The sequence below is a fragment of the Salvelinus sp. IW2-2015 genome, linkage group LG11 (assembly GCF_002910315.2).
Source record: "Salvelinus sp. IW2-2015 linkage group LG11, ASM291031v2, whole genome shotgun sequence".
Classification (NCBI taxonomy): Eukaryota; Metazoa; Chordata; class Actinopteri; order Salmoniformes; family Salmonidae; genus Salvelinus; species Salvelinus sp. IW2-2015.
This window is the reverse complement of record NC_036851.1, coordinates 29088505-29160593: the sequence shown is the minus strand read 5'-3', so window position 1 is coordinate 29160593 and position 72089 is coordinate 29088505. Positions and strand designations below refer to the sequence as shown.

Below are 72089 nucleotides of genomic sequence, written 5' to 3'. Positions count from 1 at the left end.
TAGCCAGGCCTATTCACATTCGGATTCTGGTATGCATGGGAGGGGGATTGGACAATCTGCGCTGAACTAAATACAGTAGATGGCCTACTGTTTGGGGTTGCCATGTTGTTTATGTTCTATCCTTTGAAGAGGTATAATATATAATTTAAGCTGTATTGCTGTAAACAGCTAAGGAGCATGGTAAATCAAAGTGAGACCATCCATCCATTGGAAATACATCAGAGGTACAGCACAGCACTATTTATTCAAATCAAATTCAAACAAATCAAATTTATTTATATAGCCCTTCTTACATCAGCTGGTATCTCAAAGTGCTGTACAGAAACCCAGCCTAAAACCCCAAACAGCAAGCAATGCAGGTGTAGAAGCATGGTGGCTGGGAAAAACTCCCTAGAAAGGTCAGAACCTAGGAAGAAACCTAGAGAGGAACCAGGCTATGAGGGGTGGCCAGTCCTCTTCTGGCTGTGCCTGGTGGAGATTATAACAGAACATGGCCAAGATGTTCAAATGTTCATAGATGACCAGCAGGGTCAAATAATAATATTCAACACAACTGTTCTCTTCTGTTCTGTTCCCTTCTGATTCCCACAGCAGCAGCATCACAAATGATTTCCCAACATTTCAAGACAAACACCAGGAAATAAAACGAGGTGGTAAACAGTTATTAGAACCCCTAAACAATCTTGCATTACAAGTGWATGGAAAACTATAGAAATAACAATTCTCAGCCAAAGTTATCTTAAAAAAAAAAAGTAGAGTAGATGTCCGCGCCCCCATGGAAATATATTTAGCATAATCAAAAAAAAACATCCAAATCCATCTGTTTAAGCTAGAGATAACAGTTTCTGCATGGGCTGCGTCTCAATCCACCGCATCCGCCAATGGCAGCCTTCAACATATGCATTGGAAGGTGGCCAAGCTACAGCTGTGTTTGTCAGACCATGAGACATCCCGAAAATCGGTCTTGTCACGGAAACGTCTGTAGCGTCAGAACGGTTTGGCCTACAGACGAATATGACCACTCTATGGAAAGATGAGACCTGTTTTGCACCAGCCTCAAAAGAGTCATCTGAAGGAAGTACAGTGGAAGTGGTTTAGTGCTCCCAAATATTTTGTATGGGCAAAATAAATAAATAATAATTTCCTGATCTTTATTATATCTTTCTGATATAGAACAGACACCTTAAAACCAACTTCCTTTAGATTTATTTTTGGACTATGTCACGTGTGCTTATGTTTATTGATTAAATGATTCACTCCCTGGACTTGCTTCCCGACTCCCAGCGCACATGTTACAGAATAACGCCTCACCAAAGGGAAGCATCAGGGAGTGTTTTTTTTGTTTTTGTGTTGGAGGTGATGTTGGGTCCGGGTGTCAGTACCGGAGCTACCAGGGAGGCCTCAGGCGGTTCGTCGGACTCTCATGCCTCAGCTGGCTTGACAGGTTCCCATGCCTCGGTGGGATCGATAGGCTCCCATGCCTCAGCTGGGTGAAAAGGTTCCCGTGCCTCAGCCAATGCAACCAGGGAGTTTTCAGCCGGGTCATCAGGATCTCACGCCTCAGCCGGTTTGTCAGGTTTCTGCGCCTCAGCGGAGGCAACCGGTCCGCCCCTGTTCCCCGGGATCGTCCCTTTGGTTGGCGTCCTGCGGCTGGAGCCCCGTGCCAGTTAGGAGGTACTGTCACGTGTGCTCTCTCTCCAGCCCTCTAGGTCGCGATGCTCCCGCTCCTCAGCTGGATTGACAGGTTCCCGCGCCTCAGCAGAGGTGACCGGTTCGCTCCTGATCCCCTGGATTGTCATTTTGGTCGGCATCCTACAGCTGAAGCCGCGCATCGGGGAGGGTGTACTGTCACATGTGCTCCCTCTCTGGCCTCTAGGTCACCAGGCTGCAGATTATTGCGCACACCTGCCACCATCGTCACGCGCATCAGTGCCTAATGACATTCACCTGGACTCCATCACCTCCTAGATTACCTGCCCTCTTCATGTCACTCCCTTTGGTTCCTTCCCCAGGTGTTGTTGTTTCAGTTTCATGTCTGTGCGTTGTTCGTGTTTCTTGTTTTGTATTATGTTCCGTTTATTGATTAAATGATTCACTCCCTGACCTTGCTTCACGACTCCCAGAGCACACGTTAGACTATCTGTTGTTCCATGTAGTGAATCTTTTATTTGTTGAGTTTCTATGGGCTAACAGCAGTAAGGCCGATGCAGTTATATTGGCATATTGAGCATTAACTCTCACGGATACACATGGGATGCAACATGGTGCAAATAGTTTATTTTCACTATACGTTTCCATAAAATACAATTGGAAAATCCATAATATATTGGCTTTAAAATGGAAAAAAAAGTAGCTTATAAACTATTTGAAAGCAGCCATTATGGAAGAGAACCTGGCTGCATGTGGCTATGGAGAGATAAGGTATCCATTAGCTAGCAACACCACAGCCAGCAGAGTGAGCCCAGACTAATGGCTATTACTGAGGAGGCCATTAGTAACACATGCAGTACTTTGCTAATGTTTGATAAGGACCACATCACACTGCCTATTACCTCCATCATGGCAGATAATGATGTCAGCATTACACCTATTCACATTCAGATAACAACCTATCAAGACACACTTGTAATACTATTCTGATGAAACTATAATGTAGGATTTAAGTCATGACACTTTATTACAGAGCAGATTATTTGACATACCCCTTGATAGAGCTAAAATAACCTGTAGCTTCCTTTTCTTGCCACAGAGAAGCTAAACTGTAAATTGAAAACATCAGTACAGAATGGTTGTCAGTTGTGTTTTTCCTCCTCGAAAATCGTTATACATTGGCTCCCCAGAGATGGGCTCAAATAAGAGAATTTTCCACCACTCTCGCAATAAAATCAAACTGCAAACACAAAAATTCAAGTTCTCTGTTTCCTGCTTTCCCTGAAAAGGGGTGAACTCAGCAGAAACATGATTCCCAAACAGCAACCCACAGCAATATCATTGATTGAAGCTTCATGTGGACCTGTGCTTCCTCCCTCTTGCTACACAACAGTACCATAGCTTAAATGTAAGGGATTTAGGACTTGAATACCTTCTCATACTCATATAAACAAACACACTCTAGAGTGCACACATGTAAATACATAATCACACACACACACACACACACATACAGTCTACAAAACATAGACTCACCAGGTGAATCAAGTCAAATGAAATCAAATGTTATTTGTCACATGCGCCGAATACAACAGATGTAGACCTTACCGTGAAATGCAGGTGAAAGCTATGTATGTGACCTCCTGGGGGTATAACTCAATATTAGGAAGGTGTTCTTAATGTTTTGTACACTCACTGTATAATATATACATATAGTAATACTACAGTACTATAGTCTTTTTTTACAATATTTTACAATATAGTGCTAAACCCACAGGAACAAGCTCATTGTTCCTGTGGGTTTAGCACTATATTGTAATTTGTTTTGAATGGCAACATAATGAAGAAAACTGGCTAAACCGTATTTTTTTTGACCAAGACAAAGTTTACTGCCTATGTTGTCTCAATATTGATTATCAGATGCTGATCTGCAGCATCCCATCTATGAGTTGTGTCCATGCCCATCCATACCTGAGTGTACAGCCTTCATACTCCCCAAGTTGCCTCACCCTCTGCTCTGCTGTGTGATGCTGACTGGCAGTGACTCCATCGATCAGCATTCTGTGGTAGAAATTCTATAGTAAGAGAGACTGCAGATTCTTTCAAACAACAACTTTATTATAAGATTTGCAGAAATGAAGGAATCAACCATTACTAAGAATAGTTCAGAGTTGAAAGCTCAACGAACAGAGTTGTCTCTCTCCTTTTATAGAAAGTACATCCTTTTATCTTTGTGACAGTTAGCAGTTGTACAGAAACAGGCCCTGGGAACAGAGTTGTTAAAAGTAATTTAGCTCGTCTGTGTAGATCAAGATAGCTGATATTGCCACCATTCTCTGTTCCTCCCAGCAATTCCCACATAGCTAAATTCCTGCCGGTCGCAAAAACAGGAGGTCACATACTGCGGTCGCACCCAAAAAGTTTGTATCAGTAAAAAATACTAGCATGTAGCAATGGACAATTATTTAAATAAAAAACAGTATGTCTAATTAAACAGTTTAGTATGTAATGAATATTAATTTCCTCCACAAGTCTGCCTTGTCCCCATGGACTCCTTTTGTCCATGGCCACGGTGTGCTCCTCCCTGCATTTAAAGAAGCTTTACTAAAGAGACACCAAGCCTCATTATTGGTATAGTCATTCGAAAAGTAAAGTTTTATTTCCCCCCCCCCTTTTCCCCACCCTTTTCTCCCCCAATTTCATGGTATCCAATTGCATCTCCTGTACAGACTCTGGAGAGGCGAAGGTCGAGAGCCGTGCATCCTCTGAAACACAACCCAACCAAGCCGCACTGCTTCTTAACACAATGCCCACTTAACCTGGAAGCCAGCTGCACCACTATGTCAGAGGAAACACCATATATGATGGGACAAAGACATCTCTGCCGGCCAAACCCTCTCCTAACCCGGACAACGCTGGGCCAATTGTGGACCGCCCCATGGGTCTTCCGGTCACAGACAGCTGCGACAGAGCCTGGACTCAAACTCAGAATCTCTAGTGGCACAGCTAGCACTGTGGAGGCCTTAGTAAAGTGTTATTAAATATAATGTTAGATGTGCCTTTTTATTAAAACACGGAAGTCCTTTTCAGTTGTGTCGACTCAAACAATCATGTGATCAGAGACTAAATAGAGAGTTATTGTACCAGCTTCCATTTAAGGAATTAATAGTGTAGTGCATCTGATAGCCAGGTCAGTGGTTGGCTGAGAGCCAAAACAGAGTCTTGTTTTGGAATTCTACTGCTTAGCTTCTCTGGCAGTGAATCATCTGAAGTGCAGTCTTGATATTAAACTCAGATGATTGTAAATAATTGTCTTTCTTAGAAGAGGAAATAAAATAGTTTGATGTTGTGTCAGCCTTTATGAATGTGCTAAAGAGCCTAAACCGTGGCTACCAGTCAGTACAGGACCTGACAGCAGATTTACGAATCAAGGGAAAGATTCTAATTTGCCAGTTTAGTGTGATTGATCGTCTCCTGGTAAACGGCACCATGAGCTAATCTACCAAAGGTTATTTATCATCATAATTCCTTCCTTCAAATGACATCTTGGCCCCATTCTCAGCCATGCTCCACCTTTTACAAAGCCATAAAACATTTTTATAGACATGATCTGGCAAGACATGTATTTAACTAGGCAAGTCAGTTAAGAACAAATGCTCATTTACAATGACTGCCTACACCGGCCAAACCTGGATGATGCTGGGCCAATTGTGCACCGCCCTATGGGACTGTCAATCACAGCCAGTTGTGATACAGCCTGGATTTGAACCAGGGTGTCTGTAGTGACACCTCTAGCACTGAGATGCAGTGTCTTAGACCGCTGCACCCCCCAGGAGCCCATATACTGTATGCTATTTAACATAGCATACAGTATATATTGAATGTACTGTGGCATACACAGAACATTCATTTACATTTGGACCATTATTATTACTGGTAAATACTTCCAAACACGGAAGCTCTGGCTTTGCCTAACAGAGTTAGAACAAAGAAGCTGTGTGTAAGTGTTAGTCTGTGTTTGTCTGTTTGACTGCTGCTTAGTGCCCCTTGTGGTGTCTCTGGGTCTCAACCACCTGTCATGCCTCAGTGAAAAGATAATCGATCCAATGCCAAGATGCATTCATTCATATCCTTCCCTACCTCACATCTATCCAAGAGCAAGATTATGAATATGAGAGAAGAAACGTATTGAGTTATTCATTCATCTATCATACTGCCTTGTGTTCCTTTGAGATTTAAGTTGTGTCATTTTGTGGCTCAAAGTAAGCTACAAAGCAATAGAATTACAGAGTACCTACTTTACTAACTGCAGGACATCCTAATGCTGCAGGACATCCTAATGCTGCAGGATATCCTAATGCTGCAGGATATCCTAATGCTGCAGGATATCATAATGCTGCAGGACATAATGACTTGTCATATGACTGAGTTTACTTTGTTTCGTATTACCTCTTTATTGTAGTTATCTAGTAGATCAATTCCACTTTACTCTTGCATCACTGAAAGTTGTTTCCCCCACATGTCGGCCCTATCCCCGGTAAATGTGTGTCCTCCCTGCTCTGACACTGTAATCACCAGACAAAAGAATGAGTTACAGTGTTCACACATTTAAAAATTAATCTCTCCAGAAATAAGTCTCTCACTGTTGCCGCCTGCTACCGACCCCCCTCAGCTCCCAGCTGTGCCCTGGACACCATCTGTGAATTGATCGCTCCCCATCTAGCTTCAGAGTTTGTTCTGTTAGGTGACCTAAACTGGGATATGCTTAACACCCCGGCAGTCCTACAATCCAAGCTTGATGCCCTCAATCTCACACAAATCATCAAGGAACCCACCAGGTACAACCCTAAATCCGTAAAACATGGGCACCCTAATAGACATTATCCTGACCAACCTGCCCTCCAAATACACCTCTGCTGTCTTCAATCAAGATCTCAGCGATCACTGCCTCATTGCCTGTATCCGCCACGGGTCCGCGGTCAAATGACCACCCCTCATCACTGTCAAACGCTCCCTAAAACACTTCTCGAGCAGCCTTTCTAATCGACCTGGCCCGGGTACCCTGGAAGGATATTGACCTCATCCCGTCAGTTGAGGATGCCTGGTCATTCTTTAAATGTTACTTCCTCACCATATTAGACAAGCATGCTCCGTTCAAAAAATGCAGAACCAAGAACAGATATAGCCCTTGGTTCACTCCAGACCTGACTGCCCTCGACCAGCACAAAAACATCCTGTGGCGAACTGCAATAGCATCGAAGAGCCCCCGCGATATGCAACTGTTCAGGGAAGTCAGGAACCAATACACGCAGTCAGTCAGGAAAGCAAAGGCCAGCTTTTTCAAGCAGAAATTTGCATCTGTAGCTCTAACTCCCAAAGTTCTGGGATACTGTAAAGTCCATGGAGAACAAGAGCACCTCCTCCCAGCTGCCCACTGCACTGAGGCTAGGTAACACGGTCACCCACGATAAATCCGTGATAATCGAAGACTTCAACAAGCATTTCTCAATGGCTGCCATGCCTTCCTCCTGGCGACTCCAACCTTGGCCAACAGCCCCGCCCCCTCCGCTGCTACTCGCCCAAGCCTCCCAGCTTCTCCTTTACCCAAATCCAGATAGCAGATGTTCTGAAAGAGCTGGAAAACCTGGACCCATACAAATCAGCTGGGCTTGACAATCTGGACCCCCTATTTCTGAAACTGTCCGCCGCCATTGTCGCACCCCCTATTACCAGCCTGTTCAACCTCTCCTTCGTATCATCTGAGATCCCAAGGATTGGAAAGCTGCCGCGGTCATCCCCCCTTCAAAGGGGGAGACACCCTGGACCCAAACTGTTACAGACCTATATCCATCCTGCCCTGCCTATCTAAGGTCTTCGAAAGCCAAGTCAACAAACAGATCACTGACCATCTCGAATCCCACCGTACCTTCTCCGCTGGCAATCCGGTTTCCGAGCCGGTCATGGGTGCACCTCAGCCACGCTCAAGTACTAAACGATATCATAACCGCCATCGATAAAAAACATTACTGTGCAGCCGTCTTCATCGACCTGGCCAAGGCTTTCGACTCTGTCAATCACCATATTCTTATCGGCAGACTCAGTAGCCTCGGTTTTTCTAATGACTGCCTTGCCTGGTTCACCAACTACTTGCAGACAGAGTTCAGTGTGTCAAATCGGAGGGCATGTTGTCCGGTCCTCTGGCAGGCTCCTATGGGGTACCACAGGGTTCAATTCTCAGGCCGACTCTTTTCTCTGTAACATCAATGATGTTGCTCTTGCTGCGGGCGATTCCCTGATCCACCTCTACGCAGACGACACCATTCTATATACTTCCGGCCCTTCCTTGGACACTGTGCTATCTAACCTCCAAACGAGCTTCAATGCCATACAACACTCCTTCCGTGGCCTCCAACTGCTCTTAAACGCTAGTAAAAACAAATGCATGCTTTTCAACCGTTCGCTGCCTGCACCCGCACCGCCGACTAGCATCACCACCCTGGACGGTTCCGACCTAGAATATGTGGACATCTATAAGTACCTAGGGGTCTGGCTAGACTGCAAACTCTCCTTCCAGACTCATATCAAACATCTCCAATCCAAAATCAAAGCAAGAATCGGCTTTCTATTCCGCAACAAAGCCTCCTTCACTCACGCCGCCAAACTTACCCTAGTAAAACTGACTATCCTACCGATCCTCGACTTCGGCGATGTCATCTACAAAATAGCTTCCAATACTCTACTCAGCAAACTGGATGCAGTTTATCACAGTGCCATTCGTTTTGTTACTAAAGCACCTTATACGACCCACCACTGCGACCTGTATGCCCTAGTCGGCTGGCCCTCGCTACATGTTCGTCGTCAGACCCACTGGCTCCAGGTCATCTACAAGGCTATGCTAGGTAAAGTGCCGCGCTTATCTCAGTTCACTGTCACGATGGCTACACCCACCCGCAACACACGCTCCAGCAGGTGTATCTCACTGATCATCCCTAAAGCCAAAACCTCATTTGGACGCCTTTCCTTCCAGTTCTCTGCTGCCTGCGACTGGAACGAATTGCAAAAATCTCTGAAGCGGAGACTTTTATCTCCCTCAACAACTTTAAAAATCTGCTATCCGAGCAGCTAACGCATCGCTGCAGCTGTACATAGTCCATCTGTAAACTACCCACCCAATTTACCTACCTCACCCCCCATACTGCTTTTATTATTTACTTTTCTGCTCTTTTGCACCACCAGTATCTCTCTTGCACATGATCATCTGATGATTATCACTCCAGCTGTTAATCTGCTAAATTGTAATTATTCGATTTATTGCCTACCTCATGCCTTTTGCACACATTGTATATAGATTCTCTTTTTTTTCTACCATGTTATTGACTTGTTTATTGTTTACTCCATGTGTAACTCTGTGTTGTCTGTTCACACTGCTATGCTTTATCTTGGCCAGGTCGCAGTTGCAAATGAGAACTTGTTCTCAACTAGCCTACCTGGTTAAATAAAGGTGAAATAAAAWWWWTTWAAAAAACATCGGGACACTTGTGCTCATATAACTCACAGCCTTAATGACTGACGGATCAATTAGTCCCTATTTACTCAGGTTGTGCTCCTGTGCCCTCCCGCAGATTGCTCCCAGTGATTTAGATTTGAGCAACCTTCGTATTAGAGCTAGAGCGCCAGTCATTAAAGATGATGTGAGAGGAATATTGGAGGAAAGGGACGTATGGAGAGAGATTAGCCATCACCAAGAAGATGTTAAATACAGGACATGAGACAATTCCATTAAATAATTCCAATTCCAATTCCATTGCCCCTAAAAAGCTAATTCTCCTTTTGAAAATATGTGTCATAAAATGTTTTCTAGTGTCAAAATTGACTACTAAGTATAAATAGGATAAAATTGGTCATAAAGTCAGTCTCATCCCAAACAGAGATTTGCGGGATGGTAGGAAAAAATGGTATGTCACAGAATGAAGGATACAGTAACAGTTTTCATTGGGTTGGATTTATTTCAATCTTGCCCAAATGCCCACAGCTGGCAGCACCCAAGTAATCATCAATTCGGAACCCAGCTGCATTGCATGCGACCCAATCGTAATGCCCATGGTCAATTTGGTTAGGCATTCGATATCCTTACGGGGCTAGTTAGGTACCTTCACTATATTACACAATGTACATGGGACAATATTTTTAAATGTCAACATCACCAAAATCCAATGACTTAAAAAAATGTAATCTACCATACATTTACACAGTGGCGGTGCTAGCTTGTATGGCTCCCTGGGCGAACCCCCCCTTCAGCCCCCCCGCCAACAACAAAGCACCATTCTGCAGTAACTGTAATTTTTATTCAGATATTTGGAACAACACAAATAAATAATCATAACATTTAAAACTATATAAATATAAAAATAAATACAAACATAAGCCTCTGAAATATCAAAAAGAAGTAACAAAGACAAATAGAAACACATTTGTGTTGATTTGGCACTCAGGCACCAACACATTACCCATCTACCAACACTGTCAACCAAGAGTCAAGACTAAACCAATTCACCTTGGTGGTGTGCAGACTGGTTTTATATTATTTTATTATAACGATTTAGCACAAACCATAAAAAAATGCATCAATGTGTCTGTGAAACTATATATTCACAGTGTTATGAATGCATTGTGATTTATTTGGTAGCATTTCGTAGTGATGATTTTACTAATTGCATTAGTACTGTACAAAGTTATAGGTGCACTATTTGATAGATTCCCCCACTCTCCCTACCTCGGGCTTCCAGTGGGGAGACCTGAGGTCAACCTACCCCCGCCCCCTCCCCATCTCGTACTTCTGAATGGGAGACCTTCCCAGGCAGTAGCCTGCCTAGCTCACAAACTAGAATCAGGGCGCCCACTCCGACAAAGTTAATTAACCCACAGTCCCATGTGTTGACATGATATCATTGACGTGACGTGTAAATGAGCGATAGAAAACCAATCACGCAAATGTCACCATTAAGAATTTATTTTGTGCAGCTGCCCCCGGCAAGATGCCGCCCTGGGCATCTGCCCATGTCGCCTATACCTAAATCCGCCACTGCATATACACATATTGAAAGCATTTAATGACACATTGACGGACCCAAACTAGCCCCATAGATAGGCTATCCAATCAGTAGCGTTGTGTGGGTAAAATCACTGGGGAAGAGAAAGAGAGAGAAAGAGTGAAAGGGAGAAATGAGAAAGGGAGAGATAATTAAGATGTAAATGATTTCCTCATGTTTGTCCTTAGAAGAACCAGAGGATAATTTCATAATGAGAACGGCTGTCATGTGTATAAGATGTTAAGCTCTGTCTGAAATGTAGATCTCTACAACGTGTGAATGAGATCAATGGAAATCGATCGATCCAATCAGATATCATCTTTAAAAATGTATTGGCAATTTGCAATCAATTAAAATCTAAGTGTGTGTGTGTGTCTTGTTTCCCCAGCCATGCCCTTCATCATCTCCATGCTGCTGGCCAGTCTGAACAGTTGCTGTAACCCGTGGATCTACATGTGCTTTGCGGGCCACCTGTTCTCAGACCTGAGGCAGAACTTTGTGTGCTGCTCTGCCCGCTACCTCAAGTCCTCCCAGTGCCACTGCGAGCGTGACAACGACTCCAGCCGCAAAAGCAACTCCTCCACTTACGTCATCAAGAGCACCAGTAGCCAGAGGAGCGTCACACAGACCTCCACCACATGAGACGCCTTCAATCCCCACAATGGTACCCCCCCAGTCAGAACTGTAAACCCCTCACACACACCCTCCACCACCTCCCCAAACCCACATTTCTCCTTCCCCTACTGTTGTCCCGCTCACCTAAAACTATTGCACTGATTTTTACATTTTAGTCTCAGACATGGTTTGTCAAGAGTAAATTGAACAATTGATTGTTGTACAGATGGAGATTTATTTGGGGACATGTTGAACGTCTCCACTTACAGGCAAAGTTCAGAGTGAGTCATCCATTGATTGTGTTTTCAGATTGATGGATTTACATATTTGGTCCGTGGAGGAGGACAGGAGATGGTAAATGAAAAATGAAGCACTGACTCTCTGTCACTCCCAACCAAGGAGAGGAGGGAGCTGTGTTCTCCTCACCATGGACTTAAAGTCCATTAACATAGGCCTCCCATGCCACAGATTTCGTGTCAATCAGATCTGTAATGGTGGTTTGGATTTTGAAGACTGACCAAGACAGTGACATTTCTTCTAAATTTTGTCAGCCTGAAGGTAAAGCTACTCTCCTCTTGCATTGCTTTGCACATATTGACATATAGGATGTCTCCTGTGCTATGTTGCTCATGTCTGTTGCATCACACCATCCGTTAGGTCACACACACAGTACGTTTCCACTATTACACAGTTTGTGAAATGACAACTGCCATATCTGTCATGCTGTACATGTTTACTTACTTAATTTTACAGAAGGCTACTCAATAAACTAGCTACCATTTTCTTCTAGGATGAACACAAACATCCAAATGTATTTCTTTGAAGATTGTGGTGTACTTTGGCAAAAATGTTCCTACACAATTAATCTGTCTGTACTTTTTGAGTGGTAGGCTGATGTCTTCTTCATTGCAAAATAGGATTGAGAAAATGGACTCAGAACACACTCAGAACACTCAGAATTGGGAGAGCAATTTCATGAATCCTGCTTTGATCTATCTGGATTATTCAATGTATTTTAAAACCTATTGCATAAAGAGGGTGACCTGCCTTAATTATAAATCTACTTGAAACTCTGTTCCTTGTGCACATCACAAATGGCAGTATTATTTTATTTTACTTTTTACAAAGTTGGCTTCTGCTTTTACTGTAAACGTCTTGGTTTTCAATTTATCCTTAAACCTACTGAACATTTAATAGAAAACATAATTTCCTTATTTGCATTTAGAGTGTTGTATTTTGGAAAGTACATACTGTATGTATCTCTTATTTATTTTAAATAAATTGTTTGTGTTCTATCAAGTGAGTCTGAAATGATTTTTTTTGTGCATCAAATGGAGTTGAGCCTTTTGGACCTCATAACTTTATAAAAAAGTATRTATTTTTTTATTTAAATGTTATATTCTATGATAAAAAGGACTTTCAGTAAAACATATTAGTCAAGCTCATGTACTTTTTTTGGGGGGGGGGCATTTTTCTACATGTTAGGTCCATAATCCTAACAGGGTGTACATTTGGAGCCCAAATTAGCCATAGCTCTGTGAGTGAGCAAGACTGAGCTAGCATAACACTTGAAAATTATTTTTACTTCTCTACCAAACATATTTTAACATTTTGAAATGTTAATTGCCCCTGAACAAGGCAGTTAACCCCACTGTTCCCCGGTAGGCCGTCATTGTAAATAAGAATTTGTTCTTAACTGACTTGCTTAGTTAAATAAAGGTTAAATTAAAACATTTAAAATAAACATTGTTTTACCACCAAAGAAATGATGACACTTTCTGAATGTGGTTTAATTTTACAAAGGGCTATTTTCTTTATTGGAGAACTATAACAAACTAACATGGTTCAAAGTGATATCAGGGGCATACAGCAAATCTTAAATAAAATAATAATAAATACAATAATCATGAAAAAAACATTATTGATGATAGAGAATTTAACTATAAAATAAACGTATTACTATTTTAATGCTTATATTTCTCGTGGAAGTTGATGAATAGAATGGTCCAACACACCAAGACAGTTGTGAAGAGGGCACGACAAAGCCTATCCCCCCTCAGGAAACTAAAAACATTTGGCATGGGTCCTGAGATCCTCAAAAGGTTCTACAGCTGCAACATCGAGAGCATCCTGACTGGTTGCATCACTGCCTGGTACGGCAATTTCTCGGCCTCTGACCGCAAGGCACTACAGAGGGTAGTGCGTACGGCCCTGTACATCACTGGGGCTAAGCTGCCTGCCATCCAGGACCTCTACACCAGGCGGTGTCAGAGGAAGGCCCTAAAAATTGTCAAATACCCCAGACACCCCAGTCATAGACTGTTCTCTCTACTACCGCATGGCAAGCGGTACCGGAGTGCCAAGTCTAGGACAAAAAGGCTTCTCAACAGTTTTTATCCCCAAGCCATAAGAATCCTGAACAGGTAATCAAATGGCTACCCGGACTATTTGCATTGTGTCCCCCCAACCCCTCTTTTTACGCTGCTGCTACTCTCTGTTTATCATATATGCATAGTCACTTTAACTATACATTCATGTACATACTACCTCAATTGGGCCGACCCACCACTGCTCCCGCACATTGGATAACCGGGCTATCTGCATTGCGTCCCGCCACCCGCCACCCACCACCCGCCAACCCCTCTTTTACGCCACTGCTACTCTCTGTTCATCATATATGCATAGTCACCTTAACCATATCTACATGTACATACTACCTCAATCAGCCTGACTAACCGGTGTCTGTATGTAGCCTCGCTACTGTATATAGCCTGTCTTTTTACTGTTGTTCTATTTCTTTACTTACCTATTGTTCACCTAGCACATTTCTTGCACTATTGGTTAGAGCCTGTAAGTAAGCATTTCACTGTAAGTTCTACACCTGTTGCATTCAGCGCGCGTGACAAATAAACTTTGWTTTGATTTGATAACACCCAGGGACATGTCAAAAACGCCTATATCCACTGAAAAAAAGTTTCAAAATGCATAGAATTCCCTTTCAAAATCCACATTTTTGTGTTTTTAAGGTAAAGGACACCGACCTTCTACTTAAAGGCTTTTGGAATCGACATTTTACACTAAATAAGAAGTGATATTTCCTGGGGACAGAAAAGGCACCACATTGTAGGAATGACCCAGCTCATAAAGTATGTTGAACTTCTGTATCTTACATTTAAATTAATGTGCACATACATACATGTCATAGAAAGATAGGAAAAAGATTTGGGATGGGATAATGCTACTTTTATAGGCATGGCCTTATGTGTCTGGATCCAGACCACTGGTTCTCAATTGGCTTTTCTATCCCTAACTTCCAATGAGAATGACTGGTCCACCTGGTTACAAAAATAAGTTTGTAATTTCCACTTTCAAATTTCAGACTTGATTTTCCCTCACGAAAAATGTATCAACCCCTAAAAAAAGAATTATAATCCACATAATAATTCAAATTTCCTGTTTCTGCAGGATTATTTTACTGCTGTAGCAAACTGGTTCAAATGAAGATCCTACATCTATAGAGGCCAAGAGGATAATAATAATCTGTGATATCAATTCAAAGAAACCCAAATACTGCTCTGGAATATTTATAGCCAGTCTTATCCATAATTATGTGCAACTGCTGATAGAGCAAATTCCCCACAGATTAGGTTCGGCCCCACTCATCAAAAATCGACAACAGATATTTGTACTTCTCTTTCTCAATCAATATATAAACAAATGCAATAATACCAATGTCGTATATCTTTAGTGAGATAGTTGGCGTCCTCTGATGCCACATACTTGGCTGAATTGTAGGACCTGCAAATAGAAAAATCTATTTATAATTTTAAAACCTGAGGCTCCTTTCTTTCTAACATTCTTACAGTTTCAACAGCCACACAGTCAAGTTATTGGTAGCTTATGTGAAAGAAATGTGAAGCAAAATTTACAATTTAGAATGTGTTTAATCAAAATTATTCAGTTGAGGAAATGCATCTTATTGATTCTGTGATATAATCTTGTTGAAGCACTACAATTCCCATTTCTATTGTACAACATCAACTAGTACAGCACACAAAATTGCACTCCATCACACACCACACACACACACACACAACACACACACACACACACACACACACACACCACACACACACACACACACACACACCAACACACACCACACACACACACACACACACACACACACACACACACACACACACACACCACACACACACACCACACACCACACACACACACACACACACACACCTGACTGTCTAATATACTGTATATCAATTCAGAGAATTGGCTCTCCAAACCCTGTTCCTGTGAATTACCCTCCTGTAGGTTTTCGCTCCAACCCTAGTTGTAACTAACCTGATTCAGCTTATCAACCAGCTAATTATTAGAATCAGATGTGCTAGATGAGGGTTGGAGCGAAAACCTACAGGATGGGAGCTCTTCAGGAACAGGGTTGGAGAGCCCTGTGTAGGCAGTATTGTCCTACAGGTGCTGCAATGCCGTTAGAGTAACTGGGGTGTGTATGTCATGTGACCGAGAAGCCACTGTCCTCAGCATCTCAAGATACATTCCATGGTTGCCATGGCTGCCAACGCTCTATTCCCTCAATGAACAGGCAGCTCTCTGCCTTCCAACGGAGCCAGAGCTGTCACCCAACCATGCTGCAGCTATCACAGAGCCTCTAATGGCGCTGGTCGTTCTGAACATGTCAGGACTCAAAGGGCAAGACGGGCAGGGCGGGGCCCAGGGCTCCAGGCGGGGTGAGGGTAACGGGGGGTGTCTTGGGAAATATGAGGACACCAGGACTGGTTATCTGGTCTGGCATATAAAAAGGGTGCAACATTTCATCCAAACACATGTAAACACTGTGGTGGGTGTGAGTCAGTGGTGGCTGGTGACACTTTAAATGGGGAGGACAGGCTTACAGTAATGGCTGGAACAGAATAATGGAATGGTCTCAAACACATTAAACACATGGTTTCCATGTGTTTGATCCATTCCATTGACTCCATTCCATTCCATTCACCAGCCACCTCTGTCTAGACCTCTTTGCGCAGGGCCACTTTCACACTGCTGAAGATCTTGCCCAGGGCTTCAAAGAAGGGGTCACAGAAGGTCTGGATGCAGAGGGAGTAGATRCGACTGATGCACTGKGACTCRATCAGGCAGCTCTTGATRCAGGGYACCACRGCCCARATRTGACAGAAYGAGATGCAGGCGAAGAGGAATCCCCAGAGCAGAGCCACGGGGATGCCGAAGATGGCTGAGAGGATGCGGTAGCACCAGTACTTGGACACGGTGAAGGTGGTGTAGCTGAGCTTCCACACCCCATCCAGACTGTGTGTGCCGTCGGGCTCTGCGATTACATCCTCAAACTCTACCTGCAGGGAAGGAATACCATGGACGATGTTAGTGAATTCTCACTGATGAAAGGAAGTCTAGTTTTTTCTGAGTACCTAACACCAGGGCCAGGATTTAATCAACGACTTGTTGTCAACAAACCCAATGCACTGTCGACAATATGCCTTTTGAAGGTAATTTTCTTAATATTCACGGAAAAGTCATGGTAAATGCTGTGAATGTCGGCACAAGTGTAAATTCCCTTTTAAAGTCAAGAGCAATGCGCTTGGCAACAGTGCACCCTTGATTGAATCCCTGCCCAGTTTCCTCACAAATCAATGGATATGATTATGCAAAAATACACGTGTTATTGTGACTTAACAACATTACTGTTATCATTAGTAGTGCCTGGGATACATAGTGGATGAAATAAACACAACTATACTGAGGGCCTATACCACACTTCAATCTGTTCTGTGTACTGTACTAACGTGTGTTTGCAAACATTGCCACACGAGGGACACAGGGAGTTCTCATAGACCGCGAGCAAAAAAGCCTCCATTTACATGTTGCTTATGAATGCATTTCACACTACCTTGGATTATGATTGGATTGTAAAGCTTGTATGAATGATCTGCTTATTATAATGTGTGTGTCATCGTTGCCCATCAACTGCATTATACGTAAAAAAAACAAAAAAAMCAGTAAACATACCCTTTGCTAACTTTACTACAGACTATATCAATGAGCGTTAACTACTGAATCCAAAATAGGTATTTGGCAAAGATCACAACTAAATATACTCTTAGCAACTGCTCAAGCAATAATCAAAACAAAATTGTAAGCGTATCAGAACCCCAAAAACGTGTTTTGTTTAGAAGTAATAACTACAGTATGTAAATGTGGTCTATGTTGAATGGGCGCAGATGGTGATGGCTTTCATTCTGCCTCCAAAAGTCAGTGCGTGACGTCATTGTGTTGTGTACTGAAAAGGGGCCTATATCTTTGTTTATTTATGAGTGATGAGAACCCTGTCAACTTTCACCCTCATATGGTAATTGTTTGTTACTTTGCATTTATCTCAGTGCTAGCGTAGCTCAAATTGTCCCACAGTTTCGCACTATTGATGAATATGCATAGTCAAAACTTTTCTCAGAGGACGATTTGGAAAAAGTTTCTGGAAACCCAGAGTTTCTTCACGTAAAATGCATGTCTATGATGGCCCAGTTTGTAATTGCTTGTTGTATTCAGTATCCAACACCTGGTCCTTACAAAATCCTGGCTCACTGTTGCATAGACATCTGCAACTCAACCCTGAATGGTAATTAACTTGTTACACTCAACAGATGCCTAACAGATGTAAACCAATTTCTAGAATTTGAAATATTACTACTGAATCACTGTCTATTCATTTTAATTAACACAACTTTAAAATTGATTGTAGGCATGCTTTCCAAATTGAAAAGTGGTGTGTGCGYATGTATTCACCCCCTTTGCTATGAAGCCCCTAAATAAGATCTGGTGCAACCAATTACCTTCAAAAGTCACATAATTAGTTAAATAAAGTCCACCTGTGTGCAATCTAAGTGTCACATGATCTGTCACATAATAACTGTTCTGAAAGGCCCCAGAATCTGCAACACCACTAAGCAAGAAACACCACCAAGCAAGTGGTACCATGAAGACCAAGGAGCTCTCCAAACAGGTCAGGGACAAAGTTGTGGAGAAGTACAGATCAGGGTTGGGTTATAAAAAAATATCAGAAACTTTGAACATCCCACAGAGCACCATTAAATCCATTATATATATWTTTTTAAGAATATGGCACCATAACAAACCTGCCAAGAGAGGGCCGCCCACCAAAACTCACGGACCAGGCAAGGAGGGCATTAATCAGAGAGGCAACAAATAGACCAAAGATAACCCTGAAGGAGCTGCAAAGCTCCACAGCGGAGATTGGAGTATCTGTCCACTTTAAGTCGTACACTCCACAGAGCTGGGCTTAATGGAAGAGTGGCCAGAAAAAAAGTCATTGCTTATTAAAGAAAAAAAAAGCAAACACTTTGGTGTTCGCCAAAAGGCATGTGGGAGATTCCCCAAACATATGGAAGAAGGTACTCTGGTCAGATGAGACTAAAATKGAGCTTTTTGGCCATCAAGGAAAAATGCTATGTCTGGTGCAACCCAACACCTCTCATCACCCCGAGAATACCATCCCCACAGTGAAGCATGGTGGTGGCAGCATCATGCTGTGGGGATGTTTTTCATTATCAGGGACTGGGAAACTGGTCAGAATTKAAGGAATGATGGATGGCGCTAAATACAGGGAAAGCCTTGAGAGAAACCTGTTTCAGTCTTCCAGAGATTTGAGACTGGGACGGAGGTTCACCTTCCAGCAGGACAATGACCCTAAGCATACTGCTAAAGCAACACTCGAGTGGTTTAAGGGGAAACATTTAAATGTCTTGGAATGGCCTAGTCAAAGCCCAAACCTCAATCCAATTGAGAATCTGTGGTATGACTTAAATATTGCTGTACACCAGTGGAACGCATCCAACTTGAAGGAGCTGGAGCAGTTTTGCCATGAAGGATGGGCAAAATTCCCAGTTAGATGTGCCAAGCTTATAGAGATATACCCCAAGAGACTTGCAGCTGTAATCACTGCAAAAGGTGGCTCCACAAAGTATTGACTTTGGGGGGAGGGTGAATAGTTATGCAGGCTCAAGTTTTCTGTTTTTTTTGTCTTATTTCTTGTTTGTTTCACAATAAAAAATATTTTGCATCTTCAGTGGTAGGCATGTTGTGTAAATGAAATGATACAAACCCCCCAAAAATATATTTTAATTCCAGGTTGTAAGACAACAAAACAGGTAAAATGCCAAGGGGGGTGAATCCTTTTGCAAGCCACTGTAAGTAATGAAAATACTGAGCTATAGTATACGCTGAATTTGTTTTTTTTAACAAGTCATACTTTTTTTCTCTCTAAAAATATCTAAAATATTTCTCTAAAAAATATTGACACCCCGAAAGATTCTTAGAAATAAAGTAGTCAAAAGTTTAGTATTTGGTCCCATATTCCTAGCATGCGGTGACTACGTCAAGCTTGTGACTACAAACTTTTTGGATGCATTTGAAGTTCATTTGGATTRGGTTTCAGATTATTTTGTGCACTATAGAAATGCTAAATAATGTATTGTGTCATTCTGGAGTCACTTTAATTGTAAAGAATAGGTTTCTAAACACTTCTACATTAATGTGGGTGCTACCATGACTACAGATAATCCTGAATGAATCGTGAATAACACAGAGGGTCAAAGATCACACCCCCAAGACATGCTAACCATTACCAATAACAGGAAAGGTTAGCATGTCTTGGGGGTACATTACAATCTTTGACCCTCTGTAATTTTCTCACTCATCATCATTATTCACGATTCTTTCAGGATTATCTGTAATCGTAGTAGCATCCACATTAATGTAGAAGTGTTTAGAAATATGGTTTACTCTTATTTTGAAAAAATGTCACTCCAAAATGACTCAGTACATTATTTAACATTCATTTATATTGAACACAAAATAATCTGAAACATAACAAGACAAACTGTAAATGCATCCAACAAGTTTAATGCAGTCATTGCATGCTAGGAATATGAGACCAAATACTAAACTTTTGATTACTTTATTTATACGAATCTTTAGGGGTAACAATTTTGACCTACCTTTTTGAAAAAATATACATTACCTTCTCTGAGCAATTATATTAGTATAAAATAATATAATTTCCCCCAAGAAATGTTTTGCATACAATATAGTTCAGTATTTACGTTTTTTATTTCATACAATCATTATTGCTCATCTTCATCAAAAATGTCTGACCCCACTGTACATGCTATACTTAACAGATGACTCACTCAAGTTAATAAAAGTTTTTCCATACGACCTGTTTAGCCAGGCAGTAGACTATCTACTTCCACGCTCTCCTGAGCTCTGGGGAAATATAGCGCATGATAGATATTACTGTATGTAAACATGACGACAAACACAGGAAAAGCAGCGATAAAGCTCTGAAAAGAAACTACCTCATAATATCCCTGTCTGTCACAGCCCTTTAGCCCCATTCCAGAAATAAACCATGGGTGCCGTGCTGGGGCATAAGGAATAGGCCTGGGACTATTTTGGGACCTTCATGGCAGCAACACAGCAACATACTGAAGTATACAGTGTTGGCTTTAAGTTTAGACTTTAGACTTAATTTTAAACTAAGGTTTAAAACGTGTCTTTCCTTACTTGAGGCAAAAAGAGTTCAACCTGTAGATTCAGTGTGTGTGTGAGTGGGTGGCGCCGTCATGGTTTACCTACCTTGATCACATCCTCATTGATCAATTTAGGGTCTCTGTTGATCAGGTCGATCTCCTTGGTGTGGCTGTCTTTCACAAATTTCTCCTCGTTGGTGTTGTACTGGTACTGGTCGGCCATGGTGGGGCCTTGGGCTGGGGCAGAGGCAGGGAGAGTAGTGGGGCGTGGAGGGCAGGGGCAGAGGACAGTGAGTGTGAACCCACTGAAGCAGACTGCAGGCAGCCCCCTCAGTCACACTGATCCTCCCTGTTACTACTGTGACAACACGGCTGAAATTCCGGTGGACAGCTGCTGCCCCCACATGCGCACACACACACACACACACACACACACACACACCCACACAACCCACACACACACAAACAACACAACACACTCACACACACAACACACCTGCACACACACACACACACACACACAGACATACCCAACACACACACTACACACCCATCAGCACTACACCACCCCCACACACACCACACACACCACACACACACTCCACACACACCACACACACACACACCAACCCCACCAGACACACACACCACACACACCTACAACACACCACCTTGCACACCCTCTCCCCCACCACACACACACACACCCCACTCTCCCACACACCACCCGACTCACTGACACGCTCACACACACACACAACCCACACACACACACACACACCACACACAGCACACACACACACACACCCACAACACAGCACTACCTACGCCTACGACAGACACACACACACACAGAAAAAGCATGTCTTAAAGGGGACCCCAGAGCCGTGTCAAATTTCACACTGGGCTGTGGGGTCAGCAGGGCAGGGCTTACATTGTAGCATGAATTTCCACTCTAGTGTGATGCAGTGACGACTCTCCTACTCCTGCTCCCACTAGCACCAACAGTTCACTACAGTACCATCCACACTGACCAACAACTTCCAGACAGGAAGAATGTAGGACTTTGTCATAAACAGTAATCGACTGTATTATGCTTAGTCAACAAAGTATATGTGAATGCATAGAACATTTTCAAAACAAGATACTTAATTGATAAAGGGTTCAAGTAAAGAATGAGAAAGTATACATATTGGATTTACCAGATCATTCATCATTCATCCATGTTTTGTTGTTGTATGATTTGTTTTTGTTTTTTATAGAGGCCAAAAGTCATTGAATGTTGTTTGACTGTGTAACAGTCCTCAGCCCTCGCATTTTTTGGAATGTAATTACTTTTAATAAGCAATGGATGATGTGCATTTCAGCCGTGAACTGACCATCATTATACAATGTCAAATGAGTTTCAGCTAGCCCTGTAGACAAAAGCCCTCTTGAGGTGCTCATTTTCATTAAGCTGTCACCCACTGTGATAAAAAAATATATTTTATTGAGAATCTTGTCCAGCTTTATATTGATAAACTACCGCTGACATTGCAAATGTTACAGTTAACAAGCAGTCAGTGACATATTTTACAACTTCCTTTATGTCTATTAACAAATTCTATGGGCTGTACAGCGAGCAATTAGACTAAAAAATAAAATGACATTTTCAATTATGAGTCAAGCCTCAGCGGTGGTAGAACACTGTGCAGTGTGTCACTGTCTCAATACGTCCACTATAAAGTATTTCATTGACCTATGGCACCTATGGCATATTGCTGGACAGCACATAGTAGTGAGTCAGTGCCAATGTATCTTGGCAAGACTAGTTACTGTAAAACGTAATAATAATGTTCATAAATAATCATCAATCAAATATGAATAGATACTACTAATAAAAGTGCTGCTGATTGAGGTGACCACTGTTTATTTCACAGTGGTTTAAGTTGATCATGCTGAGACAGGGTGATGCTGAAAGGTTTTATTAAAAAGATAGGCAAGGAAGCAATGACACGACAATTCCACCTAGATATTCCAGATATAATGGATATAGGCTATATCCCCTTTAAGATTAAGTACTGAGAATAACGGTATATGTTTGTAAATATACAGTTTGTTTTGAAATGGGATTGTAAGGGAATCAAACCGTCTTTAATTATTATTATTATTTACATGTAAATGTTTTAATGTACCTAAAGGGTTGGTGCTGTATTTTAAAGATAGCTTCCACAACACTACAGTGGCAATTCCATTGCAAAACCAGACAAAATAATACAATTTAAAAAATACAATTCAACTCTGTTGAATCAATGTATGATTATGTATGTCTCTGTAGCAATCGCCCTTTATGATATTGTCTCTAAGTATTCGACTTAAAGTCAACTCAAAACAGTTTGTGTGCAAAAGAAAATCAGACTATTGGCAAAATCCCTTTGCACTCTCTGTTTGGACTCCTCTACACTATGAAGTACGAAGTATCTATCTCGCAAGGAGAGTGTTGGCGGTGTTGACTTTACTGGAACAGCTGATAGACGCTAGGGATCCACTTCTTTGATGGCATGCATTCTGTATGAAGAAAGCAAGAGCATGTCATTGACTTCGTATAAGCCTTTATTATTATTTGTATTATTACTTAATTATCTTTATCATCCTTAAAAGCTCAACTAACTCACCAGTGCATTTTGTATCTATTCTTTATTATAAGTCTGCACAAATGATCTCTACTTCTTATGGACATCATGAGTTTTAGTGGTATTTTAAAGTGGGTATTATGAAGTGGATATTATGGCCTCGAGATGGGAAAACTGGGTCCATAAACTCAACAGAACCACAGTGACTCTCGACCCCTCCTGTCTCAGCCTCCAGTATTTATGCTGCAAAGGTTTATGTCGGGGGGTTAGGATCAGTCTGTTATATCTGGAGTATTTCTCCTGTCTTATCAGGTGTCCTGTGTGAATTTAAGTATGCTCTCTCTCTCTCTCTCTCTCTCTCTCTCTCTCTCTCTCTCTCTCTCTCTCTCTCTCTCTCTCTCTTCTCTTCTCCTCTCTCCTCTCTCCATCTCTCTCGGAGGAGGAGGAGGAGGAGGAGGAGGAGGAGGAGGTACCTAGCCCTAGACCATGCTCACCGGACTACATTGCCTGCTGACACCTTTGCTGTCCCCTAGTCCCCACTGGTTTGTGCTGCTTGCTCCAGTTCCACTGTTCTCTGCCTGCGCTATGGCATCTGACCTGTTCACTGGAGTGCTACCTTGTCCTGGACCCTACTTTTTCGACTCTCTCTTCTCTACCGCACCTGCTGTCTCCTAACTCTGAATGATCGGCCTATGAAAGCCAACTTGAACATTTACTCCTGCACCCTCTACAACCCTACTGTTGATATTATTATTTTACCTGCCAATTTGAACATCTTGGCCATGTTCCGTTATAATCTCACCCGGCACAGCCAGAAGAGGACTGGCCACCCTCAGAGCCTGGTTTTCCTCTCTAGGATCTCTCTCGGTTCCTGCCTTTACAGGGAGTTTTTCCTAGCCACCGGTGCTCTCTCGTCTGGTCTTCATTGTCTTGCTGCTATGGGGTTTTAGGCTGTGTTTCTGTATAGCACTTTGTGACATCGGCTGATGTAAAAAGGGCCTTATAAATACATTTGATTCAAATACAAATGTTTTGATTAACTAGTTAAAGATGAGTAAGCAGATTTGACCTCCTAATGTGAACAATAAGCTTATATATACCACTACCAATATGTCCCATAGTAGAACCGAAACAATTCTGGTCCCTCTCACATGCATATTATGTTGAGATGATGACACCAATGCACAAGAAAGAATTTAAACTGGGATCTTTCATGATTTACAGTGTCAGCTCTTACATACCCCTATAAAACACAATACTCTCTCAAAATAAATGTATCATCTGATTTAGGATTCCTTACAGTTGTCACGATCAGTCATTACATCCTATATTTACTTGTTGCATAAACAAGACCATAGAAACATTATGATGATATGGAAAAGAGGGAGGAAGGAGAGGAGGAAAAAGAAGCGTTAGCTAAGCAAGCAACAGTAATAGCAGTGTATCACTATTGTAAGCCTGTTGCAATATATCTCCATCAACAGACTGCTGTCCAGTAGCATGCAAAAAAAGATTGTATTGAGTCAAGTGAAGTGTGTCTTTAGGGAAGAGCAGTGGCTTGATCATGTTTCCTGTACCAGTTCCCTTTGGGCAGAGAGACAGAGAGTGGGAGAGATGGAAACAGGGGGTGGGAGAGAGGAAAGGGGAGTGGTGGAATGGGATCATAGTGTGGTCTGGGGTYTGGTGGGCTGGGGGTCGGGGCACGGAGAAGGAGGAGGGACAGAAATAGATCCCTGATTGCCACGGAGGGCATGCCTGTGTCTCCTGTGTGTGTTAATGCTGTAAACTGCAGTGGGTCCTGACGGACAGACTGAGACAGAGAGACAGACAGATGGCACCCCCACAGATAGACCTCATGGGAGTAAAATTGATCGTCTAAGACTCCTAGATGTTTTGACATTGATCATCAAAAAGAAAGGAGGACCAAGGCACTCTTCATATAATTAATTAAAATGCCTTTATTAGTATGGCATGTTCAATAGAAACAAAGTATTTTGTTGACACAGCTTCTAAAATGGAGTATTACCTCAAGCATTTTATTAACTGCAAAACCACTCATGTCATCTATAGACTGGAATGTCCACAGTGCAAGGTGTTCTACATTGGACGGACAAAGAGACGCCTTCAAGATCGCTTGGCGGAACACAAGTACGCCATACGGGTAGGCAATGAAGACTACCCCATGGCAAGKCACTACAAGTCMTTACACCATGGTAACCCTGYCTCCCTACAAGCTATGGGTATTGATCATGTTCCGGCCTCTATTAGAAAAGGGGACCGTCTTAAACAGTTAAACCAAAGGGAAAGTTTTTGGATTTACAAACTACAGGCCACTAAGTACCCTGGTTTAAATGAAGATATGGATTTCTCACCCTTCCTGTAGGGTCATGATGGGTCCATTTGCTGTCATCTAGTGGACATTTTGCTCAATTGCCCTCTAGCTATGTTTGGACTGTTGTTCATGTTTTGCTGTGGTCTGGAGTACTGTGGAATATATTGCTTTCTTGTTCTGGACACTTMTCCCAGTCATGGTTRGGGTTGGRRCTGCCTCTCTGGGTGTTCTGATGCTTCTAGCTTGGAGTTGTATGCTCATGATAACATAGCTACAGTATTTCACCTTTTCATGTGTATATTATTGCTTACTAGGTGTGTCCAATTTGGTAACCACTCCCTCTTCTAATTAGGGCTAATTGGAAAAGCCTTTCAAAAGAGGACATTGTATTCTCCTTTTTCTGTACTCCCTGACGAAGGCCATGCAGCCGAAACGCGTCGGTTTTTAAACAACTTTGTTTCTATTGAACATGCCATACTAATAAAGGCATTTTAATTAATTATATGAAGAGTGCCTTGGTCCTCCTTTCTTTTTGATGACCAATTTACACCTTTTACCAAAGAGCACCTTCTATCTACCAAAATATACTATAGTGTACCTTGGTAGCGCTTCCCTTCCTCCTCTTTCTACTAGTTTTGACATTGATGTTGACTTCTTTACTGAACAGTACGGTCCACCAGACAACTTAAAAGGGTTTCTTACAATCCCAGAGAAGTTGAAGAATGTATCCCTGTTGTATAGGCAAGGTTCACTGCAACTTCCATTGAAAATGAACTGTATCACAAAATTAGTTGCTTCATAAGTTTGGCCCTTTCCCCTGCTGTATCTTTGCACAGCTCCTAGCTCCAGAGAATGGTAGTGTATGCATGCTAAGGGTCAGAAATCCCAATGATTAGGTCGGTAGAGTGCATTAGCATCTCACAACAGCTGTGCAGTGCTTTTAAAGTTTACATAATTTGAATTGCTGGGGCAACTATAATTGCCAAAGTCTATTTAGGCTCCAGAGACAAGTCAGTAGCTCATTATGTTTGATCTTAATTGCTAACACATTTCTTCAAGCTATGGTTTAGAGATGAAACTGACTCCAATGAACCAATAATAGTTCTAAATTAGTATTTTGTACTAAAATAAAAACATAAATTATAATTTTTTTAGATACGGTGTAATATGATTGAACAGGTTTACTAAATAAATATGACAAGTTCTGCTTTTTTAAATCTGTCCTTTGCAGAGTAAAGGTTGCAAAGTCGTTTTTTCTTTGAGAATAAGACATGACTGCAAACAACCAGTGCCAATGTAGTGTGCTTCAGCCCAGCCCACTACCTCCACCCTCCCTCCACACTCCCTCCACCCTCCCTCCACCATCCCTCCACACTCCCTCCACCCTCCCTCCACCATCTCCACCCTCCTCCTACCATCCCTCCACATTCCCTCCACCCTCCCTCCACACTTCCTCCACCATCCCTCCACACCTCCTTCCACACTTCTCCTCCACTCCTCCCTCCACCCTCCCTCCCGACCCTCCCACTCCACATCCCTCCACACTCCCTCCACCCTCCCTCTCACCCTCCCTCCACACTCCCTCCACCCCTCCTCCACACTCTCCACCCTCCCTCCACCAGCTCCTCCACACTCCCTCCACCCTCCTCCCTCACCCCTCACCTCCTCCACCAGCCCTCCCACACTCCCTCCCCCTCCCTCCACACTCCTCCACCCTCCCTCCACCCCCCTCCCCTCCACCCTCTCCTCACACTCCCTCCACCCTCCCTCCACCCTCCTCCACACTCCTCCACCCTCCCTCCACTCTATCCCCGCCCTCCACACTCCCTTCCACCCCTCCCCACCATCCCTCCCTCACACTCCCTCCACCGCTCCCTCCACAGCTCCTCCACACTCCTCCACCCTCCTCTCCACCTCCCCGCACCCTCCCTCCACCCTCTCCCTCCACCATCTCCACCACTCCCCTCCCACCTCCTCCCCCACGTCCCTCCACACTCCCTCCACCCTCCTCCACCTCTCCATCCACCTCCACACTCCCGCTCCACCATCCCTTCCACTCTCCCTCCACCCTCCCTCCACCAGCCCTCCACACTCCCTCCACCCTCCCTCCACCATCCCTCCACACTCCCATAGAAGGTAGAAGAGCCCAACATCCGTCCCTGGCTAGTCGGACGTTGATGCTACCACAGTACTTTCCCATACTCTTAAAGAAGTGAGTGATGGCGATGTTTAACACACTGCTCCACACAGTCTGAACCCAGTGCATGTTGATCAGGAAGAGCTGCATACAGGGCATGATCAGCCTGGGGACGGACAGGCAGACAGACAGACTGAGCATTAACAGGCCAGTGCAATATCTCTTAAAGCAAGTTTATACTATACATAATGCATTGAAACAACAGGCACATCATTCGACTCCATCAAGCACCAACTGAAGACATTGGATGGACCACATCAGAGGAGGTCAAAGGTGAGAGGACCCACCAGATGTGTAGGCAGCTGAGGACAGCGAAGAGGATCCCTGCTACCAGAGAGACGGGCACGGCCAGGAGGAGGGAGATGAGCCGGTAGCACCAGAGACGGGACACTTCAAACAGKGCGTAGCTCCACAGCCACACCTTATCGAAGCTCCGCACCGAGGGGGGCTCAGCTATCACGTCCTCAAACGTCACCTCAGGAGACACAGAGTACAGACAGGGCATGGCCTAGTGGGAGCTCTCTTTAGCATGGGACTTTAGTGAAGTTCTATGTATAGGGATKGTCAGAATAAGGAGGTTGGGAGGTTCTCAAATACTTGATATTTTTTATTTATTTAATGTGATGCAGAGAAGCCACAGACATGAACTGAATCACACTCACTGCAATAACCACATTACAATGGGACTGAATCATTACTTATAACATGGTCACGGTGCGAGATGAAAAACAAGGTATAGTTCAAACTGTGTCCACATGAGGTCAGCATCGCTCAGCACACCAGTTTTCAACATCAGATTCCACTTTGTTGGATGCCAGATCTCCCTCTCTATTGCCTTCAGATGTATGTCCAGTCTACCATTAAAGCTATGGGGTTTGAGATACATGAGTGCTCATCTCAATAAAATCCTAGCCAGTTAATCCATACCACTGAACATTGTATGCATTGTATAGACATTACCTAACAAGTTTACCATTAACGGCTCATGGTGTACAGAGAACTCTATGTAGGTGACCCAAATCCTTCCCTATCTCAACCATAACATTTCCAGAGTATCTCAGAACATCAATACTTGATTATATCCATACTGTCTCTCTTATTTCATCCCTGTGTTTAAACCTCCCCTTCCCCTATCTGGAAGTCAACAGACAGGGGATGTGTGGTATGTGGAGTATTTGCAAGCACACGCAGTGCTTTTATCTCCCACGGAGTGCTCTCTGTCTGTATAAACCTTCACTTTAACTGGCTGTTTACCGGGCTGTGCAGCCGTGTGTGTCAGTTCCCTTTAGACACTTGTTGACTCCCCTTGGGTCCCTGTCCTTCACCAGAGGCCTGGTGTAACTGTGGATAGAGATGGAGAGTGAGACAGAGTCATCCTCCTGGGCTGGTTCCTCTGCCTCCACTACTTCCTCCAGTAGTCCCTCTGCTGTGTGTCTGTCTGGAGGGATCCCCAGGGGTGGGACCCACAGAGGAGTCTCCTGCTCCATGTCCTCCAGGTCTAGCCTGGTCTTGGCTGGTGTACGCCCCGTGGCCATGGTGTGTGTGTCTCAGTGGCGTGCACCTTCACTGGGCTGGGACAGAGGATGAAGGGGGGCGGGGTCGCTCTGGAGGTTGACCACCATAGACCAATCCTACTCCTCTCGCCCTAGCAGCCCAGTCGCTGACACCCCAGTGGGACATAGTGGACTGGTGACTGCATCTGTGCATACTCCCTCAATGTGGAATTCCCAAATTGGCTTTCACAGGCCCATAACGTATGACATTCTACAACTGACAGGCCAAATGAAGGAGATAATTTTGACCTGTGTGAGAACTTTCCTAAAGGAGGAGCTGTCCTCCACATTGTAATTGACAGAGTAAAATTAGCGAATTATATACAAAAAATATCTGAGGCACACGTGTTGATTTGAGTCCATTGATAACACTGTGCTAATTATAATGATGTTGGTAATGCTGCTGTACCAGTACAGCATCCGTCCCTCTCCTCGCCCCTACCTGGGCTTGAACCAGGGACCCTCTGCGAACATAGACAACTGACACCCACGAAGCATCGTTACCCATCGCGCCACAAAAGCCACGGCCCCTGCAGAGCAAGGGGAACAACTACTTCAAGGTCTCAGAGCAAGTGACGTCACCGATTGAAACGCTATTAGCTAGCCATTTCACATCGGTTACACTGCTTCGTCCTGTAAAACATATTTTGCCGGATTTCAAGACACAAAATACATAGTGAGACAATGATATACACTATATATATATACAAAAGTATGTATATATAATTAGTGGATTGGACTATTTCAGCCACACCCATTGCTGACAAGTATATAAAATTGAGCACACAGCCATGCAATATCCATAGACAAACATGGGCAGTAAAATGGCCTTACTGAAGAGCTCAGTGACTTTCAACGTGGCACCATCATAGGATGCCACCTTTCCAACAAGTCAATTAGTCAAATTTCTGCACTGCTAGAGCTGCCCCGGTCAACTGTAAGTACTGTTATTGTGAAGTGGAAACGTCTAGGAACAACAACGGCTCAGCCACAAAGTGGTAGGCCACACAAGCTCACAGTACGGGACCGCCAAGTGCTGAAGCGCGTAAAAATCGTCTGTACTCGGTGGCAACACTCATTTCCGAGTTCCATACTACCTCTGGAAGCAACGTCAGCACAGTAACTGTTCGTCGGAAGCTTCATAAAATGGGTTTCCATGGCCGAGCAGCTGCACACAAGCCTAAGATCACCATGCGCAATGCCAAGTGACAGCTGGAGTGGTGTAAAGCTCGCCGCCATTGGACTCTGGAGCAGTGGAAACGCATTCTCTGGAGTGATTAATTATGCTTCACCATCTGGCAGTCTGAAGGAAGAATCTGGGATTGGCGGATGCCAGGAGAACGCTACCTGCCCCAATGCATAGTGCCAACTGTAAAGGTTGGTGGAGGAGAAATAATGGTCTGGGGCTGTTTTTCATGTTTCGGGCTTGGGAAATCTTAACTCTACAGCATACAATGACATTCTAGACGATTATGTGCTTCAAACTTGGTGGCAACAGTTTGGGGAAGGCCCTTTCCTGTTTCAGCATGACAATACCCCCGTGCACAAAGTGAGGTCCATACAAAAATGGTTTGTCGAGTTCGGTGTGGAAGAACTTGACTGGCCTGCACAGAGACCTGACCACAGCCCCATCGAACACCTTTGGGATGAATTGGAACCTAGACTGCGAGCCAAGTCTAATCGCCCAACATCAGTGCCCGGCCTCACTAATGCTCTTGTGGCTGAATTGAAGCAAGTCCCTGCAGCAATGTTCCAACATTTAATGTAAAACCTTCCCAGAAGAGTGGAGGCTGTTATAGCAGCAAACGGGGGACCAACTTTATATTAATGCCTATGATTTTGGAATGAGATGTTCATTGAGCAGGTGTCCACATACTGTTGGTCATCTAGTGTATCGCAGGGCATATACAAGTGTCAGACATTGAATTGGTTCAATAGGTTGAATAGATCCACACCCAGCATGATTCACATGGATGTGATGTGATTTGTTGTCATGCTGGGGGTGTCATCCACATCGCCTGGTTGAACAGAACAGGAGACAGAGCTGACGCAGTATGCCCTTCAGTCTGCAGACATGGAGAGCCAGCAAGCAGCCTGTTCAAAGCCTTGTAATAGAGCCATTGAAAGTGAGATAGAATGTATGGCTGTATAGCGCTCTCTGCTGGCCAAGACTTTGTACTCTGCATTTGTCTATTTAGAAGCCTATGAAACATAATTGCCAAACATGCAAGCTGACAGGGTGAATTAGTTTCTGCACACATCTTTGTCTGCTGTACTGTACCACTACCCATTGCATACTGAATTGTACTGAATGGAGTGTCTCCACCAGGTATTGATGGGGGGATTGGTTTTACAGCAGCTGTTCTGGAGTAGGGTATTGAGACTGGATGTGATGATTGATGTGTGGTGAAATCATGGTGATGGAGTGCACCAGGCATCTTGGTGGGTGAGCCGCACAGACAGAGACAGAGATGTGCCTGCTCTTTATCACACAACAGAAATTATGTAGCCTAACTCAAGCCACTGTGGCTTTGTTAATCTGTCATATTCACGTATTCAAGTATTCATACCCCTTGACTTATTCCACATATATTCTAGTTACAGCCTGAATTTAATTTTTTTTATTAATTTTTTTATCTCACCTATCTACACACAATAACACATAATGACAAAGTGAAACATGTTTTTCAAAAATGTTGCAAATGTATTGAAAATTAAAATATCGAAATTTCTAATTTACACAAGTATTCACACCCCTGAGTCAATACTTTGTAGAAGCACCTTTGGCAGCGATTACAGCTGTGAGTCTTTCTGGGTAAGTCTCTCAGAGCTTTCCACACCTGGATTGTGCAACATTTGCCAATTATTCCTTTCAAAATTCTTCAACCTCTGTCAAATTGGTTGTTGATCATTGCTAGACAACCATTTTCAGGTCTTTTCATAGATTTTCAAGTAAATTTAAGTCAAAACTGTAACTCCGCCATTCAGGAACATCTTCTTCTTGGTAATCAACACCAGTGTAGATTTGGCCGATTTTTGTTTCAGATTATTGTCCTGCTTTAAGGYGAATTAATCTCCCTGTGTCTGGTGGAAAGTAGACTGAAACAGGTTTTCCTCTAGAATTTTGCCTGTGCTTAGCTCCATTCCATTCATTTTTTATCTTTAAAAACTCCCCAGTCCTTAACCATTACAAGCCTACCCATAACATGATGCAGCCACCACTATGACTGAAAATATGGAGAGTTGTACTCAGCAATGTATTTGCTCCAAACATTACACTTTGTATTCAGGAAAAAAAGTTAATTGCTTTGCCACATTTTTTGCAGTATTACTTTAGTGCTTTGTTGCCAACAGGATGCATGCTTTGGATTATTTTTATTCTGTACAGGCTTCCATTTTTTCAGTCTGTCAATTAGGTTAGTATTGTGGAGTAACTACAATGTTGTTGATCCCTCCTCAGTTTTCTCCTATCACAGCCATTAAACTATAACTTTTTTCATGTCACCGTTGGCCTCATGGTGAAATCCCTGAAATCCCGGAGTGCCCTTCCACTCCGGTAACTGAGTTAGGAAGGACGCCTGTATATGTGTCGTGACTGGGTGTATTGACACGCCATCCAAAGTGTAATTAATAACTTCACCATGCTCAAAGGGGTATTCAATGTCTGCTTCTTTTTTACCCATCTACCAATAGGTGGCCTTCTTTGCGAAACATTGGAAAACTTCCCTGGTCTTTGTGGTTGAATTTGTGTTTGAAATTCACTGCTCCACTGAGGGATCTTACAGATAACTGTATGTGTGGGGTACAGCGATGAGGTAGTCATTCAAAAATCATGTTAAACACCATTATTGCATACAGAGTCCATGCAACTTATTATGTGGCTTGTTAAGCACATTTTTATTCCTGAAGTTATTTAGGCTTGCAATAACAAAGGGGTTGAAAACTTATTGACTCAAGACATTTCAGCTTTTATTTTGTATCCATTTTTAAATATAATAAAAAATTTAAAAATCCACTTTGACATTATGAGGTATTGTGTGCAAGCCAGTGACATATATATATATTTTTTAATCAATTTTAAATTCAGACTAACACAACAAAATGTGGAAAAAGTCAATGGGTGTGAATACTTTCTGAAGGCACTGTAATCAAGTAATGTGTGKATAGAAACATTGAATTATACAACTACTAAGCTAGCAGGCAGCCCTTTGTGRCCCTCACCTTTGCCAGACCCTACTCTATATTATCTTTGTAGATCATCAGAGAGAGGGGCTTTGGGCCAGGACCTCCAGCTGACTACAGGTTCAAATAGGCAACTCTGTCTGAATTTGCTCTGAGCACATTGCCCCCTACCAGTTTTGGCACAGTGGATTCCCATGGTGCTTTAAGGGGAACATCTGCTTTATCCAACCTTTAGACCCATTAGTAGATCTCCAGTGTGTGTGTCTGATCCCCGGATGCATCGGACTGGCATTTTAAAAGACATGTCAATAAATAATGTACATAAAGGTAGATAGACTCAGCGAAATGACATTGCCACAAGCAGCACCGCAGATATTGAGATGAGTGAGATGAAAGACTGCACTCTCAAACCGTCATACACAGTATCTTCGCATGTGCACGGGTTCACTTCACGTTGGTACAGTGTGGTAGCCAGGCAACCAAAACAGCGGAGAAGTTGTGCCTCGCGATCAACGCTCTTAGTTGTTCCCGGAAATTGACCTACTATGCTGTTTACTTAATGCATCTATGTCATATCGCTGAGTCTACCTTTAAATAAATAATTTAAACATGTTTTAACGGATGAAATACACTACATGACCAAAAGTCATGCTCGTCGAACATCTCACTCCAAAATCATAGGCATCAATATGGAGTTTGTCGCCCTTTTGCTGCTATAACATTCTCCACTCTTCTGGGAAGGCTTTCCACTAGGTGTTGGAACATTTCTGCGGGGATTTGCTTCAATTCAGCCACAAGAGCATTAGTGAGGTCGGGCACTGATGTTGGGCAATTAGGCCTGGCTCGCAGTCTGCGTTCCAATTCATCCCAAAGGTGTTCGATGGGGCTGAGGTCAGGGCTCTGTGCAGGCCAGTCAAGTTCTTCCACACCGATCTCGACAAACCATTTCTGTATGGACCTCACTTTGTGCACTGGGGCATTGTCATGCTAAAACAGAAAAGGGCCTTCCCCAGGCTGTTGCCACAAAGTTGGAAGCACAGAAACGTCTAGAATGTCATTGTATGCTGTAGAGTTAAGATTTCCCAAGCCCGAAACATGAAAAATAGACCCAGACCATTATTTCTCCTCCACCAAACTTTACAGTTGGCACTATGCATCGGGGCAGGTAGCGTTCTCCTGGCATCCGCCAATCCCAGATTAGTCCGTCGGACTGCCAGATGSTGAAGCGTGATTCATCAGAGAATACATTTAGACTGCTCCAGAGTCCAATGGCTGCAAGCTTTACACCACTCCAGCCGACGCTTGGCATTGCACATGATGATCTTAGGATTGTGTGCGGCTGCTCGGCCATGGAAACCCATTTTATGAAGCTTCCGACGAACAGTTACTGTGCTGACGTTGCTTCCAGAGGCAGTTTGGAACTCTGTAGTAAGTGTTGCAACTGAGTACAGACGATTTTTACACACTACGCGCTTCAGCACTCGGCGGCCCGTTCTGTGAGCTTGTGTGGCCTCCTACCCCAGCTGAGCCGTTGTTGCTCCTAGATGTTTCYACTTCACAATAACAGCACTTACAGTTGACCGGAGCAGCTCCAGCAGGGCAGAAATTTGACGAACTGACTTGTTGGAAAGGTGGCATCTTATGACGGTTCCAAGTTGAAAGTCACTGAGCTCTTCAGTAAGGCCAGTCTACTGCCAATGTTTGTCTATAGAGATTGCATGGCCGTGTGCTCGATTTTATACACCTGTCAGCAACGGGTGTCACTGAAATAGCCGAATCCACTAATTTTAAGTGGTGAAGATCAGACCACATTTTATGAGTAATCAATGCAGAAATCCAGGTAATTCCAAAGGGTTCACAAACTTTTTCTTGCAACTGTATTTGAACCCAGGTCTGGTGTTTGTGTTTGAGAATCTACCTCCCTGTTCTTACTAACGCATGGATCGGTCATACAACCCAGGTTACATAACAATACGCAAATACTCCTGTTCTATGGCGATGCTATGTGTCATTATTTGCTGGGAACAATCCACCCTGAGCCCCAATCCAGATAAAGAGCCGTCATAAAATGACAGTGTCATCACTCCTAGAGCGTTAACGTCACTAAGTAATGATTTCCATTGGACATTCAATTTCTCTTTCTCACTGGAACTGTGCCACTATGTGTAGTTAGGTAGATTCAATCACTGAGAAGTCTCATGCTGGCCTGTCTTTTTCCCTCGCTTAATTCAGATGATAATAAGCTCTGTCATTCTGTATGTCTGTAGCTATAAGCTGTGGGTAATGAGACACACAGCCTATGTAATGTGAAGAGCAGGTTCAGGCCTCTCTCTCTTTCGCTCTATGCTCTCCCAAACTGGATCAAAAGCCTAGCATCCAGCACTGCAGCAGAGGACCTTGTTGCTATGTGTCCCTGCCTACTGCCTCACTGCATTTCCATGGCGACAGGCACAGATGACATTTAAGGCCTCCCTCAGATTCATGGTGGATGGTTCCATTTTTAAATCTCCATGTTGCTGTTTTGATGTTTTATATTAGTTTTGCCTTTTATCCCTTGCATTGATATATACTTGCACATGACACATCGTTTTTCACTGTAAGATGGTTTTAATTATTGTAATTATTAAAAAAGATAAATCCATTGTTGTTACTCTTGTAATTATGCTTTATTTAAATAATGTGTTAATGAGAGAAAGTTAATTAGAAGCTTTACATTCCCGCTGTACATTCCCGCTTAAAATAGGAAAGTATTCCAATACCTTTTTTCCTGTTCATTGGAAACATGAGTAAACACGTCCATAAATGTTATTTCAGAATATAAACTGAGCAAAAAAAAAAACTTCCTTTTTTCAGGACCCTGTCTTTCAAAGATAATTCGAAAAAATCCATACAACTTCACAGATCTTCATTGTAAAGGGTTTAAACACTGTTTCCCATGCTTGTTCAATGCACCTGTGGAACGGTCGTTAAGACACTAACAGCTTACAGACGGTAGGCAATTAAGGTCACAGTTATGAAAACTTAAGACACTAAAGAGGCCTTTCTACTGACTCTGAAAAACACCAAAAGAAAGATGCCCAGGGTTCCTGCTCATCTGCGTGAACGTGCCTTAGGCATGCTGGAAGGAGGCATGAGGACAGCAGATGTGGCAAGGGCAATAAATTGCAATGTCCGTACTGTGAGACACCTAAGACAGCGCTATAGAGAGACAGGACGGACACCTGATCGTCCTCGCAGTGGCAGACCACGTGTAACAACACCTGTACAGGATCGGTACATTCGAACATCACACCTGCGGGACAGGTACAGGATGGCAACAACAACTGTCCGAGTTTCACCAGGAACGCACAATCCCTCCATCAGTGCTCAGACTGTCCGCAATAGGCTGAGAGAGGCTGGACTGAGGGCTTGTAGGCCTGATGTAAGGCAGGTCCTCACCAGACATCACGTGCAACAACGTCGCCTATGGGGACAAACCCACCGTCGCTGGACCAGACAGGACTGGCAAAAAGTACTCTTCACTGACGAGTCGCGGTTTTGTCTCACCAGGGGTGATGGTCGAATTTGCGTTTATCCTCGAAGGAATGAGAGTTACACCGAGGCCTGTAYTCTGGAGCGGGATCGATTTGGAGGTGGAGGGTCCGTCATGGTCTGGGGAGGTGTGTCACAGCATCATCGGACTGAGCTTGTTGTCATTGCAGGCAATCTCAGTGCATTACAGGGAAGACATCCTCCTCCCTCATGTTGTACCCTTCCTGCAGGCTCATCCTGACATCCTGGCATCCTGGCTCATCCTGGCATGACAATGCCACCAGCCGTACTACTCGTCTGGGACCTGTTGGATCGGAGGGTGAGGGCTAGGGCCATTCCCTCCAGAAATGTCCAGGAACTTGCAGGTGCCTTGGTGGAAGAGTGGGGTAACATCTCTCAGCAAGAACTGGCAAATCTGGTGCAGTCCATGAGGAGGAGATGCACTGCGGTACTTAATGCAGCTGGTGGCCACACCAGATACTGACTGTTACTTTTGATTTTGACCCCCCCTTTGTTCAGGGACACATTATTCAATTTCTGTTAGTCACATGTCTGTGGAACTTGTTCAGTTTGTCTCAGTTGTTGAATCTTGTTATGTTCATTCAAATATTTACAAATGTTGAGTTTGCTGAAAGTAAACGCAGTTGACAGTGAGAGGACGTTTCTTTTTTTGCTGAGTTTATAATTCATACAACATTATATAAAACAAGCATACACTTTAACCCCCTAAGGTCGATGTCCGCGCCCCTGTGTAAATCTAATTGTAATAATAAAAAAATCCCCATAAAAATCTGTCAATTTAAGCTAGAGATGTGTTTTTTGGGGGATTGGATGCCTCTCAATCCACCACATCTGCCTATATCACAATTCTGCATCTGTGGTGAAAGGTGACAGAACTAGAGCGGTGTTCGTCAGACCACGAGACAATCCCGAAAATTGGTCTTCTCACAAAATCATCTGTAGCGTACCAACGGTTTGGCCTACAAACTATGGAAAGATGAGACTCTAATGAACATGATGGTGAGGCCACAGGCCTCACAAAACTCATCTGAAGGTCCCTTGGTACCAGCTGAAAAAAATGAATGGAAGTATATATGGAGACTGTTTAACATAATGTTTCGGTTTAGGCCTGTCATGAAACAATGGTAAAGTCAATTAAATTCTGTCACAATAATTTCATATTTCATTATGAAATGTATTTCATACATTAAATCACTGGTCTTGTGTTGGAGACCTTACCTGAATGAATCCCATATCAATAAATAATGGACACCTACTCAGAGGCCTATTATGTACAGCTTATGAGTAGGGGCTTGAGTTTTTACCAACCACATGATCTGACCTGAAAAACCTCAGGGCCCTATAGTTTTCCTGGTCAGGACACATAATCAGGAAAAACTCAGGGTGCTACGAGTACAGAGGGCTATCATATTAACAGTCCAAATTGAAATGTGTTGTCCACTGTCCTCTGTTTAGCCATGCTCCTCTGTTATCTGGCCAGGTATTCTGATCCCCTGGTCCAGAGTGTTCCTGGGGCTGGAGTTGGTGCAGCTGGAGCGCTTGTCGGCCGTGCAGCTGGTTCTCTGAATGAACTGGAGGAAGTTCTCCTGAAAGGAGCCCTCATGGCTGGAGGCCACCAGCTCCACCGGCCCGGAGGAGCAGCAGCGCCGGAACTTGACCAACTCCTCCCTGATCTGCCTGTTGAGAAGGCCGTAAAAGAAAGGGTTGACAGCGAAGGAGGAGTAGGCCAGCCAGGTGACGGCCTCCTCCACGTCCCCGGGACTCTGCAGGGACGATCTGAAGGACAAGTGCAGGTGGAAGGAGAAGTAAGGCAGCCAGCAGAGCAGGAACTGGCTCACAATGACCACCAGGGTGAGGGCAGCCTTACCCCCGCTGAATGCCCTCTCAGGGGACAGTCTCTGGGGCAGGCTGCGGGTGGTGGTGATGATGGTGGTCTGGCTGTTGATGGAGTCAGAACGGTTGGCACGTTTGGCTGGGTTGGACGAGGCCCAGGTGGTGGTCGCAGGTGCGTGCTGCAGGGCAGCCGAGCGCGCCACCTTGTACACGTTACAGTAGACAGCAAAGATGACAATGGCAGGTAACAGGAAACACACCACGCTGAAGAGCACGGCGAACACCTTCCTCAACCGACTGTGGCTCCAGTGGAGGGAGCAGTGGTTGGCAGCGATGGAGCTGTGGGCCCCGTAGGCAGGCCAACCAAACAGGGTGACCAGGGCCAGAAGGATGGACTTGACCCATATGAGGAGCATTATGCCGATGGCTAGATTGATGCTCATCTTCACCTCGTAGCGCATGGGATGGACGATGTAGTAGTAGCGCTCCACACTGATGGCGGTGATGGTGAGGATGGAGGCACAGATGAGGAACACGTTGAGGAAGATGTAGACCTGGCACTCCAACACGGTGAACACCACGGTGCCAAAGAAGGGTGAGTTGGAGATGATGCCCAGGGGCATGAGGAGGATGGCACACAGCAGGTCCACTGCACACAGGTGGCACACAAAGGCAAACCTCTTCAGGTGAGGGGCGCGGGCGATGGCCACCATGACTCCAGTGTTGGCCAATAGGGCGATGAGATTAAGGGTCACCATTGCAAACAGCCCAATCAGATCTTTGATCTGAGACTGGGAGCTGGTGACCACTCCCACCTCTGCGGGGACTGTGGGGTTGGGTCCCCATAGGCCAGTTGTGAGGTTGGACCCTGTGCGATTGGGAATAGAGGCCAGCATCGGACTAGATTTCTCCATATTTCACAGAAGACTAGTCAGAGGCGTCACTACAGCAGCAGGCCCCATTGCAATGTTTACTTTCTTCTCTTTTCACGTACTTGTCATCATGTTGGATATGTCCTGTTAAGGAGACAAAAACACAATTTAAACATTTACTGTATAGGAGCTTGAAATGTCATGCTGATGCAGCTTAACATATGGTTTGCTCCTACGGTACATGTTGCTTTGAACATATGGTTTACTCTTACAGTACATGTTGCTTTAATGCCTAGTAATCTTTTTCTATTAAATCAGTCTTCATCCCTGTCATGTGAGGGACAACCTAATTGATTTATTCCATTTCAGACGGCCCTGGAGACCTCATTGTATTGACAAGGAATATGTTCTACATTAAATAACCCTTTAAGCCTTCAAAGACATTCTGTCTGACAGGCTCTTGAGATAAAAATCTTCTACAAGTTGAATATTCATGACGTCTTTGCTCTAGGCTGCACTGAGCATTTCTAMATTTCTTTCAGGTCTTGTTCTAAAAAAACGTATGTAGGTGTGGGTTGATAATTAGCCCAAGGTCAGAATGGAAATATACCGTACTTTCTATCTCATGCCTTGCTCAAACAGAAGAGGATGAGATGGTAATCAAAAATACATTTTGGGTAAAATAAGAGTAAAAATAGCTGTGTTTATGAGACAAGATTGTAATTGGATCGCAATTGTATATCATGAAATTAGGGGGTAAAATACAAAATGAAATCACCCAAATGAAATCCAGCCAATTTGACACAACTGTGGGAAGCTTTGGAGTCAACATGGGCTAGCATCCCTGTGGAACGCTTTCGACACCTTGTAGAGTCCATGCCTTGATGAATTGAAGCTGTACTAAGGACAAAATATTTGTAAGATGTTCTTAATGTTATGTACACTCAGTGTATAATCTAATATAGTAATGAAGTTAGAATAAAAATAAAACAAAGCAAATTAATCTGTAAAATGTTGGATATTATTTACATTTCTACAGCATTCTAGTCACAAGAGGATGGCCTGAGCGCTCTCTATTTCACTGCCTGGAGGTTATCTGACAAGCCAAACTACCAGATCACATGGACCTAAAACCAAGACAGCTAAAGAAATGAGAATACACATGCATTTTCACTGTTTTGATAAGAAAAACAGGTGCACAAGTTGATTCTGAATTAGAAAAAAACAGTTTTAGTTCAGATAAAGTACTTCCCACTGGGCAAAAACTGGTTGAATCAATGTTGTTTACATGTATGTTGCATTATGGGGATAAAATTGCCAGACTTGCACCTGCTGCAACCTGGTCTCAGAGCATTTTGTATTATTCTGTACGTAAATCGAGACACTCCATACAGCATATGATATGTTTCATAATGTATGTATTAATTTGTGATTGTCCTTCCCCCATTTCGTATTATGTTACAAATTACAATTCGTATTATATGTTACAAATTTGCATAACGTATGATATGTTACAAATTCTAGGTAGGTGGATAACGTTAGGTTAGCTAGGCTAGGACTTAGGCACTATGGTTAAGGTTAGGGTTAAGTTTAGGAGTGTGGTTAAAGGGTTATGGTCAGGGGATGGAGGGGTTAGCTAAAGGGCTAAGTTTAGGGGAAGGGTTAGATAACATGCTAAGTCATTTCAATGTAGCTAAAAAGTATTAAGTAGTTGAAAAGTTGCTAAAAAGCTAAAGATGTATGTGATGAGATTCAAACTCGCAACCTTTGGGTTGCTAGTGTAACAGTATAACTTTRGACCGTCCCCTCGCCCCTACACGGGCGCGAACCAGGGACCCTCTGCACACATCRRCARCTGACACCCACGAAGCGTCGTTRCYCATCGCTCCACAAAAGCCGCGGCTCTTGCAGAGCAAGGGGCAACACTACATCTAGGTTTCAGAGCAAGTGACGTAACTGATTGAAACGCTACTAGCGCGTACCCGCTAACTAGCTAGCCATTTCACATCCGTTACACTAGACATTTGTGTTATGTCCCTACCCACCCACCCCATTTTTTAACCATACCAAACGTAACATATCATACTAATTGRAGCATTCCGGATTTACGTTTACTATGTTATGTCTAGTCTATGTTACCAGGCTGGTATACCGTACCAGCCTACTCTATTGTAAAGTGGTTGTTCCACTGGACATCATAAGGTGAATGCACCAACTTGTAAGTCGCTCTGGATAAGAGCGTCTGCTAAATGACTTAAATGTAATGTAAATGTAATGTCATTTCAACCCCCTAAAAACGTGATGAAGATGAACCAACTTGGAAAAATTATTAGATTTCCAAACAGTTATCAACATAAGGGCATATCGTATTTTCTTCACCTAACCTTTAACCTAAATATAATGACATGGTGAATAATTWAAAAAAATGTAATGTTGAATTCATGTTCGTTGAATGTAAATCAAAACTAGACGAACTGCCGTCTATGCCCAGTGGGTTACTACAGTTTGTCTAAAACATATAGTCCTTACTCCTTGCTACATGGTGTCAGCATTGCATGGATTTGGGGAACACGAAGTAGGTAACAGTAAAGGGCACATTAGATACAGTGTGGTGCACAGGGCCAATGGATGGATTGTGGTGCTTTTCCTACTTTCTCTTCAAACATTGAGCAACAACAACCTTTCACTCACAGAGGAAAGCAAAACAACTCTATCCTTGCCTTTTGACTTTGATTCATAAGCCCGGTATTAGTCCCTTTAATTAATGTCCTGGTCCTTTCCATCTTTAGAAAGGTGTATTTTCTACAGACAGGAGAAAAAGTATAACACTTAAAAATAATATGTTTTACACTGAAGGATCAATGACTTCTGTTAAATGGCGCTATTTTTTGAGAGGTCACATGAGTCACCCATGCTTGTTCCTCCAATGTACCCCTCACTGCCCCCACCCCACTTCCTGTCCTTCTCTGAGCCCACCCCTTCCCTCTCCCCCAGCCATTTCAGCTCGAGCTGTCCCTGCACAGCTACTGTCAACTGGGTAACCCACTGAGATGAGTCAGTATAATATCCTTCAATGTTAATATATTAAAAGTATTTTCTTAAAATTTACATTTTGTATTTAGGATGTAGCTAAAGATAGATTTAGAGGCAAATGTTTTGTAAGGCTGTGTATTGAATGATAATAGATGGGATATAAAAACATTTCTGTTAAATTTCCATTCAGGAAATTATGGTATACTATTCTACTCAAAAGATGAAGTAATTTCTTAAGAGCACATACACATAGTGGACACTGGAGACATACTGTACATTACCCTGCATTTGAAACACATGCACCTGAACTGGAAAACCCACCCCCCAAAAAACAATAACTCTTAAAATAGCTTGTTGCCTCAACTTTCAGCTCATCTATGACTATCTGATGAAACATTCAAAGTGATTTCACTCTATGTAAAAATGCACAGTGCATCTCCAACAGAATGTACACCTGTTAGCTATGACCCCTGTTGAGGATACATTTTATGGATTTGTGAGTCAAAATGAGTAGAATGATAAGTCTTGTAACCTACCCATATGAGATTATGATATGTCCAGTCCAATTCAAAGAGACCAGGATTTTATGATTCGTCCTTTCTAGATATCCCAGGTGTTGTTTCAGTGAGGAGACGTCAGTTAAGCAGATCCAGACCTGAACAGGTCCACATAGACCAGTTACACGGGGTATTTCCACTGGATGAGCAGGACGAGCTCCACACTGCTGAGGATAGAGCTAGCCAGTGGGTTTTCCAGAGGTTTTGAAGTCTCTGGTATAGGTGTAGAGGGAATCACTTCACTTCACTCAGGATGGTGTCTAAGTCCCTGATAGATGTGAGGATGCGCTTTCCATCCCTCCTCCTCCTCTCTATCACTGTGTAAGGCAGTGACTGTCACACATTGTGCACTGTGTGATTCCCTCCCCTCCTCCCTCCCTCCCAGACAGACACACACTCCACTGTCCCCTAAAGAGACAGTATTTCCCTGGGTCCTAGAGCACACCAATTCAAAAGACTGACATCAGCTCTGCGTTAACATGTATATGCAGGTGCAGTTAACATGTTGGCTTTTTCCAACAATGTGTGTCTGTATTATTTCGATGCAAAAACAAACAAAACATTTTTTACAATCAAATATCACCTTACTCATAGAGTGAGGGTTATTAAAACATGAGGTATAATCTTGTCGTGACTCCTGAACTTTCAATATTGGATTTAGTAATTGACCCAGCTGTGGTGATATGAGAACATTTCCCCCATCTCTGGATGACACTGTTCAAAATATAGGTTTATGGAAGAAAGTAATGGTAACTGTCTGTGTTGGTGTTGCTGTTTATCGAAATGTTGAATGTGTTGTCTGAAGAATGTGGTCAACACATCCAACTGTGCATCTACAGCATGTTGCAAACATGTTGGGCAACAACCACTAAATAGTGGCAACCCACAGAAGTAACATCAAAAGTGCTGAAAAAATAACTTAAGAGTGATTTGTCAAAACACTGGGGTCTGGGCTGAGTTACATAAATAGGTGAAAGCATATGCAGTCTCCTCAGAGAGAGAGGTCTGACAGCCAGCTGGAGGGTTATTTGTTTATTGAGCCTTCAAGTAAATAGATCAGGTGAAAAAAGGCTCAGAGGTGGTCTGAGCCTGGATGTTCACTAGTGACACCTCCTGGTTACGAGGCAGAAGGACATTCTCTCAACCGGCTGCTGTGTGCAATAAACAGCCCCATAGTCTTACAGCGTCTCAGAGTTCGAGTGCTGATCCAGAATCAGATCACCCTCCAATTATTCGTTACGATTTAAAAGGCAAAACTGATCCTAGATCACGAATCTGGACCCAGGCCCAGGAAAATGTATAAACTGAGACAAGAGCATTGATCATCACCACAGGAACTTTGAGCCTTGCTAGGTAACACATGAATATTAACATACACAGTGCACTGGGATTATAGATTTGCAAAGCCGCATGGTCTCCTTCATAGACGCACAACACATGCAAATCAAACTTCTAAACCATACAGATCAACTCTACAGTTATTCCTTCAATCATGCATTTTATTACATGCCAATACAGCATCTAGGCCTATCTAGTGTATTGAATTATGTTCCATGCACTAACATTCAAACAGTTATTGAAGAGAGATGTTTTCACAAAGTAGGTAAGTGAAAATAAAGCTTTATACAAGTATATTCAGAGTAGGAAATACTCACAGCTAAATGAAAACATATAGTGCAGAATAAAGATACAGGTAGGTATTGTATTGCATATTAGTAAAGGTACAGTATTCACACTACATCCAGTAAAGGTAAAGAGAATAGTCCTCCCATAACAGAAATGAGCGGCCAAATAGTACAATAACATTGAAAATCCACAATACTATGATCTGTTCAAAGTAAATATTGTAGACTAATAGAATTACAATTAGGATTATAATTTTAAGTGAGAGTGCAGTATTTATACTCCGGTTAAGAGTAGAATCACCAACGACTTGCAACCAAAACTGACAATGGAAGACTTCAAAGCCTGTTGTGTAAAGCATAAGGCACAGAGAAGTATATCTGATACATTATAGACAACTTTGGTTGAATATGGTACTCAGTGACAGTGATGTCTAACAACAACCACCTTCATTTGAATAATACTCTTGATACTCATCTAATTAGACAGAGTAGGTGACATTTTTCTCCTAGATGGCATAGGTGCCTTTCCCCTCTCCGATTAAAACTTGAGCTCCAGCAGGTAGCGGATGCGACACTGGTTCTCCTTGTAGACCAGATACTCGCTGTTGGAGAAGCAGCTGTCCTTGTACTGGGGCTGCTTAATGGGCTCACCCTGAGGCACAGCCACCTGCTTACCATCCAGAGTCAGGAAGATGTCCTTAGATGGGTCTGAAACAACACACAGTGTTCACTACACAACCATACAGCTGAAACACACAAGTGTTTACTATACAAACACTGTACTGATATACACAACAAAAAGTGTTCACTAGACTTATGCAGTCTTTTCGATATCTGCTCATCATCTACCAGATGTTTAGACATACAGTGACCACTTCAGTAGTGTATATGGAGAAAGACACTTGCAAATACAACTCTCTTTCGGTTACACAGACTCTTGGTTTCCCATCCTATTCAACTACCTCCCTCCGGCTTTTTATTCACATTACCTGATGAAAATGCTGTACAATATGTGACCCGATTCAGGAAACTATGCTTATGTCGCAAGTCACGACTTCACAGGAGAGACTTTAGAACGTAAAAAGTATTTGATCAAAATGCGTTTTCTGGCAGAAATGTCTTCTCGAACATGAACTTTCAAGTGCCTTAATAACAAACTTTTATGCCATCTGTAAACACAAATAAAGTTGTTAAATTAATAGCCTAGCTGGTTTAGCCAAAGAAAAAGCCAGGTAGATTCCCGCTAACCATGACTGGCTGAGATAATGAGTGGGCCATAATGTGGTGTAGCATCTTGTGTCTATAAAATGAGCTGCTCGTTATGCGTAGATAATCCTTTCTACTGCAGTTTGTTCAAAATATATAACTTTGGCCATGGAGAACTGCAAATATGTTGCTACTGCTCTCAATAACACCGCTGCCCAGAATTTATCAGGCGCTTTCGACAAAGGTCAGTGGGAAAAAGTTGTGATGGACTACTTTCTGGAGGATGACCGTGCCATGCTGACTTTCTGGAGGACTCTGTAAATGTATCAGACGATGAGGAAATCACTGATTTAGGTAAAAACATTTTCATTGAAGACATTGTAGAGTCTTCTGATGACTGTGATGGGGAAGAAACGGCGATCAACAGTGTTGTTGTCACGGAAGATGTTGACCCGAGTTTTGAAATCAGTGGAACACAACGGGCCAAACAAGCTGTGTAAACTAAATGGAAAAGACAAAAGTCTTATTTAATGAAAGGGGGTGCAGTCTGCCGTGAAGCTTTCATCCATGTATACGGGTAAGAATCTAACTACAGTTTCAGAGAGTACACTATCGTCCAAACGTTTGGGGTCACTTAGAAATATATTTTTGTTTTAAAAGAAAAGCAAATTTTTCCCCATTAAAATATCATCAAATTGATCAGAAATACAGTGTAGACATTGTTAATGTTGTAAATGACTATTGTAGCTGGAAATGGCAGATTTCATACTTAGGCGTACAGAGGCCCATTATCAGCAACCATCAGTCCTGTGTTCCAATGGCACGTTGTGTTAGCTAATCCAAGTTTATAATTTTAAAAGGCTAATTGAACATTAGAAAACCCTTTTGCAATTATGTTAGCACAGCTGAAAACTGTTGTGCTAATTAAAGAAGCAATACAACTGGCCTTCTTTAGACTAGTTGAGTATCTGGATAATCAGCATTTGTGGGTTCGATTACAGGCTCAAAATGGCCAGAAACAAAGACCTTTCTTCTGAAACTCATAAGTCAATTCTTGTTCTGAGAAATGAAGGCTATTCCATGCAAGAAATTGCCAAGAAACTGAAGATCTCGTACAACGCTGTGTACTACTCCCTTCACAGAACAGCGCAAACTGGCTCTAACCAGAATAGAAAGAAGAGTGGGAGGCCCCGGTGCACAACTGAGCAAGAGGACAAGTACATTAGTGTCTAGTTTGAGAAACAGACGCCTCACAAGTCCTCAACTGGCAGCTTCATTAAATGGTACCCGCAAAACACCAGTCTCAACGTCAACAGTGAAGAGGCGACTCCAGGATGCTGGCCTTCTAGGCAGATTTGCAAAGAAAAAGCCATATCTCAGACTGGCCAATAAAAATAAAAGATTAAGATGGACAAAAGAACACAGACACTGGACAGAGGGACTCTGCCTAGAAGGCAGCACCCCGGAGTCACCTCTTCACTGTTGATGTCGAGACTGGTGTTTTGCGGGTATTATTTAATGAAGCTTCCAGTTGGGTGTAGTCAAAGGAGAGCTCTCCAGTAGGTATCAAAACAGTCCAAGGTCCTTTTCTCAAAACTAAGTTTACAAGTGTATCAACTTTCAAAGCAGAATAACTTTCCCATTGTTCGACAAAAATGCTGTGTATGATATCCCATTTTGTAGCTCAGTCTCTACTTTATCCAATTTTTWAAAAACAATTTAAAATTTTGCTACATAAGACCGAATCCAGGTGGTGAGTCACATATGACCTTGTTTCAATCTGATGCACATTCAAAATGTCATAAAAAAATCAACACCACAGATCTCTCCCTGTCCTCTGCCGTGCCCTGATTGTATTACTGCTGATGATATCTGGAAATGTGCATGTACACACTGGTCCGTCTACTGTTGCTAGCCCCAACTCTGACATGTGCTTCGATTATTTCTGCTTCACTGATTTCTGCTCTCGTAAATGCCTGGGTTTTCTGCACGTTAACACTAGAAGCTTATTACCTAAAATTGATCAATTGAAAGTGTGGGTTCACAGCTCCAATCCAGATGTGTTGGTCATTACTGAGACATTGTTAAGAAAGAGTGTTCTGAACACTGATGTTAACCTTTCTGGTTAAAACCTTTTTCGGCAAGACAGATCTTCCAAAGGTGGTGGAGTGGCAATCTTTACCAAGGAACACATTCAGTTCTCGGTAGTCTCCACTAAGTCTGTTCCCAAACAACTTGATTAGCTGTTTATAAGCTTTCAAATAGCTATTTGTTAACTGTTGCTGAGTGCTACCATCCACCATCAACACCCTAACTGCCCTACCTAACATGGTTTAGACCCTTTCTTCTTTAAGGTTACAGCCCCTATCATCGTTGAGCCTCTCTCACCTTTTTAACATKTCTTTCCTCTCTTGGGAGTTTCCCAGTGCTTAGAAGGCACTGGGAAATCCTAACTGTCATAGGTCAATTTATATCTTGTCCTTTTTATCAAAAGTCAACTGACTGGCTTTCTTGGTCTATAGTATTCTCTCTGGTATACAATCTGGTTTCTGCTTAGGTTATGGATGTGTCACTGCAACGTAAAGGTCCTATATTATGTCACCATTGCTCTTGATTCTAAGCAATGTTGTGCTGCTACTGTTATTGACTTGGCCAAAGCTTTTGATACGGTAGACCATTCCATTCTTGTGGATCGGCTAAGGAATATTGGTGTCTCTGAGGGGTATTTGGCCTGGTTTGCCAACTACCTCTTCAGAGTGTGCAGTGTGTAAAGTCAGAACATTTGCTGTCTCAGCCACTGCCTGTCACCAAGGGAGTACCCCAAGGCTCGATCCTAGGACCCACGCTCTTCTTAATGTACATCAACATAGCTCAGGCTACTGTACCTGGTTCCAACTGTCCTCTAGCCACCACGCAGTCATAGCCGGAAGGAGCCTTCTTCAGGGAGCTGTCATCCATAGTGATGGTGTTTTCCTTCCCCAGCGCCACCTCGTTCAGAAACATCACCCCCCTGTCTTTAGATGTACGCACTACACAGGGACAGGACACATATGTAGTAAGTAGCACGGTATTTCTTCACAAAACGAACAGTGTCGTAGTAATGCACCTAACAGTCTTATACTCACTACATGAACATACATTTGGAAATTGACTGGATATTCCGAAGATGACGTCTAAAAGAGATACCGGTAGTTCAGCCACATGGTAGCTATAGCCTCACCGTATGCAGCTGACTTGCTGTTCTCCGAGGCAAAGTAGATGCCCCTGCCCACACGGCCCCCTGACTGGGGCATGATCCGCAGGCCGCCCTTCAAGATGGCTGCCACCACCGCCACATTGGTACCGTGCCACAGCAGACGCCGGTTCTCTAGTCCGTCGTTCTCCCTGAATCTCTCCGCCTGGGGAGAACAATCCCCACAGAAAGCATTAGTATTTAAGTTGATTGATCTAAGTCAAACAAACCTACAGTTATAACAATATATAATTTTTTATTTATTTTATACATTCATCAGCACAAAAATCAAGAGCACAGGAAATTAGTAAAAAAATTAATGCTGTATTACATGCTACAAGGATTATGACATGAAGTTGTTGTGCCATATGTTACCCACCTCAGTCTCTCTGTCCACCTCCCAGACATCTATAATCTTTGGCTGGTTGTGGCTATATGCAGTGGCCTTCAGGTATTTCTCTATGACCTTTAAATGAGGCAAGAATGGAAATACAATGGAAGCTTTACATTTACAATATTCTTCTCTCTGTAGTATAAATGATGCTTTGTCACAGTAAATATAGTCACCCATTTAAATATGACCATCAGCATATCACTAAAGACTTGTGTGATTTTGAACAATACAGTGGTGTTTGTATAGAATTCAACTTCGATTAGAGACCACAGTACCTTGAATTCCTGTGTATCTCTTTGTAGTAGAACGAGTTTGCAGCTGAGAGACAGATAGTTTTGGTCCAGTGGATGAGGTACTTTCTCCACCTCCATTTGCTCCTGGGCCTTCTCAGTCTCAGCCTTCAAGTTCTGGGCTATCTCTATATCAGCCAGCACCTGCAGGGGACAGCACAGTCAGGAATGGGATCAGGCCTGGCCAGGAGTTTCACCAGACCTGATCAGGGAAAACTGGGTTCTTATTGTAGGCTATTAAAAAACTTTTGGCCCTAAATAGTACTGATCAAGATCAATGTCATTCCATAAAGCACAATACTGTGACAGGGTCTAATCAAGTACAAGGTGATCTGGAAACACTTATCTCCCTCACTAGCTTTAAGCACCAGCTGTCAGAGCAGCTCACAGATTACTGCACCTGTACATAGCCCATCAATAATTTAGCCCAAACAACTACCTCTTCCCCTACTGTATTTATTGATTGATTTATTTTGCTCCTTTGCACCCCATTATTTCTATTTAAGCTTTGCATTCTTTCACTGCAAAACTACCATTCCAGTCTTTTACTTGCTATAATGTATTTACTTCGCCACCATGGCCTTTTTTTGCCTTTACCTCCCTTATCTCACATTGTATATAGACTTATTTTTCTACTGTATTATTAACTGTATGTTTGTTTTACTCCATGTGTAACTCTGTTGTTGTATGTATCGAACTGCTTTGCTTTATCTTGGCCAGGTCGCAATTGTAAATGAGAACTTGTTCTCAACTTGCCTACCTGGTTAAATAAAGGTGGGGGAAAAAAATGGGGGGAAAAATTGAGAAATAAAATCTCACCAGAAGCATCTCCTTCTTCTTCTCCACGATCTCAGAACTGTCGATGACCGGGGGCCTGGTGCGTCCAAAGTTGTGTGGGATGGTGGTGAAGAACTTGGAGGAGAGTTCCTCCAGTTTGGGCCTGCTGGCGTTCATGGCTCCCTCGATCTCCTCCAGCACCTCAAAGCCCTTAGCGATCTGCATCTTGCTCAGCTTCCCCAGAGGCATCTTCTTTATGTCTGGTGGCCCAAAGAGAGAGACAATAAGGGGGATATGATTACACACATATCACTGCTCTGTCTGAGTTTATATGTTAGGCCTATATAAACTGTGTAGGTGTCTATGTTGACTGCTCTCCTCTACATTGGTAAATGTGGTAGTTAGGGAACTTGCAACACAGCTAAATAAACATTGTATACATTTTACAGTCCTACTTACATTATCGATCAGACAGACTAGGTTTCTATATGGATTAGACATTTATCTCCAGATCGCAAAGCTTTACCCTCCATTTAAAATGACTAATGATTTAGGATACTCTTCTCTGATCACATAGAGCAGATGCCTGGGCTTCCCTGACTTCAGTTTAACAGCCAAGTATATCATTGCACTGACAGAGTAAAACACAATACAACAAGCAGTCCAGTCCAACAGGTATGTTACATAACAGAACATGTGTACATAGACAGACCGCACCCAGGCTTACTGACTGAGGAAYAGAAAGTTGCTTCAGTGCTGGACAGATTGACACCCACCCAGGTTCATGCACTCCATGGCCTCTTTGAACATGTCATTGCTGAAGATGAGCTGGATGAGCTTCTGCGTGGGGCTGTCCAGGGTGCAAGGGAGGATGTTTCTGGGGCCCTTGCCAATCTTCCCATCAACACAGTCCACCTGCAAAAGCCAGAAGAGAGCATGTTATAAGAGAGGGAACAGAAATGGACACAGCAAAACTATAAATGAGTCAGCCTGCCCGCCTGAGCGTATTGTAAGATATACTAATTACAGGAGCCAGGAAGGTAAAATGTTGTTATTCTTTAGAGTATGGTTGGGCGATGTCTGAAATTACAGCTATTATTTGATATCAGTTATATATATTAGCCTACCCTTTAAAAACTAATATTACAGCCATATCAAGTGCAGGCTATTGCTATTTCATCATCTTGARCATCTGGGTAAGGGCATTTGCGTAATTCTTTCTTCATTTAGGCTACTTCAGACTGTAAATAATAAAAAATAAAAAGGCATTTCACTTAGTAACTATAGAATAGCCTGCCTTATACTAAATCAGAAAAAAACAATGGCTGAATTGGTGGTGTTAAGCAGTCCTTCGGTTTCAGGCAATGGATGTACAGACTACAAACCTCCAAAATTTACAAGTCCATCATCCTGCGGAGTTTGCTACTCTGGGCAGAAAAGGTGAACATGCTGGTGTTTTCTGCCAGAAACCTTTAGGTAGGTCTAAGACATGGTAAAAAACAACTAAACCTAACAGTTCATCATTGCACTTTATTTTAATGTAGCCTATATCCAGATCCAGATGCATCTTATTCGAAAGACATAGCCTATAGATTAAACTAAAATATTCAGTCAAACCCTTAGACTTACATGCATCGTTTTTTTGGACTAATTTGTTATTTTAGTACTTATTTTGTTCAGGCTACTTTATTTATTTTGTAACTTGTTGGCCTATACTTCGGATTTGTACAGTTCGAAATGCAAAAAAGCATATGCTAAATGGCCTATTCATTTTTTGCCTACGCCAATGTTCATTCAAGTGTTAAAGAATGTTATAGGCTAAATAATTTGATTTTCAGGAGCTGACTTTYGTGTGTCTGTGTTATTTTGCTCATTGTCAAGGTGTTATAATTATTTCAGCTCTGCCCAAACTTGAAAATGGCTTGCTCAACACGTGAAGGATGCAAAGGGACAACTCAATTCCTTTCCAGTGTTTTATTWTGGTTTTGATGCCATTTGTTGAATATGTTGAAACAGTTGATTTGTTGAATAGAGTAGTTGAATGACAGAGGAATAAGGAATAGGGAATAGGTAGATAACCTTAAACAGAGAATAAACATGCATTATTTTACACAAACAATGCATGACACAGCAACAAAGCATGGCTTTGAATAAAGTAAACGTTTAAACAATTTAATCTAGCACTTCAAGCAATTACTTCTGCAGTCAGAAAATATCCACAACAAAAGAAGTCACCACCCCTACCAGAGTTACACATGTAAATTGTGCTAAGCACTGGATGCAACATAATAAATAATTCCAAACATTACATACCAGTTGCGTCTTTAGGGTTGAACAATGAGCTGTGTGTATGTTGAGGACCAAACATTTTATACCCATGCTTATCTGCCAGGTGTGCATGTAAAAGTAGTCCCTCCAGAAATGCTGGCTCAATTTTTTAGTTCCACCCGTGTTTTTGGGTTATCTGCCCTCTTGAGGCCTGGAGTTCTTTAAAGGAAGAGCTGCCATTGTGCTCATGTTTTGAGTGTTCTGTTTTTTGACGCAACACTCATCTTAATCTTTTTTTTTATTGGCCAGTTTGGGTAATGGTTTTTCTTTGCAACTCTGTCTAGAAGGCCAGCATCCCAGAGTCGCCTCTTCACTGTTGACGTTGAGACTGGTGTTTTGCGGGTACTATTTAATGAAGCTGCCAGTTGAGGACTTGAGGCATCTGTTTCTCAAATTAGACACTAGGGTACTTGTCCTCTTTCTCAGTTGTGCACCGGGGTCTCTGTTATGAATTTTATGTATAAATGACTAAATGTATATATATAAAATGTATTTCTTATTATCCAATTATTCTACATTGTAGAATTTGTATTTATTTATTTAACTAGGCAAGTCAGTTAAGAACAAATTCTTATTAACCATGACGGCCTACCAATGACGACCTTTTATGTTATTTTAAACAAGAGACACAACACTACATAAAAGAGAGGCCTAAGACATCATAGCAAGGCAGCAACACAGCATGGGAGCAACAGAACAYGACAACATGGTAGCAACAACATGGCAGCAGCACAAAACATGGTACAAACATTATTGGGCACAGACAACAGCAAAGGTCAAGAAGGTAGAGACAACAATACATCACTCAAAGCAGCCACAACTGTCAATAAGATTGTCCATGATTGAGTCTTTGAATGAAGAGATGGAGATAAAACTGTCCAGTTTGAATGATTGCTGCAGCTCGTTCCTGTCGCTAGGTACAGCGAACTGAAAAAACGAGCGACCCAGGATGTGTGCGCTTTGGCGACCTTTAACAGAATGTGACTGGCAGAACGGGTGTTGTATGTGGAGGATGAGGGCWGCAGTAGATATCTCAGATAGGGTGGAGTGAGGGTGGAGTGAGGCCTAAGAGGGTTTTATAAACAAGCATCAACCAGTGGGTCTTTCGACGGGTATACCGAGTAGTATAGAGTGCAGTGATATGGCCTATAAGGAGAATTGGTGGCAAATARGATGGCTGAATGGTAAAGAACATAAAGCCGCTCGAGAGCACCCTTACCCTTACTATAAATTACGTCTCCATAATCTAGCATGGGTAGGATGGTCATCTGAATCAAGGTTAGTTTGGCAGCTGGGGTGAAAGAGAAGCGATTACAATAGAGGAMACCAAGTCTAGATTTAACGTTAGCCAGCAGCTTTGATATATGCTGAGAGAAGGACAGTGTAAAGTCAAGCCACACTCCCAAGTACTTGTATGAGGTGACTACCTCAAGCACTAAACCCTCAGGAGGTAGTAATTAACACCTGTGGGGAGAGGGGCATTATTCTTACCAAACCACATGACCATTGTTTTGGAGGTGTTCAGAACAAGGTGAAGGGCAGAGAAAGCTTGTTGGACACTGAAGAAAGCTTTGTTGTAGAGCGTTTAACACAAAATTCGGGGAGGGGCAAGGTGAGTATAAGATTATCATCTGCATATAAAAATGTATGAGAGGCTTCCTACTGCCTGAGCTATGTTGTTGATGTAAATTGAGAAGAGTGTGGGGACTAGGATCGAGCCTTGGGGTACTCCCTTGTTGACAGGCAGTGAAGACATCAAAACGATAAAATAAGGAGGCTCGATCCTAGGCCCCAAGCTCTTCTCATTTTATACACACACACACACACACACACACACACACACCAGTCAAAAGTGTATTTATTTAGACTATTTTCAACATTGTAGAATAGTGAAGACATCAAACTATGAAATAACACATATGGAACCATGTTGTAACCAAAAAAAGTGTTAAACAATTCAAAATAAATGTTATATTTGAGATTCTTCAAATAGTCACCCTTTGCCTTGATGACAGCTTTGCACACTCTTGGCATTCTCTCAACAAGCTTCAGGAGGAATGTTTTTCAACAGTCTTGAAGGAGTTCCCACATATGCTGAGCACATTCTGGCTGCTTTTACTTCACTCTGTGGTCCAACTCATCCCAAACCATCTCAATTGGGTTGAGGTCGGGTGATTGTGGAGGCTAGGTCATCTGATGCAGCACTCATTACACTCCTTCTTGGTCAAATAGCCCTTACACAGCCTGGAGGTGTGTTATATCATTGTCCTGTTGAAAAACAGATGATAGTGGGACTAAGTCCAAACCAGATAGGATGGCGTATCGCTGCAGAATGCTGTGGTAGCCATGCTGGTTACCTTCTTTGATATAGGGGGCAGCATTTTAACTTTTGGATGAATTGCGTGCCCATAGTGAACTGCCTCCTACTCTGTCCCAGATGCCAATATATGCATATTATTATTACTATTGTATGGAAAACACTCTGAAGTTTCTAAAACTGTTTGAATGATGTCTGTGAGTATAACATAACTCATATGGCAGGCAAAAACCTGAGAAAAAATCCAAACAGGAAGTGAGAATTCTGAGACTGGTCGATGTTAAAGTCATCGCCTATTCAATTCCCTGTAATATATGGATCTGTTTGCACTTCCTACGCCTTCCACTAGATGTCAACAGTCTGTAGAACGCTGAATGAAGCCTCTAGTGTGATGTGGGGCCGGATGGGAGGCGTTTCAGTCATTGGTCTGGCAGATTGCCAGTTCTTGGTCACGCGCTTTCCTCATGATATCGCCTTGCGTTCCATAACTTCTACAGACATGAAGGAATGCTCCGGTTGGAAAGTTATTGGATATATATGATAACAACATCCTGAAGATTGATTCTCTACTAAGTTTGACCAGTTTATTCGACTTGTAATATAACTTTTTGAAGTTTTCGTCCGACGTTTGCCTGCCAATGCGCGAGCGTTTGGACACGTATACTACACATGCTAGCAAAAGTAGCTAATTGGACATAAGTAATGGACATTATCGAACAAAACAACAATTTGTGGAACTAGGATTTCTGGCAGTGCATTCTGATGAACATAATCAAAGGTAAGGGAATATGTATGATGTCATTTCGTATTTCTGTTGACTCCAACATGGCGGAGAAATGTTGTTAAATCTGAGCGCCGTCTCAGATTATTGCATGGTGTGCTTTTTACGTAAAGCTTTTTTTAAATCTGACACAGCGGTTGCATTAAGAACAAGTGTATCTTTAATTCTGTGTAAAACATGTATCTTTCATCAAAGTTTATGATGAGTATTTCTGTTATTTGACGTGGCTCTCGGTGTCTTTCATGTGTGATTTCATGAAAGATTGATTTTTATAGTAATATATTTGAATTTGGCGCGCTACATTCTTTCTGGATTTTGGCCAAGTGGGACGCTACCGTCCCACCTATCCCAGAGAAGTTAAATGTGCCTTGAATTCTAAATAAATCAGACAGTGTCACCAGCAAAGCACCAACACACCATCACACCTCCTCCTCCATGTTTCACGGTGAGAACCACACATGCGTAAATCATTCGTTCACCTACTCTGCGTCTCACAAAGACACGGCGGATGGAACCGAAAATCTCAAATTTGGACTCATCAGACCAAAGGACAGATTTCCAACGATCTAACGTTCATTGCTCGTGTTTCTTGGCCCAAGCAAGTCTTCGTCTTGTTGGTGTCCTTTAGTAGTGGTTTCTTTGCAGCAATTTGACCATGAAGGCCTGATTCACGCAGTCTGCTCTGAACAGTTGATGTTGAGATGTGTCTGTTACTTGAACTCTGTGAAGCATTTATTTGGGCTGCATTCTGATGTGCAGCTAACTCTTATCCTCTGCAGCAGAGGTAACTCTGGGTCTTCCATTCCTGTGGCGATCCTCATGAGAGCCAGTTTCATCATAGCACTTGATGGTTTTTGCAACTGCATTTGAAGAAACTTTCAAAGTTCTTGAAAATATCCAGATTGACTGACCTTCATGTCTTAAAGTAATGATGGACTGTCGTGGKTATGACATTACAAGCTTGGCACACCTGTATTTGGGGAGTTTCTCCCATTCTCTATGCAGATCCTCTCAAGCTGTCAGGTTGGATGGGTAGCGTTGTCGCATAGCTATTTTCTGGTCTCTCCAGATGTTCGATCGGGTTCAAGTCCGGGCTCTTACTGGGCCACTCAAGGACATTCAGAGACTTGACCCAAAGCCACTCCTGCGTTGTCTTGGCTGGGTGCTTAGGGTCATGGTCCTGTTGGAAGGTGAACCTTCTCTCCAGTCTGAGGTCCTGAGCCCTCTAGAGAAGGTTTTCATCAATCTCTGTACTTTGCTCTGTTCATTTTTCCCTCGATCCTGACTAGTCTCCCAATCCCATCCACTGAAAAACATCCCACAACATGATGCTGCCACCACCATGCTTCACTGTAGGGATGGTGCTAGGTTTCCTTCAGACGTGACGCTTGGCATTCAGGTCAAAGAGTTGGTTTCATCAGACCAGAGAATCTTGTTTCTCATGGTCTGAGAGTCTTTAGGTGCCTTTTGGCAAACTCCAAGCGGGCTGTCTTGTGCCTTTTACTGAGGAGGCTTCCGTCTGGCCACTCTACCATAAAGGCCTGTTTGGTGGAGTGCTGCACAGATGGTTGACCTTCTGGAAGGTTCTCCCATCTCCACAGAGGAACTCTGGAGCTCTGTCAAGAGTGACCATAGGGTTCTTGGTCACCTGCCTGACCAAGACCCTTCTCCCCCAATTGCTCTGTTTGGCAGGGCGGCCAGCTCCAGGAAGAGTCTTGGTGGTTCCAAACTTCTTCCACTTAAGAATGATGGAGGCCACTGTGTTCCTGGGGACATTCAATGCTGCAGACATCGGTGCCTCGAAGTGTGTCTCAAAGCTCTACAGACAATTCCTTAGACCTCATTACTTTTTTTGCTCTGACATGCACTGTCAACTGTGGAACCTTAGATGGACAGGGGTGTGGCTTTCCAAATCATGTCCACTCAACTGAATTTATCACAGGTGGACTCCAATCAAGTTGAAGAAACATCTCAAGGATGATCAATGGAAACAGGATGCACTTGAGCTCAAATTCTAATCTCATAGCAAAGGGTCTGAATGCTTATGTAAAGAAGGCATTTCTGTTTTTATTTTTAATAAATATGAGGTATTGTGTGTAGATTGCTGAGAATTATAATTTATTTAAAGCATTTTAGAATAAGGCTGTAACGTAACAAAATGTGGAAAAAGTCAAGGGGTCTGAATACTTTCCGAAGGCACTGTATGTAAACTCAACAACAAAAAAAGAAACGTCCCCTTTTCAGGACCCTGTCTTTCAAAGATAATTAATTAAAATCCCAAAAACTTCACAGATCTTCATTGTAAAGGGTTTAAACACTGTTTCCCATGCTTGTTCAATGAACCATAAACAATTAATGAACATGCACCTGTGGAACAGTCGTTAAGACACTAACAGCTTACAGACGGTAGGCAATTAAGGTCACAGTTATGAAAACTTAGGACTCTAAAGAGGCCTTTCTACTGACTCTGAAAAACACCAAAAGAAAGATGCCCAGGGTTCCTGCTCATCTGCRTGAACGTGCCTTAGGCATGCTGGAAGGAGGCATGAGGACAGCAGATGTGGCAAGGGCAATAAATTGCAATGTCCGTACTGTGACACCTAAGAGAGCGCTATAGAGAGACAGGACGGACACCTGATCGTCCTCGCAGTGGCATCCCACGTGTAACAACACCTGTACAGGATCGGTACATTCGAACATCACACCTGCGGGACAGGTACAGGATGGCAACAACAACTGCCCGAGTTACACCAGGAACACACAATCCCTCCATCAGTGCTCAGACTGTCCGCAATAGGCTGAGAGAGGCTGGACGGAGGGCTTGTAGTCCTCCCCAGACATCAACGGCAACAACGTAGCCTATGGGTACAAACCCACCGTCGCTGGACCAGACAGGACTGGCAAAAAGTGCTCTTCATCAAGTCCCATTGAGCACATCTGGGACCTGTTGGATCGGAGGGTGAGGGCTAGGGCCATTCCCCTCGGAAATGTCTGGGAACTTGCAGGTGCCTTGGTGGAAGAGTGGGGAAGAGTGGGGTAATATCTCACAGCAAGAACTGGCAAATCTGGTGCAGTCCATGAGGAGGAGATGCACTGCAGTACTTAATGCTGCTGGTGGCCACACCAGATACTGATTGTTACTTTTGATTTTGACCCCCCCTTTGTTCAGGGACACATTATTCCAGTTCTGTTAGTCACATGTCTGTGGAACTTGTTCAGTTTATGTCTCAGTTGTTGAATTTTGTTATGTTCATACAAATATTTACACATGTTAAGTTTGCTGAAAATAAACGCAGTTGACAGTGAGTGGACGTTTCATTTTTAGGGAATAGGCCATTTGGCTTGTAGCAATGCTGTGTATTCAGCATTGCGCTGCCAGACTCCGGTGGTGAATTCAAGTTCAAATATGCTAAAACATAGTTTATGATATTACAATGTTATTACCATCGACAATGACTGTCAAACATCATTGATACATAAAATTGCCAAACACTACTTTAGAATCCGTGGTCCTACTGAGACCCAGCCACCACTTTACCTTGACCTCTGCATCCTGGTCTCCATCTACCTCTATCAGGGTGTACTTCCCCGGGTGAGACAGAAAGTTGTCCCGCTCCTTCCAGCTGTTCTTCGTCTTGTCTTTGAACTTCTTCTCAAAGTCTTTGATGGCTTTGTCTGGGCTGTTGGAGAGGTCTGATAGGTTTGACTGACCCGTTTCTCCCTGTAAGGGAGAGAGGAGAAGATGATGCTTCAATTCTGGGTGCTCAAGAAATTAATAGCTTAGTATTTAAGATAATTAACTAAAATGTAGATTTACTACTAAAATATACACAGGAATGTGTAGTAAACTACCATCGTGTCTTTGTCTAAAATTAAGCTTACCACTCTCCCCCATCTGGTCCAGCAGTAGTAAGAGTCATCTATACACAACACTTGAATGACATAAAACTTGTTGTTGTTATTTCCAATGTTGGTCTGATTCAGCATGCAATCATAATCTTCATACACCTGTGGGGGAGATTAAAGGAGGAMCATGATTCAGGAAAGCAGTCAGATAAAAAATGGGCACATTCATCTATTGCACTGCACAGCAGTCTGTCCTACTGACATGACTGCAAAGATGATCAAACAAATCAAGTCAAATACCTGTAACTAGTGACAGTTTCTCAGATTCTGCTACATATGAATGATTAGCAAACATGCTGTAGCAACACACTGGTCTTTTGAAACAGCTATAACTGAATGCAGCATATACAGTAGATATGAGTGACCTTCCACACTCATTATCTCAGGTGTCTTGGGGGAGCATACATTACAACTGAGCAGAGGTAATGTCATGAACAAGGAAAGAAGAGAATAGTCCCCTTCTGTATTAGATGAATATAAGGGGCAAGTGTCTCTCACTCTCAGGGAGTTTACTTCCAACTGAAACTATTACTGTACCCTACATGTCACTTCTAAGGTTTGTATATTGGAAAGTAGTCAAACCTCATTGAATCTAAATGAAGGGTGTGGCTGAACTGAAAGCCATACATTGTCATAGCCTTTACAGTTAGTGTGTGACAAGTGCTTCAATCACAGTAACACCTTCAAAGTACCTCAATGAGTAACACTGACTGCACAGGAGGACTTTTGAGCTGAAATAGTACACAATACATTTTTGTATGATTGGTGGCACAGGCAGCATAATAAATAGCCTACTCCTTGCCTTGATATGGCATGATGTCCAACTCACCCTTCCTGACTGCTGTTCTGACAGCAAGCAGTGCTCATCCGCCTTCCTTTTGCCCTTAACTTCTGGCCCTGCAGCCTTCAGAGCCTCTTTGGCAGAGGTAAAGGCATCCTTTGGTGTGTCAGGCTCTTGCTTGACCTTCTTTCCACCCGCTTTATTGGCTTTGGTGGATGAGGCAGCCCTTTTCTTTGGTGCCATCCCTGATCTGTATTTCAATCACTGCAGAAAAAAGAAACATTATGCATCATCAACACACTAAAATTTGAAGAATGAATGATAGTATTGATGCACTTAAGGCAGGTGCTTTTCACTTAATCCCCTTTCACCTTTTCTGGCACACTGGCCAATGGCAGTGGTGTTTTSATACAGCTGAGTGAGGCGGGGTACTTCCAGTAACACAGAAGTAGCAGCAGCAGACACAGAAGACAAGCTCTGACGTGGCTGGTAAATTCCCTGACCTGTCTAAGGAGGCACTGAGGAGGTTGTGCGAGTGCTAATTAGCTAGCTACAGCAGCTGTCCTAGATGTATTTCCATGTACAACCCCTCAGTAATGTTTAGGTAGATAGCTAGCTAGTTTAGTTAGCTTGGCGCAAAGTCCAATAACTTCATTTTGTGGGTGTGTAGCTAGCTAGCTAACGTTAGCTAAACGCCGTTGGTATCGAGAAGTTCACGCACTAGCGTTAGCTAGCTAACTACAAGGCTATGGATGCCGCTACGGTTGACAGAAATTGGAAGCTAGCCAAATAATTTGCGAACCTTTATCGACTTGCTACTTACCTTAGAGCAGGTATTCGGCAGCTCGAGCGGTCACTACGGTTGACAGACACACTTCTCACCGACTGTCGAGGAAGTTCTACTTCCGCTTTTAGGGGGGGGGGGGGGGGGGGGGAGTGGCATTCAGAAAGTTGCAGATAAAGGTGCAATTTCGAAATGTTATTGTTCATCCGCAGTTTTTCTCTTATTATGTTAGTCACTGACAGTCACTCAATTAGACCAAGTCAGCTAAAACATTTTAGATTGGTAAATTTGTCTAGCCATCTATCTAAAATGGCAGTAATCATGGTCGAAGTAATGTTAGTCACTCTCACTCAGATATCATATAAAAAAACTGCTAACATTTCTCTCCACCCCATGGCAGTGTGTAGACTTGCAGCAAACTTGCTTTAAAAGTACAACATTTTCTCTACGACCCATGGCAAAATGTGTAGAATTGCAGAAAATTAACTCTGAAACATTCTCTCTGCTGTCAAGAGGGGGGCCGCTAAAATGCTTTGGGGGCAAAAGGCTAGTGCTAGTGCGGGCTCTGGGTGCATGTGTGGGTATGGATTTGGGTACTGCAGACCCATGAGCCACTACGTGGCGGACCCATGAACCCCTCATGATGAGTTCAGATGTTTTGTGGCCACCACCCCCATCAATGTTGCCCATCCCTGTTATAGAGAGACTGTCCATTCAAGGTGTGGTCCGTAATTCATATTACACACTGAAACCTTCATGTGCACTTTATTTGATAGGGAATTCAATCAGAATTTCTGAATTCAATGTTCTGCCATTCTGTATTGAATACAAAAGTATTATCAGGCATTGAAAACGCATTGGCAATTGGTCCTCATAAATAAGGGACTGCTACCAAACTACTACAGGTAGGCTATTGTTGCAAACACTATTATACAGAAGAAGAAGAAGACTGCTACAGATGGCATAATTAGAGTTGTTCTGATCAGAGTTGCCTGGTCTCTGTCTGTCCTGTAACGTCAACCTGAGAGTAGTTGGGCACAAGCTGTCAAAACGTTGAATTCAACTTGTGCAATGTGAGGATTCAGGGGTCTGTTTCTTTTCCAAAATGTCTCGCATACCTGTGGAAGGCAGACTCAGGCTCCAGCTGGATTCTGGCTTGAATGTGATTTACACAAGCCTACCTACAGTACCTGACCTGACCCCACAGCAGCCTCTGAGAGCCCTGCCTTACTGACATGACCTTTGCCTCAAGGAGACTCGTGATGGGTGAGCCAGCCTCCAGATTGCACCCAATCACAGCTGCACACTGCCCTCTCTGACTCAGGTGGCAGGTGTGACTGTTTTATCAACCATGGTCTGGCCATTCATGTACAACTTGATTTGTCTGCCCTACACTGTTTTATTTTAAATGGTCATATCATATAGTACTGTATTATGATATAGGTTAATATTTGCTCAGATTATGGCACACTATATTGTCCAATCACTGGTGAAAGTGTAGCCGGTGTAACTTTTAAACAGAGAGCTCTCTATACCTAAAACTCTTCCATTACTCATATTAACAGACCTTATCAACTTTGCAGTGCGTGATTGGAATGTCTCATATGATTACTCAATTATGTTAACATGTGACTGTGAATGTCTGGGTGTCAGGACCAGTTTTTACAGCCTGGTCTCATAGACTGGACGAAACATAGTAAATGTTAATCCGGGACACTCAAATTAGTATGAAATGTTACTTTTGATATGTTTATATAAGACAGATAGTTACTTAAGGCAAAMATGAAAGTAGGGTGGGTGGGTGGTCTGGTGGGCGTATAACACAAATGTCTAGCAACCCAAATCATGCACAACTTTAGCATTTTAGCTAATGAGCAAATATTAAACTACTTACTACTTTTCAGTTATTTTGCAACTACTTAGCATGCTAGATAACCCTTCCACTAACTCTAACCTTAACCCTTTAACCTAACTACTAAACTTAACCCTAACCATAACCCTAACCCCTAACCTAGATAACATTAGCCAGGTGCCTCAAATTAGCCACCTAGATAATTCATAACATATCATACATTTTTGCAAATTTGTAACATATTGTACATTTTGCAAATTCGTAAAATGTTGTACTTTTTGCAAATTCATAACATATCATACGAAATGGGTCATGGACATCGACAAATTAATACATACCATACAAAACATAACATAGCATACTAAAGAGGGGTTGTTTTAAATGTGGAAGACACAGTTCAGTTGAAGGCATTCAGTTGTACAACTGACTAGGTATCCCCCTTTCCCTTTTAATGGAGTKTCTCGGTTTAGAATCATCCGAAATGCTCTGAGACCAGGTTGGTTTTTAGTGTGATTGCACTCACCAATATTGGCACACAGAATGTATTCATAGCCAGCTATTCCTATTTATTGGTGTGATCGTATGCACTCACCCAAATTAAAGAGTATAAGCTTCATAATGGATACTGATGTAGAAAATTACCAATTTGCAGTGCAGAACATCCCTGCCGGCCAAACCCTCCCCTAACCCGGACGACGCTGGGCCAATTGTGTGCCATCCCAGTCGCGGCCTGCTGCAACAGAACCTGGACTCGAAACAGGTTCTCTAGTGGCACAGCTAGCACTGTGATGCAGTGCCTTAGACCACTGCACCACTCGGGAGGCCTTGTAGTAGTTTTTTTAATGAATCTAAATAAGACATTTTTCATATCACTAACTTTTTTCCGCCTTTTGCTTATATCTGAAAGGAATTGCCGGTATCAAAGCCATAACTATTATTTCCCACCTACAACCTAGTAGCCTAATCATTTTGGTAAATGTCTGCCTACAGCATAGTATTGATGTGGTTCACCTTGGGGTCATGATAGGGGCTGCACCAAATGTTTGATGTATTATAATAATTGATTATTGAATATCTTTTGACGAACATATCAAGACTGTTTCAAGGACAGCTTTTTTCCATCTACGTAACATTGCAAAAATCAGAAATTTTCTGTCCAAAAATGATGCAGAAAAATTCATCCATGCTTTTGTTACTTCTAGGTTAGACTACTGCAATGCTTTACTTTCCGGCTACTCGGATAAAGCACTAAATAAACTTCAGTTAGTGCTAAATACGGCTGCTAGAATCCTGACTAGAACCAAGAAATTTGATCATATTACTCCAGTGCTAGCTTCCCTACACTGGCTTCCTGTTAAGGCAAGGGCTGATTTCAAGGTTTTACTGTTAACCTATAAAGCGTTACATGGGCTTGCTCCTACCTATCTTTCCGAGTTGGTCCTGCCGTACATACCTACACGTACGCTACGGTCACAAGACGCAGGCCTCCTAATATCCCTAGAATTTCTAAGCAAACAACTGGAGGCAGGGCGTTCTCCTATAGATCTCCATTTTTATGGAATGGTCTGCCTACCCATGTGAGAGACGCAGACTCGGTCTCAACCTTTAATTCTACGGAAGACTGTATCTCTTCAGTAGGTCATATGATTGAGTGTACTCTGGCCAGGAGTGTGAAGGTGAACGGAAAGACTCTGGAGCAACGAACCGCCCTTGCTGTCTCTGCCTGGCCGGTTTCCCTCTCTCCACTGGGATCTCTGCCTCTAACCCTATTACAGGGCTGAGTCACTGGCTTACTGGTGCTCTTTCATGCCGTCCCTAGGAGGGTGCGTCACTTGAGTGGGTTGAGTTACTGACGTGATCTTCGTTCTGGGTTGGCGCCTCCCCTTTGTTTGTGCTGGTGTGGAGATCTTTGTGGGCTATACTCGGCCTTGTCTCAGGATTTTAAGTGGTGGTTGAAGATATCCCTCTAGTGGTGCGGGGCTGTGCTTTGGCAAAGTGGTGGGGTTATATCCTTCCTGTTTGCCCTGTCCGGGGTATCATCGGATGGGGCCACAGTGTCTCCTGACCCTTCTGTCTCAGCCTCCAGTATTTATGCTGCAAGTAGTTTATGTGTCGGGGGCTAGGGTCAGTTGGGTAATATCTGGAGTACTTCTCCTTTCTTATCCGGTGTCCTGTGTGAATTTAAGTATGCTCTCTCTAATTCTCTCCTTCTCTCTTTCTTTCTCTCTCTCGAGAACCTGCCTAGGACCATGCGTCAGGATACCGGCATGATGACTCCTTGCTGTCCCAGTCCACTGGCTTGCTGCTGTTCAGTTTCAACTGTTTTGCTGCGGCTATGACCCTGACCTGTCCACCGGACGTGCTACTGTCACAATACCCTGCGTTATTCAACTCTCTAGAGACCGCAGTGAGCAGTTAGAGATACTACTTAATGATCGGCTATGAAAGCCAACTGACATTTTACTCCTGAGGTGCTGACTTGCACCACCCTCATAACTACTGTGATTATTATTATTTGACCATGCTGGTCATTTATAAATTGAACATCTTGGCCATGTTTGTTATAATCTCCACCCGCACAGCCAGAAGAGGACTGGCCACCCCTCATAGCCTGGTTCCTCTCTAGGTTTCTTCCTAGGTTTTGGCCTTTCTAGGGAGTTTTTCCTAGCCACCGTGCTTCTACACCTGCATTGCTTGCTGTTTGTGGTTTTATGCTGGGTTTCTGTAYAGCACTTCGAGATATTAGCTGATGTACGAAGGGCTATATAAAATAAACTTGATTAGATTAGATTTGATTATGCGTTTGTTGTATTAATAGAAGGGGAAGGGCTATAAGACCCCTCCCCCACTACATTTATAGGGTCCTAGACTACAGATTAACAATCTATATATTCAATATAAGGTTTAATATTGTTCCACAGTTCTTTTCTAGTCTCTGCTTCTTATAAGAAACGGTCTGAGAGATGTGTGAGTTATTGCAGTCAAARCAGGGTGTCTGTGAGAAAGAGCCTCAAGGCTAAAAGAGATTCATAGACAGAACCCTGCAGGGGAGTRAAAGAGATAAGAGACAAGACAGACATACCACTATAAATCAACTTGGGGAGTGGACAATTACTGCTGAGCTTTTAGATAACACTGGAACTATTGTTTGTATAGCTGTGTGTGCATGGGCTTGGCCTCATGAGTAGAGGGTGTTGACATGGGTAGTGACATCACTAGGGGTTGACTGCAAGCACAATAAAGCAACTTGGACCCTTTCCTATTTTACAGAACTTACTCTGAAACATGCGTGCTATGTTCCCATTGTCATCTTCTGTCTGCAATTGCATTAATAAAGGTTTTTGATTGATTCACTGAAAGATATTGTCTGATTGCTGATTTCACCAATAAGCAAATGATTGACAAGGAACAAGGAACCTACCCCAACAGTATGAAGCGTAGCCGTAATGCTGAGCATTGGCACGCACTATGCTCTTAAACTCTTGATAATTGCTAAGCAGCGGCAGTTATTAACCATCCTCTTGCCAGTTCTTAACTTTGATGCATGTCACTTCTCACATCTCTTTGCATATCCCACCAAGCATGCAGTGTTTTCTAAACCACAACTGGATGGATCCATAAAGAATTACTGTGGGAATAACTATCACTGAATGATGAAAATATTGGAATAAAGTAGGCTGATGCAATTGAAGGCATGTATCAAATTGTTGTTTACTGAAACTACCAAAGGCCAAAGTCATCCAATCATTGCAGTAAATTTGAAGCAATAGCCCTAAATCTTGTAATGAATAGTGTGGTAATGGAGCAAGTTGAGGAGACTAAACTGCTTGGAGTAACCCTGGATTGTAAACTGTCATGGTCAAAACATTGATACAACAGAAGCTAGGATGGGGAGAAGTCTGTCCATAATAAAGTGCTGCTCTGCATTCTTAACAGCACTATCAACAAGGCAGGTCCTACAGGCCCTAGTTTTGTCGCACCTGGACTACTGTTCAGTCGTGTGGTCACGACTATATTTGAGATTCTTCAAATGGCCACCTTTTGCCATGATGACAGCTTTGCACACTCTTGGCGTTCTTTCAACCAGCTTCACCTAGAATGCTTTTCCATCAGTCTTGAAGGAGTTCCCACATATGCTGAGCACTTTTTGGCTGCTTTTCCTTCGCTCTGCCGTCCGGCTCATACCAAACCATCTCAATTTGGTTGAGGTCGGGGGATTGTGGAGGCCAGGTCATCTGATGCAGCACTCCATCACTCTCCTTCTTGGTAAAATAGCGCTGACACAGCCTGTGGGTGTGTTGGGTAATTGTCCTGTTGAAGAACAAATTATAGTCGCACTAAGCCCAAACCACATGGGATGGCGTATCGCTGCAGAATGCTGTGGTAGCCATGCTGGTTAAGTGTGCCTTGTCACCAGCAAAGCACCCCCAGACCATAACACCTCCTCCGCCATGCTTTACGGTGGGGAAAAACACATGCGGAGATCATTCGTTCACCCACACCACGTCTCACAAAGACACGGTGGTTGGAACCAAAAATCTCCTATTTAGACTCCAGACCAAAGGACAAATTTCCACTGGTCTAATTTCCATTGCTCGTGTTTCTTGGCCCAAGCAAGTCTTTTCTTATTGGTGTCCTTTAGTAGTGGTTTCTTTGTAGCAATTCAACCATGAAGGCCTGTTTCACACAGTCTCCTCTGAACAGTTGATGTTAAGATGTGTCTGTTACTTGAACTTTGTGAAGCCTTTATTCAGGCTGCAATTTCTGAGGCTGGTAACTCTAATGAACTCTGCAGCAGAGGTAACTCTGGGTCTTCCTTTCCTGTGGTGGTCCTCATGAGAGCCAGTTTCATCATAGCGCTTGATGGTTTTTGTGACTGTACTTGAAGATACTTTTAAAGTTCTTGAACTTTTCTGTATTGACTGACCTTCATGTCTTTAAAGTAATGATGGCCTATTGTTTCTCTTTGATTACTTGAGCTGTTCTTGCCATAATATGGACTTGGTCTTTTACCAAATAGGGCCATCTTCTGTAAACCCCCCACCTTGACACAACACAACTGATTGGCTCAAACGCATTAAATTCCACAAATAAACTTTTAAGAAGGCACACCTATTAATTGAAATGCATTACAGGTGACTACCTCATGAACCTCTCTTTCTAAAATTATCCGCCCGCCATTGTTGCAACCCCTATTACCAGTCTGTTCAACTTCTCTTTTGTATCGCCGAGATCCCTAAAGATTGGAAAGCTGCTGCGGTCATCCCCCTCTTCAAAGGGGGTGACACTCTAGACCCAAGCTGTTACAGACCTATATCCATCCTGCCCTGCCTTTCTAAAGTCTTCGAAAGCCAAGTTAATAAACAGATCACTGACCATTTCGAATCCCACCGTACCTTCTCTGCTGTGCAATCCGGTTTCCGAGCTGGTCACGGGTGCACCTCAGCCAAGCTCAAGGTATTAAACGATATCATAACCACCATCGATAAAAGACAGTACTGTGCAGCCGTCTTCATCAACCTGGCCAAGGCTTTCGAATCTGTCAATCACCGTATTCTTATCGGCAGAATCAACAGCCTTCGTTTCTCAAATGACTGCCTCGCTTGGTTCACCAACTACTTCTCAGATAGAGTTCAGTGTATCAAATCGGAGGGCCTGTTGTCCGGACCTCTGGCAGTCTCTATGGGGGTACCACAGGGTTCAATTCTCGGGCCGAATCTTTTCTCTGTATATATCAACGATGTCGCTCTTGCTGCGGGTGATTCCCTGATCAATCTCTACGCAGATGACACAATTCGGTATACATCTGGCCCTTCTTTGGACACTGTGTTAACAAACCTCCAAACGAGCTTCAATGAAATACAACACTCCTTCCATGGCCTCCAACTGCTCTTAAACGCTAGTAAAACTAAATGCATGCTTTTCACCCGATCGCTGCCCGCACCCGCCAGCCCGACTAGCATCACATCTCTGGACGGTTCTGACTTAGAATATGTGGACAACTACAAATACCTAGGTGTCTGGCTAGACTGTAAACTCTCCTTCCAGACTCATATTAAACATCTCCAATCCAAAATAAAATCTAGAAACGGCTTCCTATTTCGCAACAAAGCCTCCTTCACTCACGCCGCCAAAATTACCCTCGTAAAACTGACTATCCTACCGATCCTCGACTTCGGCGATGTAATTTACAAAATAGCCTCCAATACTTTACTCAGCAAACTGGATGCAGTCTATCGCAGTGCCATCCGTTTTGTCACCAAAGCCCCATATACCACCCACCACTGCGACCTGTATGCTCTCGTCGGCTGGCCCTCGATACATATTCATCTCCAGACCCACTGTCTCCAGGTCATCTATAAATCTTTCCTAGGTAAAGCTCCGCCTTATCTCAGCTCACTGGTCACGATAACAACACCCACCCGTAGCACACGCTCTAGCAGGTATATCTCACTGGTCATCCCTAAAGCCAACACCTACTTTGGCTGCCTTTCCTTCCAGTTCTCTGCTGCCAATGACTGGAACGAATTGCAAAAATTGCTGAAGTTGGAGACTTATATCTCCCTCACTAACTTTAAACATCAGCTATCTGAGCAGCTAACCGATCGCTGCAGCTGTACACAGCCCATCTGCAAATAGCCCATCCAATCTACCTACCTCATCCCCATATTGTTTTAATTWACTTTTTTGCTCTTTTGCACACCAGTATTTTTACTTGCACATCATCATCTGCACATCTATCACTCCAGTGTTMATTTGCTAAATTGTAATTACTTCGCCACTATGGCCTATTTATTGCCTTACCTCCTCACGCCATTTGCACACACTGTACATATATACTTTTTTCTATTGTGTTATTGACTGTACGTTTGTTTATTCCATGTGTAACGTTGTGTTATTGATTGTGTCGCACTGCTTTGCTTTATCTTGGCCAGGTCACAGTTGTAAATGAGAACTTGTTCTCAACTGGCCTACCCGGTTAATAAATAAAGGTGAAAAAAAGAAGAAAAAAAAGCTGGTTGAGAGAATGCCAAGAGTGTGCAAAGCTGTCATCAAGGCAAAGGGTCGCTATTTGAAGAATCTCAAATCTAAAATATATTTTGATTTGTTTAACACTTTTTTGGTTACTACATGATTCCATATGTGTTATTTCATAGTTTTGATGTCTTCACTATTATTCTACAATGTAGAAAATAATAAAAAATTACGAAACCCTTGAATGAGTAGATGTTCTAAAACTTTTGTCCGCTAGTGTATGTACTATACACACACGTACACGTATATTTTGTGTTGTAGATATGTGGTAGTAGGGTAGGGGCCTGAGGGCACAATGTCACRCCCTGACCAGAGTTTGCTTTGTATGTTTTATGTTTTGGTTGGTCAGGGTGTGATCTGTGTGGGCATTCTATGTTGTTTGTCTGGTTTGTCTATTTCTGTGTTTGGCCTGATATGGTTCTCAATCAGAGACAGGTGTTTTGCGTTGTCTCTRATTGGGAACCATATTTAGGTAGCCTGTTTTGTAGTGGGTTTTGTGGGTGGTTGTCTTCATGTCTTCGTGTGTCTGCACCAGACAGAACTGTTTCGGTTTTTCACATTTTGTTGTTTTGTATTTTGTAGTGTTCACATTTATTGGCTTTAATTAAAAATGATGAACACTAACCACGCTGCGCTTTGGTCCGATCCTTCGTCCACAGAAGAAAGCCGATACAGAATCACCCACCAACCAAGTACCAAGCAGCGTGGTAACGGGCAGGAGCAGGAGAGGCAGCGATGTCAGGATTTCTGGACATGGGAGCAGAATCTGGACTATAATACTTGGGAAGAGATAGACAGATGGGCGGTCGACCCAGGGAGAGTGCCGGAGCCCGCCTGGGATTCGCTGGAGCAGTGCGAGGAGGGATACAGGAGAATGGAGTTGGCGAAACGAGCACGGTGGCGCGGTAGGAAGCCCGAGAGGCAGCCCCAAAAATGTATTGGGGGGGGCACACGGGGAGTGTGGCGAAGCCAGGTAAGAGACCTGCGCAAACTCCCCGTGCTTACTATGGCGAGAGAGAGCGCCGTACTGGTCAGGCACCGTGTTATGCGGTAGAACGCACGGTGTCTCCAGTATGCGTGCTTAGCCCGGTGCGCTACATCCCAG

At 43.0% G+C, this 72089-nt stretch overlaps 4 protein-coding genes across 4 annotated transcripts in view; 1 reads left to right on the top strand and 3 right to left on the bottom strand.

Annotated features, from left to right (window-relative positions):
• Window positions 1–12595, top strand: part of LOC111970133 (isotocin receptor-like) — a 22538-nt gene extending 9943 nt beyond the window's left edge. The window contains exon 3 of the mRNA XM_023996656.2: window positions 11128–12595. Within this exon, the coding sequence (XP_023852424.1) occupies window positions 11128–11381 (254 nt within the window). The 3' untranslated portion in view covers window positions 11382–12595. The remainder of the gene's footprint in view (window positions 1–11127) is intronic.
• Window positions 12596–15768: 3173 nt separating this feature from the next.
• LOC111970132 (caveolin-3-like) lies at window positions 15769–21309 on the bottom strand. Its single transcript, XM_023996655.2, has 2 exons — window positions 21060–21309; window positions 15769–16741 (listed from the first exon to the last, which is right to left on the bottom strand). Exons 1-2 carry the CDS (start codon window positions 21174–21176, stop codon window positions 16400–16402), a joined length of 459 nt encoding a protein of 152 aa, XP_023852423.1. The 5' UTR covers window positions 21177–21309; the 3' UTR covers window positions 15769–16399.
• A 15178-nt stretch (window positions 21310–36487) lies between these two features.
• Window positions 36488–44077, bottom strand: LOC111970131 (probable G-protein coupled receptor). Its single transcript, XM_023996654.2, has 2 exons — window positions 43656–44077; window positions 36488–40230 (listed from the first exon to the last, which is right to left on the bottom strand). Exon 2 carries the CDS (start codon window positions 40126–40128, stop codon window positions 38833–38835), a length of 1296 nt encoding a protein of 431 aa, XP_023852422.1. The 5' UTR covers window positions 40129–40230; window positions 43656–44077; the 3' UTR covers window positions 36488–38832.
• A 616-nt stretch (window positions 44078–44693) lies between these two features.
• parp3 (poly (ADP-ribose) polymerase family, member 3) lies at window positions 44694–62226 on the bottom strand. The gene is made up of 11 exons (XM_023996653.2): window positions 62137–62226; window positions 61362–61577; window positions 60509–60634; window positions 60165–60347; window positions 51977–52115; window positions 51243–51460; window positions 50409–50567; window positions 50119–50205; window positions 49728–49905; window positions 49393–49536; window positions 44694–46009 (listed from the first exon to the last, which is right to left on the bottom strand). Exons 2-11 carry the CDS (start codon window positions 61554–61556, stop codon window positions 45840–45842), a joined length of 1599 nt encoding a protein of 532 aa, XP_023852421.1. The 5' UTR covers window positions 61557–61577; window positions 62137–62226; the 3' UTR covers window positions 44694–45839.
• Window positions 62227–72089: the final 9863 nt, after the last annotated feature.

Excerpts from the sequence above, each read along its gene's own strand:
- LOC111970131 (XM_023996654.2), bottom strand. The coding sequence starts at position 40,128 with ATGGAGAAATCTAGTCCGATGCTGGCCTCTATTCCCAATCGCACAGGG.
- parp3 (XM_023996653.2), bottom strand. The coding sequence starts at position 61,556 with ATGGCACCAAAGAAAAGGGCTGCCTCATCCACCAAAGCCAATAAAGCG. Across the intron at positions 60,635-61,361 it reads CAGAACAGCAGTCAGGAAGG|GTGTATGAAGATTATGATTG; the intron begins GTGAGTTGGACA and ends TCTCCCCCACAG. Across the intron at positions 49,906-50,118 it reads AGGTGGACAGAGAGACTGAG|GCGGAGAGATTCAGGGAGAA; the intron begins GTGGGTAACATA and ends TGTTCTCCCCAG.